This window comes from Ictalurus punctatus, chromosome 15, assembly GCF_001660625.3.
Source record: "Ictalurus punctatus breed USDA103 chromosome 15, Coco_2.0, whole genome shotgun sequence".
NCBI lineage: Eukaryota > Metazoa > Chordata > Actinopteri > Siluriformes > Ictaluridae > Ictalurus > Ictalurus punctatus.
Window position 1 is genome coordinate 15,982,281 of NC_030430.2, and position 67,489 is coordinate 16,049,769.

General features: G+C 39.4%; 5 protein-coding genes across 15 annotated transcripts in view; 3 read left to right on the forward strand and 2 right to left on the reverse strand.

The window, feature by feature from the left end:
* atp2b3b (ATPase plasma membrane Ca2+ transporting 3b) overlaps positions 1-3,634 on the forward strand; it is a 49,612-nt gene extending 45,978 nt beyond the window's left edge. For 2 of the 4 annotated variants that reach the window (XM_017486352.3, XM_017486353.3), the window contains one exon: positions 1-3,632. This exon is cut by the window's left edge and continues 608 nt beyond it. The gene's annotated coding sequence lies outside the window, so the exon portion shown is untranslated. The other 2 variants (XM_053686395.1, XM_017486351.3) reach the window with 2 other exon arrangements.
* Positions 3,635-7,777: 4,143 nt separating this feature from the next.
* haus7 (HAUS augmin-like complex, subunit 7) lies at positions 7,778-13,014 on the forward strand. The gene is made up of 10 exons (XM_053686286.1): positions 7,778-8,210; positions 8,564-8,679; positions 8,779-8,846; positions 8,935-8,996; positions 9,283-9,362; positions 9,816-10,013; positions 11,670-11,778; positions 11,920-12,135; positions 12,351-12,462; positions 12,727-13,014. Exons 1-10 carry the CDS (start codon positions 8,154-8,156, stop codon positions 12,786-12,788), a joined length of 1,080 nt encoding a protein of 359 aa, XP_053542261.1. The 5' UTR covers positions 7,778-8,153; the 3' UTR covers positions 12,789-13,014.
* A 713-nt stretch (positions 13,015-13,727) lies between these two features.
* Positions 13,728-17,172, forward strand: si:dkey-93l1.9 (Ninjurin domain-containing protein). Its single transcript, XM_017486528.3, has 2 exons — positions 13,728-15,962; positions 16,108-17,172. Exons 1-2 carry the CDS (start codon positions 15,776-15,778, stop codon positions 16,239-16,241), a joined length of 321 nt encoding a protein of 106 aa, XP_017342017.2. The 5' UTR covers positions 13,728-15,775; the 3' UTR covers positions 16,242-17,172.
* emd (emerin) lies at positions 16,671-24,062 on the reverse strand. 5 transcript variants are annotated; one of them, XM_017486763.3, is made up of 8 exons: positions 23,810-24,062; positions 22,344-22,433; positions 20,062-20,154; positions 19,927-19,961; positions 19,809-19,834; positions 19,625-19,678; positions 19,496-19,534; positions 16,671-18,609 (listed from the first exon to the last, which is right to left on the reverse strand). In XM_017486763.3, the coding sequence occupies exons 2-8, from the start codon at positions 22,423-22,425 to the stop codon at positions 18,363-18,365; spliced, it is 576 nt and encodes a 191-aa protein (XP_017342252.1). In that variant the 5' UTR covers positions 22,426-22,433; positions 23,810-24,062; the 3' UTR covers positions 16,671-18,362. The 5 variants fall into 5 exon arrangements, with proteins under 5 accessions (XP_017342252.1, XP_017342250.1, XP_017342251.1 ...); XM_017486761.3 differs by having other exon boundaries at positions 19,809-19,840; positions 23,810-24,050; XM_017486762.3 differs by lacking the exon at positions 23,810-24,062 and adding an exon at positions 23,589-23,730 and having other exon boundaries at positions 19,809-19,840.
* Positions 24,063-29,426: 5,364 nt separating this feature from the next.
* flna (filamin A, alpha (actin binding protein 280)) lies at positions 29,427-60,458 on the reverse strand. Of its 4 annotated transcripts, XM_017486766.3 has the most exons (47): positions 60,126-60,458; positions 56,357-56,844; positions 47,841-48,095; positions 47,408-47,505; positions 46,381-46,528; positions 46,071-46,267; positions 45,786-45,948; positions 45,455-45,655; positions 44,663-44,800; positions 44,448-44,574; positions 44,160-44,296; positions 43,851-44,047; positions 43,648-43,761; positions 43,420-43,563; positions 43,156-43,279; positions 42,895-43,055; positions 42,722-42,812; positions 42,448-42,617; positions 42,202-42,319; positions 41,828-42,090; positions 41,405-41,723; positions 41,048-41,221; positions 40,764-40,926; positions 40,494-40,654; positions 40,231-40,398; positions 40,001-40,124; positions 39,528-39,684; positions 39,263-39,452; positions 38,603-38,626; positions 37,447-37,694; positions 37,048-37,134; positions 36,195-36,294; positions 35,944-36,084; positions 35,730-35,858; positions 35,456-35,629; positions 35,166-35,327; positions 34,811-35,014; positions 34,578-34,730; positions 34,372-34,494; positions 33,855-34,121; positions 33,210-33,347; positions 32,945-33,060; positions 32,020-32,152; positions 31,309-31,485; positions 30,979-31,197; positions 30,578-30,781; positions 29,427-30,454 (listed from the first exon to the last, which is right to left on the reverse strand). In XM_017486766.3, exons 2-47 carry the CDS (start codon positions 56,730-56,732, stop codon positions 30,270-30,272), a joined length of 7,662 nt encoding a protein of 2,553 aa, XP_017342255.2. In that variant the 5' UTR covers positions 56,733-56,844; positions 60,126-60,458; the 3' UTR covers positions 29,427-30,269. The 4 variants fall into 4 exon arrangements, with proteins under 4 accessions (XP_017342255.2, XP_017342256.2, XP_017342257.2 ...); XM_017486767.3 differs by lacking the exon at positions 38,603-38,626; XM_017486768.3 differs by lacking the exon at positions 37,048-37,134.
* Between the last annotated feature and the right edge of the window lie 7,031 nt (positions 60,459-67,489).

Below are 67,489 nucleotides of genomic sequence, written 5' to 3' on the forward strand. Positions count from 1 at the left end.
AAAAAGTCCCATGAGTCTGTCTGGTTTTACAGCTTCACACATGCACTGCCTCCTCTCACTGTACTGAGAGGAGGTCAGTGTATTGTGCATCTGTGGTAACTGAGACCAGGGCTAGGAAGATGAGCAACACAGAAATGGTTTATTTTCACATAAATAGCTGCAGATATGTTAAGATGTAAGGATAGATATGATGCTGAGAGGAAAGGGGTGTCATGCCAGATAGGACTTTTAATGGTAAAATCGTATCTGTGACTTGACTTTCCAGCGTGCAAAGGCATTACATGCAGGCAGAGTAAGAGGTCAAATCACACCACTTTTTATTGATGTTATTAACATCATTATTATTATTATTGTTATTATTATTATTATCATAACTAGTTCTACAGTCTATTATCATTATTAGTGTTCAGATTGTCATCACTATATTTGAAAATACAACTTTTATTACAATATAACTAATGCTTTATGAAGTAGCTTTAACACATCATTTATTTATTTATTTATTTATTTATTTATTTATTTATTTATTGTCTGCTCAACATTTTTTTAGTCTTGCTTTGTCTATTTCTGTGTGTGTGTAAATATGTGTTGTGTCTGTCCAAAAAAAAAAAAAAAAACTAGAAAAATAAAACAAAAATAAGTACTAACAAAACAAAGATACAATAAATTAAAAGTTATGAGTAATTACATTTTAATGAGTCTACAAATAGCAAAACTAAACTAAACATTACTGCCATTCATTCTTCCATTAAATTAAATTATATTCATGGAAAATGTAAGCAAATTTTACTGGCTGCCTATTGTTAAGGTCAACTGATAAACTTTCATTGGAGGTAAGATTTGTTGAAATGCAAAGCCATTCTTTTGGCTTAAAAAAAACCCAAACATTTACATGTATTGCTTGAAATTTGCTACAGGGTAGAAGATTTGGGCAAATACCCACTGATAGCAGGCTTTGACAAATTTCGGTCATATCAGTACAGGCTTGAGGATCACTTCTGTGATCACACTGGCCGATTTACAGCTTACACTGGATGTGGACTTGCCCAGTATCAGCATTCCATTGCATTTTTAGGACTGTTCATTTCGTTTCCTTTTACTTGTTTTGCAAATTTCACCAACAAAATGCATTTACCCTTTAAAGCATTGTGAACTACTATGATTCACTCATAACCAACGCTTTCTGGCCCTTTAAATTCATTCATAGTCACTTTTGCTTCTTGGTTCATGTTTTGCTTTATTTAAGGTTGTCAAGTAGTGCTATATATCTGTGATCAAGTCAAACATCTAACTGCAGACTGTGGTTTCAGGGTCTGAACCAGAATAGTAAATGCTCATCTTATACTGCCACGATTTTCATCATGTGCTTAATATCATAGAAATGAATGATGGACAATCTGTGAGACTGACATCACCTTTGCACATGATCAGAGCTCACTGGTTTGGTTTAAAGGTTGATTATCCCTGTGGTCACCAGTGGACTCTGACAAAATGCAAATGCACTTTTCTTTGCTTTATATGTTTTGGTATCAGACGAAAATGAGATACCAAAAATTCAAATGTCATACCACATCAAGCATGACCATGATACATAATAAAACACTATATTTGAGTACATTCCATTAACGTTCCATTGATCTGAGTGCCAGGTGGTACAAAATCCTCTTGTACCCCATAAAATTCCGGGTTGGCACAACCAAGATCGTATTGCTCCTAGTCAATGCAGTGCAATGCAATATAATCATCTGGGAAATAGGACTGGCACTTATGCAACAGACTGCCCTGTCCACAGCTCTGTGAAATAAGCTTGATAACATGTACATAGGGCTCTCAGAAATCCTTTATCTGTATAGAAATCTTTTCTAGAGTGCCCAGTTGTGAGCGACTGGCGAATGTTGAAAGTGTACAATGCAAGCATGAATGTTGATGGATCATGTTGTTGCATTGCTCAGTGGTGTCTGTGCAGAGCATGTGTTGATTATCATAGCACACCTTGCCATCGTTGTTAAACCTCAAATTTGTCTGTTGTTGGTCCATTTTCACTGGTCAATTTTTCACTGTCTCTTCAGCAATAGATGGACATCCATTTCTCCTTATGGTCATTGATGTGCTGTTGACTGTAAATGTTCTTCTCCAGTTCCTCTGCCCTTTTTCTCCTATAGCTACAGAACAGAGCCTTAGACTGGAGTGGTGGCTCTTACTACTTCTTACATGTCACTGATTAAAATGGGTGGCCGGTCCACTTTTGTTCGGGACTGTGGAGCTGATGAGTGTTCAAATTTCAGCACCTGAGCATACAAAGGAGTGAATTTTCCACCCATTTTAATTACTTCAGGGTTAAATATTTGATCTCTATCCATATGTGTCCAAACCATTGGAAGGGTCCATGTTACTAACAGTCCCAGTGGAGTCTCATGAATTGAGAGCGCTGGTAGGTTTTGAGAAAGCACAGACCCATTTCAATGTACTGACACAGTCATTCCACTAAAACAATGGCCAGTGAAGGCAGAAATGATCACTAAACTTGCTTAACTCATGATTATGAAGTATTCTTTGCCATATCTTATATAATCATACACAGAGCTAAACTGCATCAAAATAGTCTTAAAAGCTATAATTGTCTTTGAAGGATGTCAGTTCTAAATTTCATTCAACTCCACTAAGGGATGAATTATATTAGGTCATATGTAGGATATCCCTCCTCTCCAAGTCAACTATCTGCTGATGAAAATTCCAAAAGTGTGAAGGAATATTTAAATGAAATCAAAAACTCCATTGTCTGCCTTTTTCCATTTTGTTGTAGGAAGTTCACTCAAGGTAAGGTGAAAAAATGTGAAAAGAGTATATAATATATTAAATATAAAAAATTATAAAATATTGTACAACTGCACCAATGCTGTACATTTTTTGCCAAAATGTGCACGTGCATCTTTTGTTTACAACTTAAGCACATTTCTTTTCCTTTTATTCTTTGTCTCTTCCCTTCTTTATTTTCTCTTTTTTGCTTTTTTGTAAAATATGGAAATTAAACATCTTGTACATTATTATTATTATGATTATATAACTATTATTGTTTTTTCCAGCAGTGCTCTTTTAACTGATGGAAAAAAAAAACAGACAGTTGCACATTCTCCTGAGCATACAATTACTGCGCTACAATGAACAAAAAAGACAAAAAAAAAGAAGAGAAAAAAATCCAGACTATTAAATATATTAATAATTACCTGCCTGTTACTTAAGAGAAAAAGTATCTATATATGATGAAAGAACACACCTGTATACTGTAGACTAAACTGTATGGAAATCTAAGAATTTACTGGGAAAATAAGTCAACACTTTTTGTCTGTATAAAAAAAAACAAAGTATTGTACAATAATAACTTTGACCAGTGTCTGTGGTTGTGTTTCATTGTGTGGCTGTGCTTAATTTCTTTAATAATAGGGGACACACATGCATGAAAATAATAATAATCACGCAATTGTGAAAAACTCAGAAGCAATAACATTACTGGAAAATAAATTCTAATGTCAGAGTGGTTGATTATTTTACAGTATCCTGTCACTAAACTGTAGTTTTCATTGAATACACTGATGATAACTGGCCACTCAGTATCAATTTTCAGGATACAAGAGGAGGGTTTTGATGGCATGGGTTACTATCTGTGTGCAGTTTTGCATGTTCTGCCTGTGTTCATGTAGGTTTCCTCCAGGTTCTGCAGTTTCCTCTCATTTTCAAAATCAGCATTCACGTAGGTGGTTTGGGTATGTTAAATTATCTGCATATTCCTGCGATAGACTGGTATTCGAATTCCCGTCTTGTGCCCAGTGTTCCCGGGACATGCTCCAGATGCACCCGCACCCTTGAGTAGGATAAAGCATTTACTGAAGATAAAGTGTATACTCATTTTTAATGATGAAGGAAATGCATTTATAGCATTTAGCAAAGCTCCTTATTCTGAGCAACCTAAGTCCCTTATAGTCTCTCTCAGAAACATCCTCATGTTAATAGAAATATGTTAAGGTCTAAGAATACTATCAAGTTCAAACTGTCAGGAGTTAGTATGAGTTAATACAGCAACAGTACAAGCTGAGTTTTGTTTTGTTTTTACAAGAAGTGTTCTTTTAAGTGCTCTTTTTTAAAATCCCTTTAAATGCTTTTAATAAAGCAGCTCTTAAAAGAGTACTGCAATGCCTGTGTTTACTAAAAGTGACTTATTTAACTGTGTTAATATGTATTTGTATAACGATCGGAAGGGGTTTATGGGTAAGCGTGGCACACAGAAACACTTATACTGGTGGCATACAGAAACACCTATACTAGGCTGCTTCCCTCCAGGGATGTAAAGGCTCAACTTGCTTTTTCCGCATTTTAAAATTTGGTAATGTTAATGGAAATGTTTCAAGATGGTCTAAAAACTCTCCATCACCCTCTGAGTTATGAGCTTTGTAACTGCCACAATAACATAAGAACACATGTTGAGTATTTACAACCCCAATTCCAAAAAGTTGGGACAGCATGGAAAATGCAAAAAAACAAACAAACAAAGGAACAAAAAGTCACTTGAAAATTCAATTCACTCTGTTGTATATTGAAAACGCATTATTGACACATTTGATGTTTTAACTTTGTGAATTTAATTTATTTTTGAAAATATACACTCATTTACAATCTGCAACACACTCCAGATGACTGCAACACACTCCAAAAAAATTGGGACAGTTGACTGTCTACCACTGTGTAACATCACCTTGTCTTTTAATAACGCTTATTAAGTGTTTGGGCACTGAAGACACCAGTTGGTTAAGTTTAGCAAGTGGAATTTTCCCCCATTCATCCATTATGCATTTTCTTCAATTTCTTCTTCTGTACGGGGCCTTCGTTGCCTTATTTTGCGCCACACATTCTCAATCAGAGACGGGTCAGGACTGCAGGCAGGCTATGCTAGCACCCACACTCTCTGCTTATGCAACTATGCGCTTGTAATCAGGACAGAATTTGATTTCGCGTCGTCCTGCTCTGGATGGCAGCATATGTTGCCCCAAAATGTGTACAGATATTTCTGCATTAATGGTGTCCTCACAGATATGCAAGTTACCCATGCACACCCCCTTCTGGACAGTGTTGATGTATGGCTTCTGCTTTGCATAGTAAAATCTTAACTTGCATCTGTGGATGCAACGGCGAATGGTGTTGGATGACAAAGGTTTACCAAGCTATTCCCGAGCCCATGTCAGGATATCCATTACAGACTCATGACTGTTTTTAAGACAGTGACGTCTGAGGGATCGGAGATCACGTGCATTCAGAAGTGGTTTTCGGCCTTGCCCTTTATGCACCGAGATTTAACTGGATTCCTTGAATTTTTTTAAATTATATTATGCAGTGTAGAAGGTGAAATGCCCAAAATTGGACTAGGCCTTTTTTGGAGGCTCCTTATATACTATGATTAGACGATTGCCTCACCTGTTTCACATCACCTTCTTATTTCAACTTGTCACATTGCTATTAGTCCTAAATTGCCCCTATCCCAACTTTTTTGGAACTTGTTGCATGCATCAATTTCAAAATAAACATTTACCTTAAAAAAAAAAAAAAAAACCTATACAGTTGATTAGAGGAGACCTATTATGCAAAATTAACTTTTACATGGTGTTTGAACATAAATGTGTGTCGGCAGTGTGTGTACACAACCACCCTACAATAGTAAAAATCCACCCACTCCTTTTTTTATATTCCCCATAAATCATAAACAGTGTCTCAAAATGAGTCGTTTTCATTTTCTCTCCAATGTGACCTCAAATTTGAACAGGCCCCTTGTAAAAAGATTCATAATAGATGTCCATTCGGTAAAACATCAAATACCTTGTCTTTATATGTTTTTTTGTTTGTTTGTTTAAATACAAGTCAAAGTATATTTACAAATCACTCCTCTTTGTTTAGTAGCATTTTCTATATTGTGCCAACTTTTTCGGAATTGGAGTGGTACAACAGGAGAGTGTGTTAGCGTAGTTTTTGACAGGCATTGTCATTTGCGATGCATTCACATGGTGCAATACCAGTGTAAATAATAGGAGGGACACCCAACATTTGAAACTTACATACTAACCAGTCCCTAATTTCTGCGATTGCAGAAATTAATGCAAAATCAAGCAAACTCTGCAAAATTCTGAGGTGCTTGCAATTTTTCAAAATTACCGCAGATTTGGTCCAAGAAGCGTCATGTGACATCATCACAATACCAAAGCCCTCTTTGATTCAGGTGTGTCAAACATGAGTGCAGATAAAAGATTGCATTTACCAACAAACATCACTGCAAAAGACCATGCAAAACAATTTTGTGATATTGAAATTTCACCAATTCAAGGAGTTTTCTGCAAAAAATAGCACAAAAATCGTAAATTTTGAAGAAAGCTGCAGCAAAATCAAATATTTTTGGCCGCAGCAAACACAAAAAAAACTCAGCGAAATCCTGTACAGACTGACTTACTTATTGCATACTATTCTAGACCATTACACTGATCAGCCATAACATTAAAACCACCTGCCTAATATTGTGTAGGTCCCCTTTGTGTGCCTAAAACAGCTCTGACCCCCCAGGCATGGACTCCACAAGACCCCTGCTGGTGTGCAGTGGTAACTGGCACCAAGAAGTTAGCAGCAGATCCTTTAAATCCTGTAATTTGCGAGGTTGGGCCTCCATGGATCAGACTTGTTTGTCCAGCACATCCCACAGATGCTCAATCGGATTGAGGTCTGGGGAATTTGGAGGCCAAGTCAACACCTTGAACACTGTTATGTTCCTTAACCCATTCCTGAACATTTTTTGGAATGTGGCAGGCCACATTATCCTGTTGAAAGAGGCCACAGTCATTAGGGAATACCATTGCCATGAAGGGGTGTACTTAGTCTGCAACAATATTTAGGTAGGTGGTACGTGTCAAAGTAACATCCACATGAATGCCAGGACCCAATCTTTCCCCAGGTAAGCGTCGTACACTCTATCCAAATGAAGTAAATGAAAACATGATTCACCAGACCAGACCGCCTTCTTCCATTGCTCCATGGTCCAGTTTTGATGCTCATGTGCCCAATGTAGGTGCTTTCGGTGGTGGACAGGAGTCAGCATGGGCACTCTGACTGATCTGCCCCATACACAGGAAGCTACAATACACTGTGTTTGAAACCTTTCTATTATACCCAGCTTGCGACAGAAACCGATAAAAATGCTTTGTAAAGAAAATCAGTTTTGTGTGTATGTATATTATATATATATATATATATATATATATATATATATATATATACACACACACACACACAAATACTCGCCCCTCACTGTAATAGGAACATCTGTACACGTGCTCATTTATGCAGTTAACCAGTCAATCATGTGACAGCAGCACAATGCATAATCATGCAGATACAAGTCAAGAGCTTCAGTTAATGTTCAGATCGAACATCAGAAGGGGCAAAAGTGTTTCTTTTCCCCTGCACTTTACGAAAGAAAGTTACGCCAGCGCTGCATTCCGATTATTATTCCTACAGAGAAACACGAAACTCGCTAATTCCGCCCATTTGTGAAATCCCGCCTAAAGCACCGCCCACCTCCAAAATTCCGCCTACTTGCTGCGCAATTACTGCCCACTTGGAGGTCGCCAGGCTGCAGCGGTACATATCCTTGCTGTTATCCGCTATTTCTTTCGTTTTCTGGTAAGGATCATGCGACACTGCCCCCTACTGGACACGTTGGCGTTAGTTCCCGAATGCGTCCATTACCCGACGTGCTCGCAGAAGTATAAATCATCCCTCAGTGCCTGTGTTTACTAATCAGAATGACTGAAACTGTTGTAATACTCGTGTAATTGTGTATTGAACTGCGCGTTAAACGTCCCACATGCCCATTTTTTAAATTCATGCACTCTCGAGAACTTCCTCCAAATATTTCAAATGTCAAGAAATGTTAGAATAATAAGGAACACAAATATAAATGTCGTGTCCTCCGACGTGCTCAAAAATTCCGTCTTCGTTTCTTTTCCTCACACACGGAGGAGCTAGAAGAAAGGAAGTGAGCAGTGCTCTGAGAGAGAGAGAGAGAGAGAGAGAGAGAGAGAGAGAGAGACACACACACACACACACACACACACACACACAAAATGGCGGGCGATTCAAAAGAGCAACACCTCTCTCTAAGTGTTTACAGCAGCCTCCGGGTAATGTTAATGTTTTAAAAATTGTATATAACTTGAACATGATGCTATATGTAGTATTGTTTTAACGTTGTAACGGTAGCTATAGTGGTTGTTGTTAATGTTAAATTATGATACTTATAGCCCAGTTAGCTAGCTAGCTGAATAGTTAACAAGGGCCCTGAAACAAAACATAACCCGTTTATGACCATAACTGTGATTTAGTTGACATTTACTTCGGTCTTACTGTTTACTTGCTGCTTTTATAATATGTTTAAGAATTAGCATTACTCATATGTAGCCGAGTGATGCTAGTTAGCTAGCTACCAAGACGAGCAGGCTGAATGCGGAGGTTATGTTGTTTATGTTGTGTTCAGAAGCTCTCCTGTCCCTCTGTGGACGGTCTTTACCTGAGAGAAGCGGGCAGCATGCAGGAGCTCCTCTGCACTCCTTCATTGCACCGCATGGACATACTGAAATGGATTTGTACCAGGTGTGTTAACACAAGTGAACACCGTGAACATGCTTACGAGTTATGTAAGAATGTGCATGCATCTGAAGTAAAACTTTGTTTTGTTTATGTGTTGTAAAGAATCTGCCCATCCCTGAGAGACAAGTTCTCAACAATCAAATCGTCAGAGACCGAAGAAGTGGCAAAAGGTAAAGATGTTCTGTTTATGCCTATAAAAGTGTTAAATAAGTGGTTCTTTCTGTTGAGTTATATATGTTTTTTTCACACCAAACATAGAAATCACACAGTTTGGCCATGAAATGCTGTTATGTAAATCGGATGACCTGGAGTTAATCAAGGTATGTCATTTTAAGATAAAATTTTAATCAATTTCCCTTAAAAAAGAAAAAAAAAAAAAAGTTTATGCCAAGGCATGCACTGGATAAAGGATCGTATTGGTAATGAAAAGCAATTTAAGCAAATGTCATGTTGGTGGCATTAGCTTGAAAATAGAAACGACTCCCAAGTGTTGTAGATTACTTGTTTGGTGAGAGTTTTTACACCACGTAGATTTTTAAACTGATAGTTTAGTTCAATCAAATTACAATTTGATTGTTGTGTTGATGGTCTGTCTCCTGGGTACAGGGCTTTGCCACACCATTACGGCAGCTTTTGTTTTTGGAACAGCTTTTAATGATTGCTGGACAGCAGGACACATCATCTGAGTAAGTGCACTTTTTCAGTGGCATCATGTACATTGTAGTCATATACGGTGTATCCAGGACCATAGTGGTATACGAGTATATGACCAAATAGCGGTCCATTTCTGTAGATTTTCACACAACCCATCATCCAATACATTTGCAGTCAAATTAAATTTATGTTGAATATGTTTTGTTAAAAAAATAAGAGTTTTGAATACTGTCCTAGCAACAAGACCTACAGAAACATATAGATACATATAGCTAATATTCTCTTCCACTGCAGAGGGGGGTGTGTGGTGCGCATCAGGACCATGGCACCTAGTGAAAGCACATATTAACAGTCAAAATACTGTTATTACATATGGAAATGGGGGGAAAAAGATGAGTAGTATTAGTCTATGTTTAAAGATGGAATCCTAAGTGACACTGTAACCCCTGCTCTATACAATATTTCTGAATAAACATGTTTTCCAGTGACATGTGCAGTGAGTCTTCTGGAGGTGGCAGTGTGACAAATGAGGATCTCCTGAAGGAGCTGATGTCACCTGACCACCTAACTGATCTGATCCAGCTGATGAATCCTGTGTGCAATCCCTGGTCTGCCCACATCCAGGAATACTTAAAAGCAACACAATCAACTCGGGCTAAGCCAAACAGCAGTAAAACCGATGAGTAGGTTTACATCCACCCTGTCTGGATTCAACAGTTACCGGATTATTGAACGAATATCCTGGATTTTAACGTGGTTATTTGCTAGGAACACTGAAAATATTGATTGTTTTTGGAAGTTAGAGTACCAGTCATTTGGACAATCAAAAATCTTTTTGCAGATAACACTAGTATTTGGAAATGAAAAATTGGGTCTTTTTCACATGAAGTAACACAGTACTACAACAAAAAAGTTCAGCGTTATTTTAGGTGGAAATTTGACTCTGAGCTGAAGACTTCACAAACGTCACTTTCAAACATAATCACGAGACAGAAAGACTTTTTTATAAATCGATAACAACATTAGCCCTATTCTAGCAGCCACCGTTTAAAACAGTGTTGAAGGTTTTTTACACTCTTGCAGCGTTTGACTCAAGGACGCAACTTGTAATTTCACATTTCCGATCAGGAACAGCCACATGAAAGCATTAATGCATTATTTGCAATTTGCGACCAATAAAAAAAAAAACTCCCTAATTATGAAATAAAATGAAATTTGAAATTTTGTATCAGATTGTCAGAATACATGAGGGGATGCATTGAATTGAAAGTTGACATAATTTACAGGCAATTTGAATCATGTCTTGATTAGTTGAATGTTGATGGTCATTTACAGAGGCTGGAATTTCTTCCAACTACACCTCACTGCAGCAAAAAAAAAAAAAAAGGCCATGGGGTGGAGTTGGATCTGATCCAGCTCTGGCTCCATGAGGGGAGCTGGAAGGAATCAAGCCAAAAGTCCAGGGCATAGAGTGTGTTTCAACTTGGATAAGTGTGTTTGCGTTGTGCAGCGTTGTACAGTGTTGAAGTACTTCTAAGCATTCCTTATAGTTATCGCATTATTTTGTGCAGGTACTAAAAACGTACTATAAACTACAAGCAATTTTGTCCACTTTTCCACTGCATGGTACGGCTCAGCTCAGCTCGCTTTACTTTTCTGAGCTTGCTTTTCCACTGCAGTGTAGTGCTGCCTCAAAGTGGGTGCCATCTTCCATTCGCCTTCACGCAGGAATAATGTTGTATTATTGAAGCTGTGTACAAATACATGATCAGGCTGTACTATATAACTACGTTCTAGACCCTACGTAGTGCTCGATATGACTAAGTTAGATTCAGCTGTGACAGGAGTGACTTCGATAAATGCCTGCTTGGAAATCAGTAACAAGCGAGATGTAAAAAATTTAAGACAGAAACCTGTCTTGTAATTTTATCTGTAATGATATAAGTGATACATAATTTCAATTAATAGAATATTACTTATGCAAAGTATGTATTAAAATATCGTATTTATTCAGGCACAATACAGAATCACTCGTTAAGGAGAATTCCCCACTCCCTCAGTGCGTGGCTCACATTTATTATCGGCTCAGCTCGCTTGGAACCTCGACCGAGGTGGTACTAAAAAAAGTACCAGGTACTATCCAAAAAAGCAAGTCAAGTTGAGCCATAACGTGCGGTGGAAAAGTGCCATTTGTTTGACATTTCTTGGTGGCATTGGCACAAGTAGTTTTTATTTGAGTCTGTCCTCTACCACTTTGTACATCGGCCCCCATTTTACACTTCTTTCTACATACATGTGCACTAGACAAGATATCCTGACTTTCTCTTTTTGGGTTGAAGGAGTCATCATCATGATTCAGGATGTGGTAAGCTTAGTAATGACAACATAGCTGAAGCAACTGCTTTGTTGCAGTCCACTCGGTGTACATTGGAGGAGCTACGTAAAGAGGTGAGCCTTCAGGAAAACACTTTTTTAAAAAAAAATATAATAATAAATAAAGTAATTAATAATGCACTTTCTGTGCCTTGTCTCTTTCTTCCTACTGTTGCCATCCCTCTCTTAAACACCCTCACTAATCTTTTGCTTTAGTGTGAGTTCCTGCAGTTGGAAGCGTCAGGCCCTGCAGCCTCACTGTCACCCTGTGCTTTAAAAGTGGCTATATCAGACATGGCTCAGCTTATGACTGCCTTCAGTCAGGTCTACAACACAGACTTCAGGGGTTACTGCCAGAGAGCACCTCCTGTCCTTAATCCGAACGCCTGTGTCTTCCAGTCTGTGCATCAGCTCCTGCACCACTGCAATATGGTACTGCTCCATATATCAGAGCACTGAATTAAGTCGTATTTAACATTCAGTCTAACTTTCTATAAAATTTTCCACTTTGATGAAGTTTCACACACGAGGATTACAATTTTCAGTTTTATATGAATAACTCTGTGCATAGAGTATGACTTTAAAAAAAAAAAAAAACTTGGACAATGTAGATTTATATGGTCAGATTATATGTTTTTGTCATGTAGGAATTAGAAGCGCTGCAGCAGCTGTCCAAAACCTCATCCACTCTAACTGGGATTGTGAAGCAGATACAGACAGACAGGCGATTTTGGGCCAATGGAGAGAAACACACACTGCGTGAGTGCTATTCATTTCTGTGCCCGGAATGTGAGTTAATGAAGCTAACCATATTACATATGACAAAAGAGAGAGAACCTGGCTTTTTGTTTTTTTATACTGCTGATTGTTGAGTACTCTCTGTTTCTATTTGAGGAAGCATGTGCTTTTACCATTTAGTTTCCCCAACAAATACGTTATTCTGCTTCATTGTATATGCACATTAATTCCATTTGAGTTTCCTGAAATGTGTGTTAATTTGTTCTTGTATTTGTTTCTTTTCAGCCAGCCAACTGGAGGCCCTGAAGAATAGATTCAGTGCTTTTTTGTCTCCTCACCAGTCATGAGATTTTTATTGTTTCAGCCTGAACATGTGTTGTACACTTACTCATCTGTCTCAGCTTCAGAATAGTCTTTCAGAACCTGTTTCTACAGTTTCCCCAATGTATTTCCCTCATGTAAATATTTAATATTATCTAGGCCATCTGATTTGACTAAAAACCCTAAATTTATAGTAAAATACCAAACCTCTGCTGTAAATGTAAATAAAAATAAATAATTTCTAACAAATAACCATTTATGCTGTACTTTGATATTTAAGTGTCCTCACTATTTCATCCCTCTGTTCCATAAGTAGGTGTGGTGGTGGAGGGACAGACTGATTTTTGATCAACTGCAAGTTGGTTCATCTGAATACACTAGGCTAGACAGCAGAGGTTTATTCTTGGTAAATTAATCCTGGCTCTCGTTTCTGTTATATATGATATGGAGAAAGAAAGGACAATATCTAATGCAGCAGACTTTCCTTTGAACACACTGGGAACTGTGGAGGTAAGTAGACTGAAGTGTGTTGTGTGTTAGGTTTTGTCTGTTATGCTGTCAGTGCAGGGAATTTTTTTTTCACCTACCAGTTTAAAGTGTGTACTGGCAATTTTAAATTTTGGGGGGATGGGTTTTCTGTTGAATCTTTAACATTCAGTAATCCTTCTGGGCAGTATTCTTCCTTTTTACATACAGGACAATAGTTTGTGTGTGTGTGTATATAGTAATCCACTTATGTCATTATCTTTTAACATGTACAGTACAGTGAGAACTCAACAGCAAAGTGAAACTCCATGTATACACAAGTGTACTTGTCCAACAAAGCACATTTCTTATCCTGATTTATTCAAATGCTGCACTAAACTGAGTTGGTCTTTAGTTGTTTGTGACCCATTGGCCTATATATATATATATATATATATATATATATATATATATATATATATATATATATATATATATATATATATATATATATATATATATATTTTTTGGTGGTGGTAATTTTTTCTGCTGGGATACTGACCGCCAACTCAAATATAGCACTGGGGTGACAGAATTGTTCCTGCTGAAAAGGTTCTTTCGTGTGAGCATACCAGCATGTCCTTGTTTTATTTATGTTTTTGGTTTTGTCTGAATTCATTCCATTTGAAATGGCAGTAGAATAATGCTCATAACTAATCTTTTCCTAATGTCTCAGTTCACTCTGAAAGTATTGGAATGGCAAGGCCAGTTCTTTTGTTTTTACTATACATTTAAGATATTTGGGTTTGAGAGCAAAAGATGAATGGGACGATAGATGAGAATTTCAGCTTTCATTTCCTAATATTTTTCCTGATATCTAGATGTGTTAAACAACTTGGAACATGACACATTTTGTTTGAACCTACCCAATTTTCAAGTGATCAGAAATATTGGAACTTTTTTGGTGACTGACTGGCCTTTCTTGTTGCCCAGGTATGCCCTGTTTGATTGATTGTTTAAAGAATTACTAGCTCTGCATTTCTGCTCTTGGTTTGAACCGTGGGTTTTGCCTGTGAAGACTGCATTGTTGTAAAAAAGAATAAATAAACTTGAAGATAGAAGCAGAATGAATTCAGAAGTCTACGGAGACATTTTCTTTGCCAGTTTACAGAGAAATGCATCCAAATTAATTTGGAGGAACTTCATCATGCAGCAAGACAATGATCCAAAACACACTGCCAGTACAACAAAGGACTTCATCACGGGGAAATAGTGGAAGGTTTTAGACTAGCCAAATCAATCACCAGACCTTAACCCAATTGAGCATGCATTTCACCTCTTGAAGAGCAGACTGATGGGAGAAACCTTCCAAAACAAACAACAATTGTAGGAAGCTTCTATAAGCCTGCAACACAGTTTGTGATGTCAGTGGGTCACCAGCTTGATGCAGTTATTACAAGCAAGGGATATGCAACCAAATATTAAGTGTTACTTTCTTCAACTATCTGTTCTAATACATTTGCCCAAATTGGTCTGCTACCAAATATGCCATGTTCTAAGTTGTTTAACACATCTAGATATAAAGATCAGGAAATAGAAGCTGAAATTCTGATCTATTGTCTAATATGAATCTTTTGATCTAAAGCCCAAATGTCTCCAGTGTATAACAAAAACAAAAAATTGCTTTCGGAGAGAAATGCATGTTCAGGTTAATCCAATTTTTAGACTAAATCTTCAAATAGGTTTTATCTGCCCAGGTTATGCTGATGTATTTGGATACAGTCTCACATTACACCTCCACAAAGGCACACTTATACTTTCTACACTATATGGCCAAATGTTTCTGGACATCTAACTAATCACATCCATATGTGATTTTTGACCATATCATTCCAGAATTAATCCCAACCTTTTGCTGCTATAATATTCTCCATTCTTCTGGGAAGGCCTTCACTAGATTTTGGAGTGGGGCTTTGTGCTCATGCAACCACAAAAGAATTAGTGATATCAGGCGAAAAGGCCTGGCATGCAGTCAGCACTCCAGTTCATCCCAATGGTGTTCATTGGGGTTGGAAGTTAGGACGCTCAAGTTCTTCCATACCAATCTTGACAAACCATGTTTTTATGGACCTCTCTTTGTGCACAGGTGCATTGTCATGCAGGAACAGGTTTGGGCCTCTTTTGTTCCAGTGAAAGAAATATTCTTAATTGCTACAGCATACATTGCCATTCTAGATGATTGTGTGCTTCAAACTTTTTGGAAACAGTTGGGGGAAAGTTCACATATGGATGTGAAGGTCAGGTGTCCACATATTATTGGCCATATAGTGTATTTATACTGTAATGGCATTACTTACTAAATACTTTTTTTTATTATTTTTTTTATTGGAACTACTTATGCTGGGATTTGTGTCTCTAGAATTGACTCTCATTGAAATTTCCATGGAAACTTAGTCAATGAAAATCTTTATGCCATCCTCAATAATTCCTTTAATCCCACAATCCTTGGATTAAGGACCAAAACGAAAAGGCCTACTGGCACCTGGACATGAAGCATTATGCCACTAAGAAGAGTATGGCCCAGAGCATGCTTGACATAGCTCTACTGATGGCCAATTCCTCTCAGCTAAAGACTGCACTGCAGGAGGGGCCTGAGTACCAATACCATCTCATTGTACTCATCATTCTGTCCATCACACTCCAGGTCATTGTTGGCCGCCTTCTGATCTTCATTGGTTGGTTTAGAATTTTAAAAAGAATTCAATAGTTTTATTATTATTGTTGTTTGTTATTGTTATTACACATTTCTTGCAAATCTTTGTAACCATCTAATTTTCATTTAAGCAATCAAGTTTGGTATCCCCCCCCCCTACTTCTTAGTGAAACATGACCTGAATGATGAAAGGAAGCAACCTAAACTGAACATGTTAAACAATGTGGCTACAGTTTTCGTCTTCACTATTCTCCTCGTCAATGTCCTCATCACTGCCTTGGGGTCTGAATCTGGTCGGTGATGGTGCACAATTATTGTTTTTAAACTAAAGTATTAGTTTGAAGACTATTTATTGGACAATGTTGGTTATCTGTTCAGGTAAATTATATGCATTTGTTTAGTTATTATTAGTGGAATGTAGACAGGATTTTAGCAGCTCATAAACTGGGTTAACTACTGTATCCCCATATTACACTGCTTACCTGTTGTAGTGTATTTACATTTAGCTAAAATGTTACCTTTGTTCACTTTCAGGAATAATCCAATGATCGATGCTGCAAGTCCTCAGATGGACTCTCCAAGGGATGACTATTTTACATTCATACATTATATGCAGCTGATTGGAAGGATGGTGGCCATTTAGACATGCAAGGAAATTCAGAACAAATTTGAAAGTGTTAGTTATTTAGGTTGCTATAGATACAATGGTAGGCAAAGAGAACAAATGGTACATGTTTTGGACACAACTTTATTTTATAATAGCCTGTTACTTATTTTCTTAAATTCAACAATGCTCTTTTTATATAAAATTTTGGCTATTAATAGGCTGGTGAACAACAACCATATAATTTGGATACATATGAATTAAAAAGCAAAAAAATAAAACAAATGCACAACACGCATCAGCCATGTTAATGTAAAACTACACTGCCCTCCAGTAATATTGGCACCCTTGGTAAATATGAGCAAAGAAGGGTGTGAAAATTTGTCTATTGTTTAATCTTTTGATAAAAAAACATTCACAAAAATACTGTGCTCTCATGGATATCAAACATTTGCAAATGCAAAACAGGTTTATCCTAAAATATCTTTGTTAAATATAGGTGTGCAACAATTATTGGCACCCCTATGAATTCTTATGAGAAAAACATATTTGAAGTATGTATGTTTTTTAGTCCACCTGGGTGATTAGGAACAAGAAATTGTTCAACCATGACTTCTTGTTTCACAGGGGTATAAATATGAGGTAAAACATAGGCCAAATTCCCTTAGTCATTCATAACAATGGGTAAGACCAAGGTGTGATGTGCGGAAAAAGGTTGTTGAAAGTCACAAAAAAAAAATTATTAGAAAATTTATTTATTAGAAAATAGCACAAGCATTGAAAATGCCTATTTCCTTCATCAGGGCAATAATTAAGCATTTCCAGTGAACTGGAAATGTCATGAATCAACCTGGAAGAGGACATGTCTATATTGTCTCAAGACAGTGAAGAGAATTGTTCGAGTGGCCACGAGTTCTCCAAGGATCACAGCTAGTTGCGTCTTGGGGTCAGAAAGTCTCCAAAACTACAATCCAAAGTCACCTACATCACCACAAGTTGTTTGGAAGGGTTTCAAGAAAAAGCCTCTACTCTCATACAGAAACAATCTCAAGAGTCTTCAGTTTGCAGACACTACTGGAACTTCAAATGGGATCTGGTTCGATGGTCAGATGAAACCAAAATAGAGCTTTTTGGCAGTAAACACCAGAGGTGGTTTTGGTACACACAGAGCGGTAGCCATATGGATACGTACTTCATGTCCACGATTAAATATGGTGATAGCTCTTTAATGTTTTTTGCCTGTTTTTCTGCCAGAGGACCTGGACATTTTGTTAGGATACATGGCATCGTGGACTCTATCAAATATCCACATATATTAAATGAAAACCTGACTGCCTCTGCCAGAAAGCTTAAAATGGGCAATGGTTGGCTCTTCCAGAAGAACAATGATCCAAAACATACATCAAAATCAACACAGAAATGGTTTACTGTCCACAAAATCAAGGTTCTGCCTTGGCCATCCCAGTCCCCTGACTTGAAACCCATAGAAAACCTGTGAATTGAACTGAAGAGGAGAGTTCACCAGCATGGACCTAGGGTTGCAATTGTTTGATATCCATGAGAGCGAGTATTTCTGTGATTTTTTTTTTTTAAACAAAAGATCAAAAGGTTAAACAATAAAGACAAATTTTCACAGCCTTCTTTGCTCATATTTACCAATATTAGTGGAGGACACTGTATGTTCATGAGCCTAGTACACCTAATATAAAATCTGCAAATATATAAAATTCATAATAGAAAAAAGTATTTGTGCTTATAATGTAATGAACACTGGAATAGATCACCTCAAGGGGAAAAAACAGAATTTTGATTAACTAGTTATACATCAATTTTTTTAAAAGGGTTTTCATCTGCAGATTCCATGTTTGAGTACACATAGTAAAGAAACACTGCAATGATGATGAAAACCAACACACGAAGCCACCCTGGCACACCACCGGATTTGCTCCCCTCAGATTTGACTGTTCCTGGACTAGCATCCTGCAGGCTTGACTTGCTCATGTAGGCTGTTGATCTAGCTCTGGGTGTACTCTGGTAGGCTGTGTCAGTGTAGCTGATTGTAGGCCTTGTGTTTCATAGAAAAATACATAAGCAATTAAATTACCATAAAGCAATTTGGAACCTAAAAAATTTCACATGAAACAGTTCCTCTGTCCAACTGTCCCCCACACACAAGAATATGGCAAAGGAGGGTAAATGTTTTAAGGTTGCAGTTTTGTGAGACGGGAACTACAGCTGGCATTGTATGTTGTGGTCAGATGAGACCAAAATCAACTTTTTGGTCTGCACACCATCATCATCATGTTTGGCAACAAAAGCAGACTGCATACAAGAAAAAGCACCTGGTGCCCACTGTACTATATGGTTTCGTGCCATTTTATAGCTTAGGGGCTCTTGTGAATATTGATTCCATCATGAGTTCTGCTAAATATGGCTGCAACTTACAATTATTTTGCTATTCAATTCTATTGATTCTTTTTTGATTAATCAATCAGTTTGGGTTACTTTAAAAATACACTAAATACAAAGAAAAGGTTATTTAAAATGAGTTCTTTCCAGCATTTCAATCAACTAACACTACTACTGAACTAGGCATAATTAAATAGGCATAATTAAATAACAGGGTAATTAAATAATATTACTGCCAATTATAACACATTCTGTCACTGCATAAGAAACTAATGTATTAACGTAACCTTTTTTAAAAATTTATTATTATACATGAACCTCTGCCAGGAGGTTCACACTTGGTCACAGATATAGCTTTCAACTAGATGATAAGCCAGACATACTTCCAAATCAACACAGAAGCTGCTCAAGAAACACAAAATCACTGCTTTCAGTGATCACCTCATGCTCTAGTGAAAAAATGTGGTTTGGATTGAAACCTATATGAATGTAAAGGAGTTTGAAATGTTCTGCTTGGGAAAGGGGATAAAAAAAAATATTACTTATTGCAGGTGTGGTTTTTTCCTTGAAGAGTGACATTTCTGGTGGGCATATAAACCAGTGTTAAAATGTGCAAATTAGAAGAGACAGTATTTGAGTTTTGACAAGACAACTTGTCAAAGAAATCTTACTCATTTGTAAGATCCATGTCATCAGCATTCTCAGTGGTCCTCATTCTTCTTGTTCTACAAACATGTATTACTGTGTCATTATCTGTGCACTAGAATTAACGTTTACCTATAAAATGTTGCTTAGTTGCCTCTATTATTAGTTTAGCGTAATTATATATGTATGAAGTATACACACTGAACTTACACATCTCCAAAGTTTTCATGTTGCACCTGCAACTGACAATATGTTAGAGATTAGACGCATGTACAAATCACTAGAAGAGCTATGCAACTATACCCAAGATATTGCTACTCAAACTTACTGGTGGATGATATGTAACATACGTGATTTCTTCCTCTGTGAAAAACAAAAAAAGGATCAACCAGGTCAGAGCAAGTTCCCAAAATTGGAATATGATGTTTTAATACTGTATGTTTAATAACTGTTAAGCTGTTACGTTCTTCTCTGTAGAATGTCTTGTCAGAAGACGGCTTTGGGTTTTTGGCCATGGCCTCTGCCAGCTTCTTCTCATAAAGCTTCCTGGTAGAGTCTAAACAGAGAACAATGTCAGCATACATACTGTACACGTTAGAAAACGTGTACAGTATGGGGTAGGAACAAGAAACGCTCACAGGTTCAATCTCATGGAATGCTTCAAGATCAGTTGATAGGCTACCAAAACCTGTCATACGACAGAAACTGTGGGTTGAACCACAAGGGTACGCTGGAGTTAAATGGCCACCTGCGCATGCAAGGTGAGCTTATTAGCAAGGCATACAGCTTTCCCCTCCAATTCTATTCGGCATTCTACATGGGCTCACAAGGAGATGTCACAAGTGGGAGATGTCATTATGACCTCTCTGAAGGGAGCAAGAAGCCCCATGAATCCAGCATAAGTTTATGCGCCCCCAGTAAGACGCCATCCACAGTGCTGTAATGCACTGAAATGGGTGCCACATAAACGTTTCTTTAGCATAAATGGGGACTTCCCTGCAGGCCAGTAGTCTAGGATCTGGGCAGTGCACTGGATCCCGAAAATGTGGTCCATATCATTCACAGAACATTTCCAGATGAGAACATACAAGGCCAGTATACTAGTTCGTCTTGCTTTCAGGAATGTTTCCTGGACTGCTTGGTTGTAGTTCTCAACCTGCACTTCACTCAGAGGCACCACACAGACAACCTAGCTGAGGGTGGCAAATCTTTCCACAAATATAGGACAACAAATCTATTCCCAGTGATAGGTTTTCTGACTATTAGTGAGAATGTCAACGGAAACTAAATTCTATGGCTCCTTTGGAGCAATAAAATAGGATTCTGTGGCCTGATTGCTGGGCAAGTGTGTCTTGACCAAGCAGAATGTCCAGCTACGTCGGTAAGACCCACAGCCAATGAAAGGTCGATTTGGTATTGGTGAGGGCTTCATTCTGTGTCTTGGCAAACTTTTCCCAAATCTGGGACACCAAATCTGGTTGCAGGTGTCATTCCCCTGGGGATATGTGCCCATGGATAGGCTCACCTAAAGAGCTCTCATTCAAGGCATAGCAGACCATCCATCCTTGTACTTACCTGATGATTAATATAGCTGTATCGTGTCCTTTAACCCCCTCAATGAAATCTTTACACTATGGGACAGAGAAATCCTTGATCAGCACTGTTTTGGGGGGTTATGGGTTGCATGTCAACTGCATTTGGGGACTATGGTCTGCACATCAGCATCCATTCCAATGCAGCCCACAGTCATTTTAAGGGTGCTTGTCTGCTGGTCAGCTAGACTGAGAGGCTTGTGAAAAGATTAATGGATATGCTGAGGGAGACCATTCCCAGTAGGGAAAATGATGGCAGAGGGGCACCCCACTCCATCCTATGTTCAAGTGGTTCTAGTGCTCTAGTGTTTTGGCTAATGTCTCAAGCTCAAGCTTGATATCCTCTTGACTTCATCAGCTGTGCTTAGCCACAGGCCCAGTAGTCAGAAGTCTGTGGGGATCAGTAGTCAGGACTCTTTGGGGTCTGCGACTAAGCCAAAGTACAGAGGGAGACCCAAGTTAGAGGAGATACTCAACTCTGGCCCCTGTATGAGTGTAAGCAGAGTGCAGCTAACTTTGCAAGCTCAGTATTGGAGAGCACGCCATGAGGTGTGAAGACCATTCAACAATTAAGCAAACTCATACCAAGGGACCAGAGGAAAACTGCACCCAGTGAGGGACTGACAAACTTGGTTATCGCCACCTTTGGAGAACAGAATATCTGCATCTCCGACCATAGCCATAAGCTGCAGATAACTCCAAGGTGTATGAGGCATGAAGAAGAAAAGAAAGGTGTCCAAGTGATGTTCACTACCCCTAGTGGTTAGAAACCATAACTCATAAGAGAATAAGTAGTAGCTTTAGTTATTTTAGAAGAAAAGTCCAGCTGCCATAATTACAACTACTAAATGTCTCAGTTTAGCCTCAGAGAGTTTTAGTTAGGCTTTTTTTAACCTCCTTTACTTTAAAAAAAAATGTGGTGGGACTGAAGCAGGAAATGTAAATGTAAATGCATGTAAATAAGAACAAACAAATTGAAATTTTAAGGATATATAAAAAGTAGACAACTGGTATTCTTCAAACAGTGTAAAAGAGAAGATATAGTATTAAAGAAAATCTGATGAGCACCTACATTATCTGAACACTAGGTTTTTATCATAAACTAGTATTAAAGTATGGTTACATTTTGTATTAGAATACACATTTGTCTTACCCACAATGGGTCCATGGTTAATCCCATATTCATCCAAAAGTTTGCATAGCTCATCAGAGGACTTGGAGCTTAATGAGGACATGGCTGTAACTGTAATTCACAAAAAAGATTGTGGGGAAAAAGTGAGCCACTTACATGTAACATAATAATTATTATTAAATGAGTTTTTTTTTTTTTTTAATGGAGCAAAAATTATCTAGCAGTTTGGCTAAAACTATGTGAGTTGCAGAGTATACCCCTGAAATTTTAATTCTGTGGTTGAATTCTAACAAATAGCTAAAATATGATGAAAATATGATCAGGTTTTAATCAAAACTGGGGTTTTTTTCTGGATATAACATGCCTTGATACCTCTACTTTAATAAAAAAAACATAGTAGGCTATAGTTAACCAAAACAATGTACAAATGTTTCTATTTGCATTCTAACCTTGTCTATGCTCTGGCCTGCAGAGGTAAATATATTTCAGTTCAGTAAAACCTGAATTATAGTAGTGGTTTCTGTGTTTGTTTGTTTTTTTTGTTTGTTTGTTTTTACAAAGCACAGGTGCAGTTTGACTGTAACACAAACTGTAGTTTGACACCATCCTCACCATCTGATCTGCACATCAGCAGAAAAACATGCACACATCTTATTCTCTTAATAATGCCTCTCTTTGCATTTCATTTCCATTTGCCTTTTACACTGGCCAACCAAGAGAAAGACAAAAATTTAATCTGTAGGCTACTGTAAAATAAACAAATTGAAATCTATATGATGACCAATTTTGTCCTTGAAATCCAAAGTCCTTAATTATGTTAATGCTGACTGAACATGGACATTTTACTTCTTTCTTTCTTTCTTTCTTTCTTTCTTGCTTTCTTTCTTTTAGGTAGCTACAGCGCAGGAGACAATAACCTAAATACTAAGAAATGTTAATGCCTTGTTTGGTAAAAGTGTGTACGATGTGTCTTAGGCATATAGAGTAGCAAGCTAACTTTTAATCTTGTGTAAAATCAGGGTACGAAATAAAAACTAATCACAGTTTGGAACATCTGGATCTCCTTCCTACACATGCGCGATACGCACTGTATTAACAGACGAGGGACAGTGTCCACAGCGCTTAATCACACTGGAAGTAGAAAAGGAAACGCTGTTTATTAATCCGACACGACTTCCTAACATGTCCTGTCCACCTAGATAATAATAATAATAATAATAATAATAATAATAATAATAATAATAATAATAGTAATAATCAGCTGACCTGTACGCGTGGTGGGAAAATCCCTGTCCGCAGCTGGTTTGCTAGCTAGTAGCTGTTAGCTTGCTGGCTATCTGAACTGCTCTGTGACATTCATCACAAACCAAACTACTACACAAAGAAAGGTTTACCAATCATATAGTTCATAATAATTACGCCTGTTTCGTGCGTCTTAAATCGCAGTAAAGTAAATGTATGAATGTTTACACGGTGCACTCACTCACCTGTGGGCGCGTTTCTGCTGGAAATGCTAACTTTCCTAGCAAAATGCTCCCGAGCTGGGCGGCTCCCTCACGCGTTACAGGACGAAATGGGAGTGTAAATTTGAGTGAGAGCTGGAAATGTGAGCCTACACGATATCGAGCTTGGGAAATCGTTCACTGACTGCCATTTTATTTTAATCAGTGTACAAGCATTACGGTAAAGATCCGCGTACAAGCGCTGCTCTGTTAAAGCTTTTTGTATTAAATAATCCACACTTATCCAGATCCCTGGGTTAATAAATCAACGCTGGGTTTGTGTATTAATCTCTCTCTCTCTCTCTCTCTCTCTCTCTCTCTCTCTCTCTCTCTCTCTCTCTCTCTCTCTCTCTCCAGGTTCGATATTCGGTTTTGTGTGATTGAAATTCGGCATATTAATATGGGCAATGTACAAAAGGCTGACAAAGGGGCCTGAAAAGGGATGACGACAAAAGAGCCACCAGAACTGTTTCCATGCGCTTTGAACACTGATTGTGCTGCACTGAAGGGCACATCTCGTATTCTCTCAAGTTTAATGACAATGGTGAAGAGCGCTGTGTAACACATCTGTACAAAATATTCCATAGTGTGTGTGTGTGTGTGTGTGTGTGTTCATTTGGGTTGAGACATGATGACTAGTGCGAAGGCCATACTATCTTGATTTTAAGGTCATTGAGATCACACTTTTACCCATTCTAATGCACGATGTTAACTGAAAGCTCGAAGGATTTCATAGTCTGTGGTACAGCGCCGTTGAAAAGGAGAGTTGCGACACTACCATAGACTTCTATAGGAATCGGGAAATGCGGAAGTGACGCGTGTCACTGGGCAGCCACTGATCTATATATACAGTAGGAGAAATAAGTATTGAACGCGTCAACATTGTTTTCAGTAAATATATGTCCAGTGAGGCTATTCACATAAAGTTTTCACCAGATATCAGTATTAACTCAAGAAATCCGGAAATATAAAGAATTCACAACATTAAAGTCCATAAATAAAGTTATGTGTAATAAAGTGGAATGACCCCTGACCCCTGACTGATTGGCCACCCCAGGTGCCACTCCAAAATTTAATTCGCTACTCGCAGTTTGATGCTGATTGACATCTCATTTCACCTCTTGTTGAAAGAAGCATTTATTTTGACGTTCAGCTGTGCATTTTTTAAATCGTGGACGAGGAAGAGAGAATATTAAAACTAGGGGTAAAACTAGGTTACAGCTGTCAGTCTTCAGCAAGTTAACATTTAGCAATTTGAAATGTTAGCAATCATGGAGTGTGGATGATTGGATGAAAGTGATATTCAGTGATGAATCATGAATCAGGAGATGATCCAGGAACTATTGGCTGGTGTCGTTCTAATGAAACATATAAAGATGACTGCCTGAAGAAGAAGAAAAAAAAAACAAATACCCCCACTCAATTATGATATGCAGTTTCATGCCAAGTAAAAGACCAGGGGAGACCTCAACAGTTAATGCACAGGTGTACAGGTGACACCTTTCTCATACCATCAATAGAAAATAGGTTTGGTGATGATGAGGTAATTTTTCAGGATGATAATGCATCTTGCCACAGAGCTGAGAGTGTTAAAGCTTTTCTTCAGAAAACAGTCTGGATCTGGAACATGTATGGTGGAAATTTTAAAAATCCTGCAAAGCTGATCTGTCAACAGCTATTTGAGAAAGTTGCGGCCAGCTTGATGGAGAATATTGTTTTTAATTAGTGAAGTCCATGACTCGTAGAATTCAGATGAAAGGCTGAGGAGGAGCAATGGCGGTTGTAGACCACAGTAATTGGGGGGGATGGGCTAGGCAAGGGCCATTTGTGCTTTTAGGGGGCTTTTAACATTTATCTTAACTTGCTTAAATGATTATTTCAAGTCATTTTTCACCATCTCTAGAAGGAAGCTAATAAAACAATTTCAACTCAAATGTTTCATTTATTTGACGTAATTTTGTATTGTAGTGTGATAAATGATAAACATTTTTAGCATCTAAGCACATCTAGGCACTTTTCTACATCTGTAAACTATATGACACTTGTAGGTATATAACACAAACCAAACATATCCACAAATCAAAAATCATTTTAGGCAGTCATCTGAAAATGTGTTTATGATAATCAGTAACATTTTTCATGCATTCATAAAAGATTATTATAGTATTCTGTACCATCTTCTCTTCTCTCTCTTGACTGACCATGATCTTTCTTTTTCATTATGTGCTTTGGGTTTTTTCTCTCTTCATTTTAGCTACAAAGGGGGAAAGGATGAAAATGTAAATGAAAATGAAAGTCTACATGAAAAGAGAAGCTCACTCGAAAATCCAATCATTATTTACAAGCCGTTTCAAACCCATTTGACTTTCTGTAGATATAATGAAAATAAACATAAAATAAAAAGGAAATAGTGATTCTGACTGTGATGAACATGACTGAAATTAAATATTTTCATTATCGTGAACTTTTTTTTGTTGTTTAGCTCTGATGAACATATGAAGCTCCTTCTCTCTGAAGCGCGCGGTCTCGCTTTGAATAATTTCCACTGGACATAAAAGTTATGGCACAATAAAATACTTTTTTCCCATTACTGCCACCCACAGGACAAACTGCGCATTGCACCCAAAAGTGTTTGGTGTGCTATGATTCCAAATTTAGGGGGGCCAGAGGAGGAACAAAGAACTATATATAATTTTAACGATTCCATAATTCTCTCCTCTACTTGATCTATTAATTAAACAATTTAATTGTTTAATTTGTTTGAGGTACGTTTTCATGATTTCATGATGAAGTTGGCCCCATGCTCAACACAAAACTTCATCAAAATAGTCTCAATCTTTTGTGCAGGTTTGTGCTGTAAAAAAATTAGTTTGTGCTTCTTCGGTTCTTTAAATATTAAAAGAAAATTTATAAGTCATTCTGAGGTCACTCAGCCCCCCACATGCTCCAAATTAATCACAAATAGTCTTGTTTGTTTGTGCTGGTAAAAGTTTTGTTTTTTGCGACTGTCTTTTTTTTTTTTTTAACAATACAGTTGAAGTGACAATGTAAGATCCAAATGGCAAACCAAATCATATTAAATAGTTGTATTAACTTAATTGTTACCCATCAACTGTGCGTTTTCAACTTTTAACAGACACAGTGGATCACAGGATGTGAAATGTAACATTATATATATATATATATATATATATATATATATATATATATATATATATATATATATATATATGTATGTATGTATGTATGTATGTATGTATGTATGTATGTATGTATGTATGTATGTATGTATGTATGTATGTCTTCAAACCAAAAATACCACACAGACTAATAGACTTTAGTGCAAACACCATCAAGCCTGACTTCCTGAAAAGCAGAGATGACATCTCCAAGCAGGAGTAGGAAAACAAGTTTGTGTGGCATACAACAAAAATAACTGTACTTAAAACAATGCAATTACTCTTTTGTGTATAACACAACATGTGGGCATATTTAGTTTTTTTCTGACGCTCCTGTCACTCCACTTTTCAGGTCGTCATACATCTCCCAAACACATGGAGACCTCCTGCAATAGGCCACACAATGTCCAAGAGCATCTTCGGTTAAGCCTCTCCTGAAAGCAATGACTGCACTTAAAGTAAATCTCTCTCCTTGGAGCATCAGATTGGAGGGAAATTCACACAAAGGAAATTCTGTGAAGTTGCTTCCCAGGTCAGTGTCAATCTACAGAAGTTCTCCCAGACTGTAACTGTGAGAAACTTTCCCTGCACAGAGTACTTTTCCTGAGGTAGAGTCTGTCTTGAATGCAGAGGGACACTGTGATTGGATTGGCCTGAGGCAGGGGGACTCCGGAAGGTTAAGGCCTTCTTCCACCACACTCTGAAGATAAACGATGACAGAAGCCTGCAGTACAGCAACAGAAGTACAAACAAATGAAATTTCTCTTGTGACTTATGTGCTGAGACTGCAATACTGTGAGGAGCACTGTGTTGTGAAGTAAACACATGCACGTTTTGTCATTGACTTTTCAATGATAGTGGAGATGTGACACTGTGCATTGATTTAGAGAGCACTAGATTTCAAATGGACCGCTTTGAATATTGCACTCAGCAGCTCTGCACTCTGTATGTAGGCCTGTGCATTCAGACGATTTGTGGTGATGGTTTTCACTAAGGGACTCTGGCTCAAAATCAGTGTCATCACTACTGCCACTTATTTCATGTTCACTTTAAACCCTGAAGCAGTCCAGATGTTGTGTCTGTTTAATTGAACAAAAGTGAGCCTTTGCAGTGATCTTGTTTTCTAGCTGCTCACTAAGCTCTGTCCAGATGCTCTAATTAGGAGTTGCTATGTTGCCATTTTGGACTATGCCCTCTTTTGATGAACACAGGACTGTGAAAATGGAATCCCTGTCAACTGCAGGTTTCTTGGGCATCTGGCATAAGCAAGACATAATTACCCACTGAAATGATCCTGACTCAAAAAAATGTCATACAGTATAAACTTGTTTTCATGCATTATTGTATTGGTCTGAATATAAGGATAATATAATATAGTAATAATATATAAGGAAAATATTATATTAGGACCAGTACAGTAATGTTGACCCCTTGATGCACACCATATTTAAAAAAAACAAAACCCTAACATGGCTCACTAACACGTGTAATTAGCATTTCATAGCTACATTAGCAATATTAGTATTAGCAATGAGTTTTATGTTCAATAAACATTGACCATCTTTAATCTCTTGAATATTGTACCATTATTCTTGAAGTTAACTAATACTATTGTAACTGATCATGTTAAAACATACTTTCATTGGTCAGAAATTTGATTTAGTAAGCATGTCGACTTTTCCTCCACTCACTCTACACTAATTTCCACAAGAGCATCTTGAACAGAAGTGCCACTTGCACCTAGTGGTGGCAGTGAAGTGTAGCAGATACTCCTTGTAAATAAATAAAAAGTTAAACCAGGAGAGACCAGTGAATGGGACTATTTGGGTGAATTTGGAGCATGTGGGGGCTGAGTGACCTCAGAATGACTTACAAATATTCTTTTAATATCTCTAAAAAAATTTTTTTAAAAACCCAGAGCAGCACAAACAATTGAAACAATTTGGAGACTTTTGTGTCGGGTGGGCGGCCAACTTCACATAGGTAGGTTGATTATTTAAGCCAGAATGTTCAGTTATTAAATAAAAAATAGTCATATCTGTGATTTGTTTATTTGCTACGAAGTAAAAAATCCAGGAGTATTCCTCAAAGAGTGGCGATTCCATAATTTTCTGCCAGGGGTTGTAGTTTAGTAATATTGTATCCCCTCACTCCCTCTCACCACTTGGATCTCTTTTCACAAGAACACTGGGCATGAATAAACCATGGATAGGATGTCAGATGTTTGAAGTAATATTGTGTTCCTTGAGATTAACTGATACTGGTTAATTGATCTGTATTTATGTGCTAATTACATTAAGAAGAAAACCATCTTAAATACAAGTGATTGGTGAATCTTCATTAAGAGTTGAACATTTTATGTTTGTGGGCCTGTCCAAGAAATGTCTAAAGCAAGATAAGCTGCAAGTTTGGATTGACAAAAATACTTAGGACAAAACTTTATTGGTTATCAAAATACTGTAACAGCCTTAAAATGTAGATTTTTTTTTTTCCATTTCTGCAATACTGGTTATACAAGGACAAAGAAATGAGTCAGATGAGTGAGAGCAAGTGCAACAGGGAGAAATCTTTCCAAAGGAAAAATGAAACCTTGAGTGAGTATTTGTATTTATAAATCAAGAAAAATTGTTGACAACATCCTTCTCTTAATTTCTTTGGCCCAATTAATCTATAATTTCCCTTTTATTTACTTTATGATTGGCACAGATGTCCTAAAACTCAGTCTGATGTCATAAGGTTATCACTGAAAGGTGACAGTGCTCAGCTCTACAAAGTGCAATGGAAAATAGAAGTCACACCAAAGAAAATGGGCAAAACCACAAAACTGGCACCAGTTCTGAACCTGTTGTGTAAAAGCCACAAGCGGTATTATTAAGTACTACTGTCCTGTCACATATTGGCAAGCCAATGTGTGCTCTTTCAAAGGATGCAACACTTCCTCCTGTCTGCTGCTAATGACATTTTAGCTCTTATTCTAAAAAAGGCAAGCACACTGCTGCAGTGATATTAAGTCCAATCAGTAACTCACTGGTGTAGACCTTGAAGAATATGAGCCATCATAACCTGCACCTGCTTAAACAGTATGGTTGAATGCAATGGTTGGAGAGACGGGACAGTCAGCCTGTGCTAAGAGTATGGAATCAGACAAAGAAAGTAGTACAAACTAAAGAACAAAAGAACAAGACAGCAAGAGAATATTCAGTGTTTATGTATCTGGGATGCAGGAGTCTTGCAGTGGATGGCTGCTTCTACTTGAGGCATTGGCATTAGACAGTGATGTGGTATGGGCTCCCAGGAATATGCTCATCACCCCATTTCACCACCAGGATGTACTCGCCCTTCTCTTTCAGCTGGTAGGACACGTTATAGAGCCGGTTGCCAAGGTGCTTAACCAGAATCTCTTCACAGGGTACTTTAGGACCATCCACTCCAACCAGAAGCATGTTTCGTCCTGTCAAATAAGGAAAAATACAGTAACTAAGTAAATGTTGAAGTTTTATTTAGTCTTGTCAGACAAAAATCCATCTTTGTCAGGTTGACATACAGTAGGAATTTGTCCGTCACAAAGACATACCTGCTTTGCTACAGTCCACACTGAAGCTATTTTTCTGGTTGATGAAGCCCTTTGTGAGCCCCAGGCCCTTAGCCACCACACGGCTGGCATCGGAGCTGCCCCAGCCTGGTGCTGCTTGTTGGGTGGAGGACAAGCTGCGGGTCACAGGATCAACCAATACTGAAGAGGTCTCATGCATGCTGTGGCTAGTGACCAGACGGGAACCTGAGCAAGAAAACAAAATCATTGAAACTACAAGTAAACATAAATGCAAAAAGATAAATAAATAAAGCAATATAACACCACTAGGAGACCAATGCAACACATCCAGCAAGACAATAATTTCCAAAAAGATGTTTTATCTGCTTTAAGGGAAAACACTTTACTGGGAAAAGGTAACAGATTAAATCTACATTTCTCACCAGTAATTTTTGCTTTGAAAGGGCTGCCAACAATGTGGTAGGGTCCACCATATTTAATAGAAATTAGGTAGTTTCCAGGAGCCATTGGTGTGTAGGTGACCTTGTATCCTTCTGGGCATTCCTGACAGTCCATCTTCACCTTTGAAGGTCCATCAATAGTCACAGCCAGTGCTCCAGGACCAGCTGAGCTTGTGTTCACAATGAATTCACATGGTGATCCTACATAGGAGGTAAAAGAAGCACTTAAGTCCAATTTTTTACACTTCGTTACTAACAGCAAACTCAACCCGCAGGTTTCGCAGAACACAGACACAAGGTGAATATACATACCAGTGGTGCCTCCCTCTAGACCAGCCCCATAAGCAGACACCATGCCTGGGTCTCCAGCCTGGCCTGTCTCTCCCACACGGATCTTGAAGGGGCTTCCAGGGATGTGAGAGCCATTGAATTTCACATCGATCAGGTACAAACCATTCTCCCTGGGAATGAACCTCACTGCATACTTATCTGTGAGTTAAAAGGAAAAAAATGAGACAATTGAAGCAGGGTGCAAAATCAGTTGACTGATCATCAGTAAAACATACTTTGAACAGCATGTCATGTTCAAATATTCAAAAGTGAATGCTAATAGTCAATGACTAAAAACAGTTAACCATTTAGACATAAAACAAACAAACCTCTAAACTTTTGCATGTATGACATCATATGGAAAATTTCATAAAACTTGGGCATGTACAAGTCCTACAGACGTGCAATAAACAGCAAGACACATTTGCATTATAGCAGAGGTGGGTAATCTTATCTGGAAAGGGCCTGTGTGGGCGCAGGTTTTCATTCCAACCAAACAGGAGGCACACCTGATTCCACCTGTTTAATCAGTTGATCTTGGCATTCAATAGGTGTGGCTTCTGCTTGGTTGGAATGAAAACCCTGCACCCACACTGACCATTTCTGGAGAGGATTGCCCACCCTTGCATTATAGAATACTTTGAGTGAAATTGTTACTCTTCACTTAAGACAGCTGAGCTACATGATTATTACCTTCGTCGATCTCAGTGACGCAGCACTCTTCCAATGCCCCTGATGGGCTGTGAACTTTAGCGTCTATAACACCCTTTGCTCCGTTCAGACTCACAGCAAAAGAAGCAGGTTGGTTCACCTTTAAACCGGACTCCTGTATTCACATAACACTTCACAAAATCAACTAGACATAGAATACACAGCACGGCAGGGTTGGTTGAGTAAAGCCCTTGGATATAAAGTACTAGGCTAAAAATTCTACAGCAGTATGACTAACATGGCTTACCTTCAGGCTAACAGAGTTAAAGAGAGGCTAAATGAGAACATTACAAGTCCCAATAAAGACTATTATTGCAGAAACGAGCAGACATGTAAATACACTAGGAGAAGAGAGCTCTCTTTAACTCTTTAGCCCCTGGCCTCCATCCCTGCAGGGCATGTAGGGAGGGAGTAAAACTGTTGGGAGCCTTTAGGACAAGGCACGAGAAATACAAACAGTCCTGCAGTATCCCTCAAACCCCCATCAACCCTCAACACAGCAGCAGCAAAACATTCTCACCAAGACCCTTAGATCTACATCTTCACTGAATTACCATCAACATTATAATGAATATCTGAGTGAAACAAAACATCTAAAAAGATTTATCAACATTCCATCTAGCTGGTTAAATGTTAAGCTAGCCATTTTTTTTCTTACAAGTATGGATATGCAAGAAAGAACTCAATTCTTCTCCTGATTACTCACATGGAATGAGTAAAAAATAAAAATGAAAACAAAAACACAAAAAGTGTCTGTTTATGGTAAACAACAAAAATTCAGAACATTTCACCCTTCTCCCCATGATTTTACTACAAGTGCTGTGGCTGAGTTTCTGTGCTGCTGTGCCGAGTGTCGCCTGGGACTTGTTTGGGGGTGGACAAATGTCTGTCTTCCTCGAAGCCTCACCTGAAGACTGGCAACAGTAAGGCGACGAGCATCATCGGAAGGTGAGGCAACAGGCACCACAAAGGGACTGTCAGGGATGTGCTCATCGTTAAACTTGATAGACACTTCATAATCACCTGCAAAGCAAGTCCAAAAAAACAAAAACAAACAAAAACAAACAAACAAACAAAAAGTAAGCAATATACAAATCACTAACAGCCATTATATTGCACGTCATGAGAAAACCCAGGAGTGCAAGGTTTAAACAAGACTGCCACTGTCTCACCAGGCTCCTGGACAATGTAGGAGACGCCACTGGAGCCATCCTTGCGGTCTTCGAAAGCAATCTCTGCTTTGCTGGGTCCCTCCACAGCGATGGATAAGCCTCCAGCTCCAGCCTCACGAGTCCATATGCTGAACTCAGCTGAAGGAAGCAGGATGAGAAAAGGTCCATTTCTTTTCAATCACAAATATATAGAATCATCTTTACATTTTTAAAACGTACCAGCGTAAACTATTTTATATTAAAAACATGCAATACAGCATGTTCCAAAAAGTCACAAGTTTTGCAGATAAATAAATTAAACCGCACTAACTGCTTGAGATGAAGTGTCAAAAAAAAGAAGAAAAAAAAAAAAAAGAGAAAAGAACTGAAACTGCAATGTCAAAGGGCATTTACAGAGTTAATAAAACATGGATGCAATGCAAATGCCTCTGATGAAAACCATTACCAGCATGCTAAACAGTACATTTCCCCCCCCCCCCCCCCCACCATGTGCAAATATACTATAATATTCAGAATTTGCCTGATATGATTAACCAGGCCCTACAAGGTGAGTTAATTCATCACAATAATTCAGTATCTGGATTCAGATGTGGCTAGTAATGTGCAGTTGTATCTACCTTCTGCCAATTGCATTGGTCCACCCACCTGGAACTCCAGCCTCTGCTCTCTCCAGTCCAGGGCCTCCTGCACGGACCTTGTGAGCCCCTCCTTCTCCCAGAGGACCTACAGTGAACTGGAATGGTGATCCTGGTACATGCTGCCCCTGGTACTTCACGCTAACCGTGTGAACACCCATTTCAGTTGGAACAAAACGAATGCAGTAAGTATTGTTCTCTCCTTCCATGATCTCCGCCTTGTGCACTTTCCCAGATGGACTAGTCACCTGGGCTGTCATGTCGGCAATGCTGATCTCTACAAGACAGACGCAAAAAAAAAAAAAAAAAAAAAAAAAGTCAGATACATTCAGTAACTGAAGTAGGTGCAGTTCCAGTGGTGGCTCAGTGGTTAATGCTCTGGGCTACTAGGTTGTGAGATCAAATCCCTGTGCCAGTGTCATCTGAATTCGCAATTGTGGCTCAAGTATATTTTGCTTTGGATAAAAAGTGTCTGACAACAGGAGCAAACAAACTGGCAGCTTAAGAAAAGGTTTGATGGTGTTTACCAGGAATCTTCAGGCTTAGGTCGCACTGGCTGCCGACATTGGCGACAGAGGCAGCGGTTCTCTTGCGAGTGATGCTCTCCTTCATCCTGCCTTCTCCAGTCACCTTCACTGTGAAAGCACTGCCTGTGAAACAAGGGAGAAAAAAAGGGGTTAGAAATGCATATTTACTTGTACCAGTTTAACCAGTTTATAAAAATATGACACACCTGGAACATGCTGGTCAGCAAACTTGATATTAATGATATAATTTCCTGGCTCAGTGGGGCAGTATGTGACCTTGCAGGTTCCATCCTCTTGATCCTCAGTGTTGATGTCCACCTTACTTGGCCCTTCAATGGATAGGCTAAGGCCTCCATACCCTAGGCAAACAATCACACATGTCAAGGACTTCAATGAATCTAACCACAAGTTACCTTAAGTACTTTCAAAGAAAACGTACCTGCATCTCTGGTATCAATGATGAATTCAGCTGGCTCAAATGTGCGAGCGTCACTAAGACCCTGGCCAGATACACATACACGACTGGCATCAGCAATCTCCGACTGCTTGATCATGACGGAAATGGGACTGCTGGGAATGTGGCGGCCATTTTTCTTAATGTTCACAAGGTGCTCTCCTATCTCTTTAGGCACAAAGGAGACACCTGGGAAAGGTTGATAGAAAAACAGAAAATTAGGGCATTTATAGTTTACCACATACTGTCCATATTAAAATAGACAGCAGGTGAAACCTTGAGCGGAAGAACTTTGAATTCCTGCAATTACTCCTACAGTAAATATCATAACCACACTTACCAACATGTCCATTACGAAGCATCTTGAGCAGACATGGCTCCTCACGACCAGAGGGAGTGGTGAGGGAGGCAGTTAGCTGGCTCAGGTCCAGTTCTCCAATGTCCAATGGGATATCAGCAGCAGAGCCCACCTTTAGATGGGACATGCGCATAGAGTCATCCCCTGTGGACAAACACTCTGGCATGAGAACACTGTACTGATATCTCCATGGTCCTGTCATTACATCACTAAATGGGTAACACACTTTAAGGTAGATTCTCCTTCCCTGTCTGCATAGCCAATTTACTGACCTGTGATCTTTGCCACATAGGGACTACCAGGGATGTGCTTGTCATTATACTTGACGAGGATATTGTAGTCTCCAGGTAGAACAGGGAGATAAGACACAGTGCAAGTACCATCCTGGTTGTCAGTGCAGCTGATATCTGCCTTTGAGGGTCCCTCGATGGCCAGAGAGAGGCCACCTGATTAAAGAGCACAATAACTCAACACAAGCTCAGTTCCTACTATCCACAAATGTTCCACAAACAAGTTCCATGAATGAGAAAAACAATACTACTGTACCTTCTCCAGCATCCTTGGTGTTAACAGTGAAAACTGCAGGCTTATTGACCATGCCATGAATAAGGCCTGGACCATAAGCAGTCACATGACCACTGTTGACATAATCCACATAGAACTGCAGCGGACTTCCTGTCAGGGAAATAAAATCAGTTGGCATTAGGCAGAGTTAATTTTCTGAATGTACTTTCTAAAGGTCCTAGTATGTATGCTGTACCTGGAATGTGTATTCCATCATATTTGATGTCCATCTCATGCAGTCCAGCCTCAGTGGGAGCGTACTTCACTGTGACCGTGCCGTCTTTGTTATCTGCGATGTCTGGCTTGGCCACTTTCCCAGATGGCATCCTTACTTCACCTGAAGATGATCAGGTATCAACATTTAAAGACTATCCCCAGATGTGTCTCTTACATGCTGAGGCCAAAGAGTAGAATATAAAATCTTTAAAAAAAAAAAAAAAAAATTACCAGTGATCTCTCCCTTCTGGATGGTAAATGGAATGACCAAGTCAAAAGGTCTCAGTCCAGCCACGTCCAGTCCGTTCATTCCCATAGCTCTGTCTGTTGCCTGGGAGGCAGAGAGACAGTATAAACATCTGAGTACAAGTTCTCAATTGATTTATTCAACCATAAAAGGGTCTCATTACATTTGAAATAAAATCATATTTGGTTTGAAATGTTGCTCAATTGTATAGCTAGTATCTAAATTTACAGTAAGAAATAAAAGATCAAAATATGAAAACCACTGATACCTTTAATCATTCACTTCAAACAATTTTAAATATGACAAATGATTTGATGTTTCCAAAAAAAATAAAAAAAATAAAAAATAAAAAAAAGAAAGCAGAGTCAGAATTACATCCCCAACAAAGGAAAAGATGATGGCAATGACAAGGATGATATAGCCACCAACATGGACATCATGAGAGGAGAATAAAGGCTCAAATCATGTCTGTGATTCGCAAGTCTGGACAATAGCAGTGAAAGCCAAGCAGACAGGACAAGTGACTCATGGGGACACACCACAGGAAAGAACCAATAATCTGAACAAAACCACATTACACTCAGCAAATAGCAGCACCCGACAAACAGAATTAACGTCTGACACACATCCAGCCATTTTGTTAAATGCAGACTTCCACATTTATTGCTTTCAAAATGGCAGACACTATTTGAATGGCAACAAATTAGGAGTTAGATGAAACAGGGTAGGGCCTACACCCACAGGACGAGAATGGAGATGAGAGAGAATGTTGAGGGACAAATGAGGGTGGACATAATGGATAGGGAGGAAAGGGGGTGGTGGGGGAAGTGTCAGTACCCATGGCTGGCCCCTGTTGGGCGCGTAGGCGTACTGCGGGACCTGCGTCTGCTGCATAAGTTGGTCAGGGGAGGCACCTTCCAAAGCCTGAGACAGGATGACACAATCAAGAGTGAAATAATCCTAAAACTTAGGCATTATACTGGTAAAGATCAGGTCTGGGAAGTTGCTTATTAAGTATGAAGTCTCTGACTTGGTTTGCAACCTTAGTCTCAGACACCAGAATACCACAAACCTTAAACTACCTGAACCCACTAAAGGTATTTAAAGCGCATATATATATATATATATATATATATATATATATATATATATATATATATATATATATATATATATATATATATAAATAAAAAGGTGGCGGTGGAAGTAAAATAAATAAAAATAAAGTCTACATACCATGACCTGGAAGGGACTGTTGGGAATGTGTTCGCCTCCAAAGCGCACACAGATCACGTACTTCCCAGGTTGAGGCGCTGTATAAAAGATATCAAATGTTCCATCCTCATTCTCAACCACGTCTACATCCACCTCTGCACCATCTGGAGTGCACACTGTGCAGGTCACCTTCCCCTTCCCAGCAGCTTTAGCATCCACAGTGATGACAGTCTGTTCCCCAATCTGTATAGTGGGACCGACTCCAGCACCTGGTGGACACCAAAAAATTACCTTCAAAAGCCTGGTTGCAGCTGTGGGTTTTTCCTCTCGGCTTAAATTGAACTATTTAACTCCTCTATAGTAATATTCATTCCACCATGCATTCTGCCTCAGCATAAACCTATGACACTGTGGCAACAGACAGAGGAAGAAATGGAGGTCCAAAGGTTGAAATTCAGACTGGCTGAATGTTTTGGTGCGGCTTTCACAATTACACATCCAGAACACCTCAGATCACACAATCTTGAGCTTTAATACACTAAATTTGGCAGATTTGTAAGTGAAAAAAGGAGCCATCATTTGTGATTAACTGGAATAAATCTGCATTTACACAATTGTGCAGTCTGCTGATTTGACCAATTATTGAAAGCAGCCTTTCATGTGTCTGTTACCACAGATGTCTAACTGGTAAGAGCCTATTATAAAGCTCATTAATACAGAATTTCTGTCAGAGGGAAGAAAAAAAAAAAAATCTTAAAGTTTATACAAATGTTTATTTCAGTAACCTTAATGGCACATTCCACCATTCAGCCATAGGAAAAATCAGGCTTAAGTTAGTTATTAGTCTGTCTTCAGTAACACAACATGCTCAGTTATGCCATTTAAGAAAAAAAAAAACAAAACAAAACAAAAAAAAACAAAAAAAAAAAAAGGCCGGGGGGAGAGACGAAGAGGATCGACCAAGTCCCTGACCCAAGAACAGCGGTCCTCAATGCGTGTTAAAATGCATAAATTTCTTCTCCTGTGTTAAACATTAGTTTTAAGGACTACTTCAGCAGACTCAAAAACACATACTATGTATTTATAAAAACACAGTGTATGCTGTCAAAGCATTACGCTGCCATTCTGCATGCAAAAAGAGTCGAGTCCGGAGCAAGACATTTATCGAAGCGCTTACCCAAACCGTGACCTCCGATTGAGACTGTGAGCCCGTGAGAAGCAGAGAGTGAAAAAGTGAAAAAGTAAAAGTCAGAACAAAATACAATAAAATGTGCTCAAAAAAAACCAAACAAACAAACAAACAAACAAACAAAACAAAAAAAAACATTTAAACCAAGTGGTGAATAGAGTGTGCTGGGAATGTGAGCAGCTCTGCACAAAAAGTGACGTGTCCAAGTAGATGACAGAACTGGGAACCACACACAGACACCAAACAGAATTATAGAAACCCATTTGTAATGGGTTTCTTATTGGTCCAGCTTGAGCACCAAGTTAAGACAATCCAAACCTCAAATGGGTGTTTAAAAAAAGTGCCAAATAAGTCATTTACAATAGTTCCCCTATGGCAGAATTAATCAATCTATTATACTCAAAATATTTTAAGCTTTTCCCATCATGATCCACAAAAGACCTTTAGTTCTGTTTTGGAAACAAACCTTGATTCATTATGAATATACTGCTTTGGTGTACAGACCTTAATATTTACACTGAACCCTTTCTGTACAACTACACAATCACAATGAACTAGGAAAATGTGCATAATGTCTATTAAAAAGTCTATTAAAAAACAACAATTGAAACCTTAAGTAGATCAGAGGACTGGTGTTGAAGGGCCTACCTGTGACTGTGCACTTGCTGGCATCTCCTGTAGGGACAGCTCGAATGCGGTATGGGGAATATGGGATTTCATCACCACCATATTTAATAAGGATGGTGTAGCGACCAGTCATATCAGGCACATAGGAGACTAGGTAAGTCCCATCCTGGTTATCACGAATGTTGGCCTTCTTTGGCTTCCCTTCTGGATCCTGAAACAAAACAGGGATGAAAAACTATCCAACCATCTTACATCTAGTACAATTCAAAAAATTTCTTGCACTTACAGTAATCTGGACAGCTAAAAGTCCCTCTCCTGCATCCTTCGCATCAATGGTAAACTCCACTGGCAGGCTGGCAGGCACCCCAGTAGTGTTAAGACCAGGTCCACTGGCACGCACCTTACTGGCATCATGTGTGGGCAGAACCTTCAACTTATAAGGGCTATAATGGAGAAGGGATATGTATGAGAAAGACAGAAAAATGGTGAAGTAGGGATAATGAAAACATTTACTCCTTGCTAACGGTCTTCCATTGAACACTAGCAAACTTGAGTTTTCCCCAGTTGTAACTATAATGTGTCCTAGGTTACCTTAACTAACAAGTATCACTCGAGTCTTTTTGGAACTAAGATGAACCAACAATCCTTCCCAGCCAATTAGAATGCATGACTGTGAGGCTGTGTCATGAAATGGGACATAGGGTCTGATTAAAGTGTTGAGTCTAGTCTGAATACTGAATCACTTAAATAGATGTGTACCTGCGTGGTATCTCCTCATCAGCATACAGCACATTGATGGAATATGGCCCTTCTTTGGTGGGCACATAGCTTACAGTGTGAGTCTGATCTCCATTATCGACCACCTCAACTGGTTCCACAACACCTGCACAAGATGCATGCAAAAATAAGTATATTCCGGGTAATGGTAAATAATATTCTAGGTCATGTTGAACCATTTATAATGTTGGCAACATGAAGCCCTCCCTCACCTTTGGGACCCTGCACTCGGACTTGCAGCGGAGCTACTCCTGCCTTGCTGGCATCTACAGTGAAGACCTGAGGGATATTAGCTCGTACATTGGTCCCAAGACCCTGGCCTTGGCATTTGACTTTAGTGGGATCAACAGTATCATGAACAGGCACAGAGAATGGGCTTCCTATAAGAGCAAACAGTGGAAGAAACATGTGACTTATCAAATGGGGGGGGGGGAATAAATACAGAACTTTTGAGAAAACAAAGAAAAATACTAACCAGTGACAGGTTTTCCACCATAGGTAATATTAAGGTTGTAAGTCCCTGGCTCATATGGGATGTACTCTACAGAGCAGCTGCCATCTTTATTATCAGTGCAGGACATCTTTGCTTCCGATGGTCCCTCCATAGCCAGGCCCAGGCCTCCTGTACCAGCCCCACTAAACAGACATTGAGAGAGGAATCAAATACTAGACCAAAAAAAAAAAAAAAAAAAAACCAACAAAAAAGACCAAAATCTCTAACAGTAGAAACTACTTCAACACCAACCGGGTCTCCACAGTGAATTTGTTGGGTTTGTTGGTGATTCCAGACTGCAGTCCTGGGCCATGCACACGCACACGTGCAGGATCACAACCCTCTGTTACAGGCACACGGAATGGACTATTGGGCACTGGAGCAGAATCATAAGAAACCTCTACACTATGTGGACCTGCCCAGAGAAAATATTTATTAGGCCAAGATTAAACTTGAATTAACCAAATCAAGACCCAGATATGGATTCAACTTCAATTACTTTATCATTACAAGTACACACAAGACCTAAGGCTTACCTTCTTCATAGGGAGTGTATTCTACTTTGTAGGTACCATCTCCCAGGTCTCTAATAAGAGCCTCAGTGCAGTTACCAGATGGGTTGTTGATGCAGGTCTTGATGTGATTGCCACCAGTTTTTGTTAGGGCACGAGCATCAACGGTGAAATCTGTAGTAGCCTCTCTGAAAACCCCTTCAAGACAACAATGCCAAGGAAATTAGAACCATCTTTAAAAAGGTTAGGATTTTGTCTACAATTGTATACAATTCACAATTTATGCAAATTCATAAACATACTTAAAACCTAATACACCAAGTAAGCCTACAAGATGGTGATCATGGGGAACCTCAAATGTATTTGGGTCCAGAAAACTACCTTTGCCTTCAACTCCAGGTCCAAAGACTTTCACACCACCGGTTTCAACAGCTGGCTCCACATTTAATCTTGATGGGAAGTTTGGCACATCCTGGCCACCATAGCGGATGGTAAGAGTGTACGCGCCAGGGTACAGGGGAATGTAGGTAATGGTATAAGTTCCATCTCCATTATCCTGAATGTGCACCTCTGCTTCAGTTCCATTATCAGAGATGATCTCAATGGTTAATTCGGCAGGGCCAGCATTGGTGCAGTCTACCACAAACTGGCCAGTCTCACCAACCTTAGCTCGCTCCAAACCTGGACCAGAGCACCGGACCTGCAGCCACAAGCAATAAAAAAGTCAGGGGAAAAAAAAAAGATCCATTAGTTGAAGAGTGGGTAAGCATCTGAGCATTTGTCTGAAATGCAACACTGCTCCACCTTAGATGGGTCAGTGGGAGCTACAGCCTCCACAGGGAAGGGGCTTCCTGGGATGGGAGCACCATCGTAAGTGAGCTCCACCTCATAAGGTCCCTTGTCTCTGGGGATGAAGCGAACTTGGCTGGTTTCTGGGCTCAACCCTGGTTCCACCTTACAGGGCACCGATTTACCACCAGGTCCAGTCACCTTTGCAGCAACTTTACCTTGACCACCTGCACCCTTTGATTTGACTGTAATCTCCTGGTCTTTTCCAACAGTCATCTCTGAGGTGAAAAAAAGAAGATGCAAGAGTTAACTCAGAAAAGAACTAGAGAATATCCATTTCTAGAAACGCATTTGAAAAGGTCAAAGGAAATAGGGATGTCATGACATACTGTCGCCAAGGCCTGCAACATTAATCTTGCTCAGATCAAGGGAAGGAGCCACAGGCACAGCAAAGGGAGTTTTGGGAATGGCATCACCACCATAGGTCACATTCACACCCAAATTACCCTGAATTTATATTTAAAAAAAAAAAAAAAAAAAAAAAAAAAATTGTATAAATGAGGGCCAAGGTTATTTATTTATTTTATATAAACTCAACTTGCTTTTGTTATTTTTCTACCACAAAATGTAATTACCTGTTGCACTGGAGTGTATTTGACAGTATAAGTGTTGTCGTGGTTGTTGATAATATCAAAGTCCCGCACTGCCTCACCCTTGTTGGGCCCAGTAAACTGAGCATCCAGCTTGGCTTTGCCTGCACCCTTTGTATTCACAGTGAAATGAGTGGGTTTGTTCAGTTCTACACCTGAGGAGGATAAAAAGGGAGTGTAGAGCTTAAATAACCTCTTTGCACACGTGAAGGTTAAGATACTACTCAATGTGATTATATGTTTTGTTTCATTTCGTCACCTGTGCGGTTAAGACCAGGTCCCTCTGCTTTGACTTTGCTGGCATCATGAGAGGGATCCACTTTAATTCTGACTGGCGACATTGGAATAGGCTAAAAAGACAAAACGTACATCAGAGACAAGCAGCACCAACCTATATGCATGCCAACACATGAACACACATGTATGTGTTACCTGATCAGCAAACAGCACCATGATAGTGTAGCTGCCAGCTCCTGGAGGAGTGTATTTAACTGTGAAGGTGTCATTATCATTTCTGATTATGTCAAAGTCAATGTCAGACTCAGCTGGTCCCACAACACCAGGAGCACACTTAATCCCAATGCTGATGTCACCTACAGAGACATGAAATCATGTATCTTATATTACGGAGACAAAGAAGAACGAATTGATTAACCAAAAAAGTCACGAGTGCTAAAATGAATATGGTCATACCCTGGCCAGCCTCTGCACAGTCCACAGTGAAGTATGTTGGTTCAAAAGCCTTCAGACCAGTCTTGGCAACACCAGGTCCAGATACTTTCACCTTATTAGGATGGCATCCAGCTCCAATAGTCATCTACAGGTTTAAAAAGAAGAATCCAGCACATTCAACAAACAAAACCACAACAGTAATAAATTTTATTTATTTATTTTTAAACTTTGTACAATTCTATCCTCTGTGTAAAAATGTCTTAGTTGATTTCCACATGGACTGACCCTGAATGGGCTTTCCGGGATATTGACTCCACCCCAGGACACCATGACTGTGTGTTTAACGGGCTTGCGAGGGGTGTAACTGCAGCTGTAAGTCCCATTACCATTATCCTTTACTTGCACATCAACAGGATTTCCATCTCGGTCCTGACAGGGGGGGGGAGAAAAAAACCCCATTATCCTTCTATATACAATTATGTTCAAACACAAAAAAAGGATACGGATACATACCTGGGCCTGAATCTTTAGAGGTGCTTTGCCCCCCAGTTTGGCATCCACTGTGAATTCTGCTGGCTTGCCAACCGCTAGACCAGTGCTCTGAAGTCCTGGGCCATAGGCCTTCACCTGAAATACAAATGAGCAAGAAGATAAGTGAAATGCCTCCCTTCCCCAGCAATTAGTTTGGCTAGCAGACATAGAACACATCTCTGTACCTTGTCAGGGTAGAAGTCTCTGTCTGGTGCTGGTTTGATCTCAGCCATGAAGGGGCTGTGTTGGATGTCCTCATTTTTACAAAGCACATGCACTGCGTACTCGCCTGGCTCAGTGGGCCAATAGCGCACATCACAGGAGCCATCACCCTTATCATCACACTCAATCTTGGCTGGAGATGGGCCCTCCACAGAGAAACCTAAACAGGAAGTCAAGCATTATATTTGAAATGGGTGAACATGCATCAGCTGACACTTAGAACTACAAAAGTGTCCTAAGAATCAGAAATACAAAGTGCTAGCGCAACTTGCCTAAAGTGCCAACATCATCTCCAACTGCCTCCACCACAAAGTCAGCAGATTTGCCAACAATGCCACCTTCCAAGCCTGGGCCCCATGCCCGCACCTGCTGTGGCCCAGCCTCACTGCTTACTTTCACCTCGAATGGACTGAAACAAGGAAAGAAAAAAAAAAAAAAAACCCAAAAAAATGCAGGGATAGGAAGGGAGAACAAGGAAAGACATGATTTAGAACATCTTGTTTTTTGCCGTCTTGGAATTGGGACTAGATACAATCAATACAATTATCAAATATTCTAACCTGCGAGGAATATGCTGACCACCCCAGGTAATGGTAATGATGTAGTTTCCAAGTGTGGTGGGGTAATACTCAAAGCTATAGACTCCATCTCCCAAGTCCTTCTTCTTACAGGGCTCCTCCAGACCCTCTGTAATATACACAGGCACAAAGACCATAATCAGTATAATCGAAAACACAATCAGGCATAGTTGCTACTCAGCTAGCACTTCACTCACTTGGCCCTTTGATGGTGACCTTCAACTCTCCAGTGCCAGCTCCTTTGGTATAGACCTTAAACTCTGCAGTCTCCTTGATCCTCAGGCCTTTGGGCTGTAAACCACGGCCTTTGGCTCTGCACAAACTGGGGTTACATGCTGCAAAGGGACATGAGACAAAGTGATTAACATATCACACTTCAAACATGCAAGTTAATGTTCTGAATGGTTGGGCTTTTAGAAGTAGTCAGGAAATTCCAGGCATGGTGCAGTGGAGATAAGGAACTGCAAGTGGCAGAGCTACATATCTGTACCAAGCATGGTTAAATTTGGCTAAAACAGCAGCATGACATTAGTAAAGGAAATGGGAGTTTTATTGTAATGAGCGATAAAATGTTTTATTAATATTCTGTAAAAGATAACTGCTGAAAGGGTCACCGAGTCATGGGGATGCCCCATAGTTTCAAAGCAATGGCAATAATATATGAACGTCGGTTTTCAAAAGGGGAGAGTATGAGTGAGTCGCATGAAAAGTCACATGCAGCAGGTCAACAGCAAGCAAAGTACCCAAAAGATCCAAGGTGACAGGAAAGCACATCAGAGGTCAACAGGCTGATCCAAAAAAATAGGAAGAAAGACCAGCAACAGTTGTCCTTCAGGAGGGAGAAGAAAATAATAGCCCAGGAAATATAAGAAAGAGAAAAACACAAAGATGGACCATGTGCAGTAAAAGACAAATGTATTTTCTAGGACTCTTTGCTCTTTGTCTCTGCAACCCACACTCCTGCTACCTTTTCCCTACTGGCTCCTCACCTTCTCCAACGCTGACCGTGTAGGGGCTCTTCGAGATCTGGCCCCCAGCAAATGTTATGTAAATCGTGTGCTGGCCCTCCTGGGTGGGTTTGTAGGTGCAACGGTAGCTGCTATTGCCTTTATCCTCAATGTGGCACTCCACTGTGTCCTTCTTGCCACTGGGGTCAATAATGACCACCTCAACTTCTCCCATTCCAGCACCTGAAAATGAATCTTCTGTAAATATAATTTCTCTTCAGACACTACAACCCCAAACTGATTGTTGAGAGCCATTTAACACAAGACTGACATAAATGACCTAAAGTGCTTAAATCTGCATTTCTGTTATTACCAGCAGTGTATACATCAAAGTAGGTGGTTTTGTTGGCAATGTTGCCCACAGCCTCAAGACCTGGCCCCTGGGCAGTAACCTTGCTGGAGTCACCCTGAGCCATCCCCACCTCCACCTCAAATGGGCTCTTTGAAATATGCAGGCCTGCAAACAGCACTGTTACCTATAATACAAGATAAAGGTCACAGATTAAGAATGTAACGGGTAAAAATCATCCTACAATGCACATCTACTAGACAATGACTATTATCAAGCCTCCATAATATTCAGATAGGACCCAATTACCTTATGTGGCCCAGTTACTTTAGGAACATAGACTACTGAGAAAGTGCGATTCTTGTCATTGTTGGGAGTGACTTTAGCCTCCTCACGATGGCCTGCTGGGTCTTCTACATAAACCAGCACCTCTCCTTGGCCTGCGCTGATTGTCTCCACAGTGAACACAGCCTTTTTCATCACTACGTTACCAGTAGGCTCAATGCCTAAACAGAGGAAGAGAGTTCTATGCAACGCCTATGGATATCTATTGAATAACCCAACAGTTCTTTTCTATGAGCTTTATACTCGGAAAATAAAATGACAAATGTCAGTGTACCTGGTCCATAGGCACGAGCCTTTTTGGGGTTGAGTTTGGGGCGTAGTGGGGCGCCAGGCTTCAGCTTTGCCTTAGGGAACTGTGACAGGTATGTCATAACCGAGTGTTCATCCACATTGGGATCAACAATTTCTTCTGGAGTGATGACCTGGTAGAGAGAAACAAGTGTAAGCAGATGAATCACCCCCCCCCAAAAAAAAAAACCCCACACCCCAAAAAAACAAAAAAACGGCCTGTACAAAATGAGTCATAACATAGACTGTCACCTTGGAGACAGGCACCTTATAGACCACATGCCAGTCTGTGGCATTAGTTGGTAGGCACATGACACGCGACAGCAGGAAACTTTACCAACCACACTTGTAACTGACAGCACGCAATGCACCACAGATGGTTAAAAAAAAGAAGCCTATTTCAAAACTTCATTGGTTTCATTTCTGTAGTAGCAAAAATCAGTTTAAAAATCAACCCCAAATTTTTTTAACCAGGTACTGCATTAAAACCTTTGTAGAAAGCAAAGAGTAATGAAAACACAGTGGCTGTTTATTTACTTTGCTAGGCATAAGGGTTTTCCAATGGGTATCAGCATTAAAAAAATCATACAAATTGAAAACATCCAATTTTACTCTGAATTTTATTTATTTATTTAGAAAGTGACAGAAAAGTAAGGTCCCTTGTACCCAGTAATGTTATCCTGAATTTCAGGAACATAGGGATGATTTTTCCTCTCAATGAAACTATAAGGTTTTTAAAATGACACTGTAGAAGGGGAACATAAAATGTAATCAAAACTTTTTTAAAAAAAGGTTTACTCTTTTCTGTATGAAAAGTATAAAAGCCAAAGTGAGCGTTTCATGCAACAGCAATTATAGTCTGAGCATGCCACTGCATAGACCACATACAGATCCTATAAAAAGAAGCTTGGAAGCAGAGAATTTTAATAAATTATTTGCATTCAAATTACTTGAATCATTTTAGCCCTAGTGATATGTAGGATTATCCTCAGACAATGGGAAAAATTAGTCACCTGAGGAACACCGAGCCACTCGTCAGCCTGCTGCATTGCCTCACGTGCATTGTCCACAGGCTTTGTCTGATCCCAGGAGTCCCAGTCCGGACACAGCCCTGAAGAGTTAACAACATTTTCATATATGGTTACTCTAAGTCATTAACTAGCAATTAGATTAGTGTTTACATTGTTGATTACAAAACATCTAATAAGTTAACAAACGCTTCATTGTAATGCTGTCTTCTTTCCAATATCACTGCTTTTGAATGATTTGTAATTGCTGCATTTTTAATTCTCTCTACACCATCAACTCAAATTGAGTTCAAATAACGGAACTACGCAAACTCTCAAAAATGTAAACATTAGTTGACTGAGGTGTCAGATAGCCAGATGTCTGAACCAAGATAGCTTTTAATTCTTCCAATCTCCCCCACCCACCTCAGTGACCTACCTGGGGCACAACTGTCCACCAATGCTCCCAGTGCTTTGCCTGACTGCCAGTCGCGGCTGAAATTGGTTATTGGAAGCTCAGGCAGCTTGTTCTGGATCCAGCCCAGGAGCCTCTGCTTTGGTGTTTTCTGCTGCTTGGCATCGTCTGTGTCCTCTTCCTCGTCCCACATGGGCATGGAGATAGAGTAGTGCAGAATGAGGGTCCATATCAACCCTAGGATAAGCTTCAAGTTCCCGTCCACAATGGCTTTACTGTCTGGCGGGGGGGGGGGGGGGGGGGGGGGGGGGGGTTAGTCAAAAAGAAAGAAGCGATTACATATACTAATCAAAGATTTAAAAAAAAAAAAAAAAAAAAAATATTTAAGCTAGACATTATAGACAAAGCTATGTCATTTTCTCTCATGGCCTTTTCCAAAGATAAAATCATTTTATATTTTATAAAATAGTGTAATTTATTTTAATGACAAATAACCCACTCAAAAATGCTTTTAAAGAAGGGAAGTCTTCACCATCTGCACATTTTTCTCAAAATCCACCATGATTTCAGTTAAACTGCATAGAATGTTTTAGATGATGCATAGATGCAGATTTTTGGCATGAAACTACCTGCAGATTGTTTTAATGCAAAATGCCTTTTCTCATCTTTGTGAGAAATCATGCAACAGTGGCCACCAGCAAGGTCAACATATGTACCAGCAGAGAAGCAAAACTTGTTACCCTTCTCCACCCAGTTTTAAAATAAACACACAAAGATCTAAACCCAGCAAAGACTGGCCATGAGAACCATTAGTCATACTTCTCCATTTCTCTGAACCAAATGAAGCACACACCCATCAGAGTGCAAACAGCCACAATGTTCCCCAGTTGCAAGAACTAATGCAGAATTACAATTTTTATATTATATGCATATAGCCCAAGCTTCTTAGATAGTGGAAGTGATAGTCAGATTTTAGTGCAGCAATACTTTTGGAGTGGGCTGAGGTCTTGATTCAACTGAACATGTTTGCTTGAGAACACTTAAATCTATATAGATGAGGCCCTTTCAGTACTCCACATTATTGCTTCCCCTAACCAAAAGGTAATAAATGGAGCTCAGATCAATTCATCATTGTTGTGTTGTCCACTCTGCTACAAGTCCACATTTGTCCAAAGCTACATGCCAGCCCATGCATATGTGCCCTAGTGTAGGGCTCTGAAGATTTGCATAGCTTCCTTTGATCAGTAAATGCCGTTTACTGCAAACTCATTACCCAACAGCAATGTTCACCAAGCTGAACCAAAAGCACCCTTAACTGATTAGCACATAAGAAAAATCGTAGACAAAACAGCCTTAAATAGAAACCTAAACGCACTGTATATTTTTAAGATCTCAGAACATTTCATCCTGCTCATGACCCTCACTACTTATTCAACACTCTTGGTGCCATGTTAAACAATACATTTGAATTTGCCTTCTCCAGAGTGTGGTCTAGAAACCACAATAACCTCTCCAAAGTTTGCAGGAATTCAGCTTGGTTTCTGGCAAATTAAACTGGACTATTGAAGAATCTTAGATCCATTTTCTTTCAGGGTGAAAAACAGATTGTAGAATACCAAAAAAAAAAGAAGCTCCATTATTCACAGAGCCCTGTGGGGACAGTGGTTAAGAGAGGGGCCATTTCTAGTTAACATTTCCAATAGGTATGACTGTGCTCCTAAGAAGGAGAAGTTGACAGTTTTGTCTCTCTTTATTGTACATAAGAAGGTGGTCAAGTGGGAAAAAGTGAAACAGCCTAGTCAGGCTCCTTTGACTCCTCTAACTGACAAATCTTCATGAGATTATTCATTAGGGACAAAGTTATATGGAGACAGAAAAAGTGTTTCGAGAGGGTGATCTGTGTTAAACAGGTCAGCACTTGTTGGAGGAATCAGAGGCATTTATATGATGAGCTGTTGAGTACAGAGGGTGTGGCCACCCACACACCCAGCAACCATTGCACATGTAAAAGCACAGCAAAAAATGGAAACATCAAGCTGCTCTTCAATCACCGAGCTTACAACACACTACATTGCTTAAATTGTAAAATTACTTCATTCTTTTTTTTGAGCCAATTCACACATCAGCAAATTTGTGAGAGGTGGGAGAAAACCAGAGGCCGTGTAGGAAACCCATGGGGAGAACATGCAAAACTCTACACTGACAGTAACCCGAAGTCAGGATCATACTAAAGACCAGGAGCCACAAGGAGGCAATGCTACTCTCTGTGCCACCATATCACTCCTGATCAAACCAGCTTTGGACATATATCTCTGCCTCATACATCTTGGCCAAAACCACCAACAGCCCCAATTGCAGGTGAAATGAAGTGATTAAAAAAATTAAATAACACTAGGTTTGATATTAGCATTACTGCGGTCTCAGCAGAAATTCATAAAAGGTGCAGATGGAAACCTTCTCTAAAATCACTTCTCTTACTAACCAACTAGACTGCTCTTTTTTGAAGAATCCTGGGAACCACTATGATGCAAAAAAGTGTGTGCGTGCATGCTACAGAAACACTTGGGTCACCAGGCTCTCCAACCCTCATGCCAAAACACATCACAGACTAGCAAACAAAACATGACAGGAATCTGTAACAACCTCTCCACTACACTCAGGCCTTTTTTGGACATGATCAAGGCTAGCAATGAAATTCCCAAACCAGGCATCTTATTGCTAAGAAAATGCCAAGTCCAGTACATATGAGAACAAGGAAAACAGGGAGACTGACAGAGGTGGAGTATTTGGGGCATAATAAACAAGTTATTTCAGAAGGCAGAGTTATCAGTTTTGGATATGAGCACAGATAATCCAGACCACACATTCCCATGACTCACCGTCTCTCTGGGTTCAATAAACAACAGCACCTGACGTCAGCACTCCCCTCTGACCCCCACACCCAGACCTCTGATGCACCATGACATGTACCACGACAGCAGACACACTCACACAGCCTACTAATCCTGTAGGAATGACCCATCAACCAAGATCAGTTAAGGGCTGGAATGTGGTAAAACCCATATAGGTCCCAGTCAATTTAAATGTTGTCTATACTCACTTTCAGAATCATTAGAATCCCAATTTAAACTTAGTGAGGGGGCAGTAAGGGCAACAGCATGGCAGCAGGGAATCCAAGTAGGAAATTGCACACATTCCAGTAAGTCTTATCACCAACTCTTGACCTGAAATCTGGACAAACACCCACATGGCTATTTAATGAGTCAGAGAGAATATGTTTATACCCCAAGGGGTGCTTATACCCCTCAGGCCCCAGCCCAGGTGATTGATGTAGCCTTCACTGTGCACCCAGATTTAATACCACGTTAACCTATATTTCAGCCCATCAGATAGATAAGACTCAAAAATCTCAAAGAACTGTTGCATCAACAGCTCTAATAAAAAAACAAAAAAAACAAACCATGTGGTGCAGCAACACTGACGGGTGCTATATTACCACATATAGGAAATCTATACAACATACATCCTTAAGTGCATGAACATTGTGAGTAAACTTCCTCTTTCTTTCATTTCTGCTACTTCCAATGGTCCCTCCCTCCTCCTCAGCCTGCATCCATCCCTCCCTCTCTTTTGGAAATGTTCCCCCTGGTTTTTTAGCCTTAAAAGGGCAGAAGCAAACTTGATCCTGGCAGGCCACCCATTTCCTTGCACAGCGGTTTCTGATTACAAGGAGGGAGGGAACAGAGGGAGGAGGGAGGGAATGGCAGGGAGCAAAAAGCCTTGAACAGAGAAAACTGCTGTGTTCAGACTTTTGTAAAACCCTATATTGACAGAGCTGGATTGTCATTTGGCTCCTCTTGTTCTGTGGCTAACGGGTCCATGCCAAGCTCCATCACTAGATCCTCACATATCCATCTCCCACTCTCTCTTTCACACACACACACACACACACACACACACACACACACACACAATCCAGCCACATGAAAAACATACGATCCACATGCTTATATAGAAGTGAAGAGTTGATGTTCATGTACTTTAGTCTACACTTTAAAACGAGGCAACTATAATGAACTTAAACATATTGCAAATACAACACGTTTTGAGATTAACCCATCTGCATTTGTGCATCAATTAACAGAAGCTAGAGACAACCTGACTATCTCAGCGGAATCATTTACTCAGCAGGGTCAAAGTATGATTTTATATATGTTTTAGCTGTTTGAGATGACGCACTAACATTTTTTGGCGCCTAGTAGCACTGGACACGACTACATACCATAAAACCCAAGGGTACCCTAATCATTCCGTTGCATCTCAAGTACATATGGATGCAATTGACCACGTCTCTCATAAAAGTAATATGTATGCTTGTACTAATTCTTCACGATAGCTTAGAGACATTCTATTCAGTCGTTTCATCCATTAGGCAACACCTCCATTCCAGAAAATACTTTCATTCCTCCGTTCTAAACTCGCACCTCTCCACACCACCCTCCCCTCAAACTGTACAAAGAGGAGGAAAATTGCAGCCTCAATCTGGAGGCTTTGCAAAAGCATACTATCCCTAACCACTATGTTAAGCAGTGCCAGAGCAAATTATCTTATCTGCTGAGATGGATCACCAAAAATTGAAACATTGAGGTCCCAGCAGAACAGAGGAAAACCACAATCAAGTGTCCTTTTGCTAGTCTTAACGCCACCTCACATCCTGCCCCTGTGCAGACACATCTCCACTAAAATGAGTGAGGTTTAAAGATTCACATTCTTTATAAAGCTTTTCAGAAAAATGATAGGCATGCCATGGTCTTCATGTGGTTTATGCAGCTGCTGTCATGGTGAATCACAGCGTCCTTAAAGAAACCTTTTATTTAAAAAAAAATAAAAAAAAATAAAAAAAAAAATAAAAAAAAAAAAAGGTTTCCCCTAAAAATTGCCACTGTTGCATTTGAGTCACCGTGGAAGACATTCGTGCCAAATCCCTATTTTACTAAGTATTCAAATGACTACTTTGAAAACAGTCTAGAGTTGCAGAATCAATCTTTAGGGGGCAGAGGAAAGTTCTTGGGTATCGCACTACAAGGTTCTTCCCCTGTGTGGTTGGTACAGGATGCCATGCACTCGCACAGAAACAACTTTTTTTTTTGACTCTTATCTGCATGATAACCTAAAAACACTAAAACGTACTGACCACTACATGCCACACTCATTTTGCTGCATTACTCCAATTTACTTATGCCAGCCCTTCTTTCACAACTGCAATAGTTCCCTGCTGTGAATAAGCAGGAAATCCTGGCATTAGCAAGGGGAGACACTAGGAGACTCCGAAGACTGCACCCAAAAGGCATTAGGCATCAGGGGAGGGGCATCATCCAACATGGTAAATGTGCACATCACTTTATAAACTACCCAATTTAATGGGGGGTGGGGGAGAAAGGAGAAAATAGTCTCCCCAAATCTAATAGAAGGCCAATAGGAGAAGAGAAGCACCTAAACAGATAAACACATGAATAATAATAATAATAATAATAATAATAATCCTACACACTCAGAGAAAAAGCTGTCCTACAAAGGCAAACCACAGTAACCAACACTGGGGCTAAAAATGTCTAACATTTTCAAAGTTTTATTTGGCCTAATAAGTGTATTTTAGGTCTATTTGACAGCATATTTTCTTCAAAACAGAGTTTGAATCTGGTCACTGTCACATCAACAAAAACAGACCTAGTTTGACCCAACTGTATTTGTTTTACCTTTTCCTCTGTAAGGCAAAAATATGGCTTTTTTTTGTTGTTGAAAACTTTACTTAAAAATAATAATAAACAAACAAAACTTAATTAAAAAGGAACCACCTCTGGGCTTGGAGGGAACATCTACATTCTTAGGAACCAAAAACACACATTTATATTGCCTTTTTCAATAGTGTAAATTCCTTCTTCCTGTCCAGTTCCCTCTTCCTAATATCATTGTGTGCAAGTAAATTATTTTAAATGCTAACAGTTAGCAGTAAATCAACTTTGAGCTGTATTTACTTCTAAACCTGTTAATCATTTAACCATTAAAGCTGCCTGTAATGACTTTAGGTCTACTCAAATATTAAAGACATATGCTCCACAAGTGATTATATTTCTTTTTAGACAAATGTTTCCTTCTGTTTAGAGATGAACATGCCTGACTCAAGTCCTGTCCTGACTTATGCACTAGCACTAGAATGAAGATTGAGCAATACAATACCCAAACATAGCACATCATGGAGAACCACACCCAAGATGCATGTCTTCAACCCTTCCACTACCTGACCTCCATCAATGCTGCATCTGTAACAGCAACTGCAAATGAAACCTGTCAAGCCAGGAGGAACACACCCCACCTCCACTTTATGTACATCTCCAAACTCTCCATTAGCCAGGTGCTCCCTAAGAAAAGAAAAACCTTCACATAAACTAGCCAAATGCCATCACTCCATTAGAGTGATAACCCAAAGAACATTGTTCCAGTTATTATAGCTGAGGATCTGGATATACCTGTACATGTTTAAAAGGCCATCACATCAAACAATATATATATATATAACCAAACCTCTAACTCAAATCTTAGGTCAATATTGGTGAAATCAAGCCAGTATTGAGCCGAATACTACCACCAATTGCAATCCTTACTGTTATAAGTGCAAGCACATGGAAAAGAAAAAAAAAAGAAAAAGTTCTGAATCACCTGAGGGTTTATTACCCAATTTCATTGTACTCCCTGGCTCCCTTGGCTTGCAACACCTCAAATAAATATGCTACATTCATTCCTTTAGGGCATCTTGAGAAACACTGCCATGCAGAGACAGATCCTTTCAGAATCCTCTCTCAACTAGATGGAGTATATCTAATTACCAGCAATGCAGACCACAAACATACCATGTACTGAACATACAAGTATCCTCCCTTGAAGGACGCGTCTCTACAGACGCATCGCTGTTAATCAGGAGGTGGTGTAAAACAGTTCATTTTAGCCCTGGTTTAAATTTAATATAATGTTTGCCCAAACACACCTAATTTAACCTTGTTAATCAGTTGATGAGATGAATAAAAGTGTTTCGGAAACATGGAAAGCACTAAAATGTGGAGGACAAATGGTATTAGAGAACCAAGATTGAGAACAGTAGTCAAAGATATCTTAGTAACATTTAGAAGTGTGGATGGTTTATGTGAAAATGGGATATGGCTTTAAGATAGGAGGCAATCAACTGGCCAACCGCTCCCAAGGGACACACTGCACCATACAGACATGACCTTCAAATTCTCGGCATACTCAAGTCTGATTAAAGCCTTAAGGAAATTTTATTTTATAGTACTGTAAGCTAAACACCTACTTTACAAAGGAAAACATGCACTGCTGCTGAATCATTCTTAAAGCCCAGTATTATATTTAAAATATAAAAATAAAAAGTTCCTTATAATCAAGAAAACTACAGCTGGTTCACTCACTGGATTTACAAGTTCATCAGCATATTCTGAGTACTCACTAGCCAATCTGATCTGGGAGGTTTGCAATAGAGGTATTGCTATGAATTAAACAAAATTATCCATCCCTTCTCCAAGATATCAGGGACTTGGTCAACAATATTTAGTAAAAAAATGACCATAGAAGCAGGGTTTGCATGAGGCCATATAGGATTGATTGTTTTTCATTGTAGATCTTCCAAGCTTGATCAATAACACACCCACACATGCACAAAAACAATTTATGTGGACACAGCTTTACATGGATTAAAACTGGGCTGTATATGTGGATTGCCCTGAAGCTGCATGGATAACTTTGAGATGATGCCAATAATCTTGCCAACAGAACTTTTGTTCCACACCCTCCACACAAGCGTCCACAAAACCTACTTGTTGCGCCTGAAGGCTTGCCAAGATCCGGTTGTTAAATCCAACGTGGACATTCGGCGTTTGGTTGTGAAAGGAAGAAAAATAAAATAAATGAAATAAATAATTAAATAAATAAATAAATAAATAAATAAAAACACCAGTCAACCGGTCAATAATAAATAAGTCGGCCAAGGCGAGTTACTCACATCTTTACTCGGAATTCTCGCTTTCAAAACCCGGGAATGAAGAGAGAATGTGTTTAGCCGCTTCAACTTTAAATGCGGTTTGAGTATCAAATGCTTACACACATAGTGGGAGATTCCAGCTAGGCCCAACTTTAGCGACAATACCCACTTTTCCGTTATCCTGTGGCCTACAGTGTGTGTGGTGCCTTCAGCATATGTAATTAAACGAATCATGTTTTAAAGCTGAATATACGACCGAGAACATTTTTCATTCATTATTGCGGAATTTCATCGATACAAACCGTTTCAGAGGTAAACATACTCAAAGACTGGAATATCAAACAAATGAAAACAACCGGTGAAGCAGGTTGTGCTGTGGAAACTAGCCGACTTCAGGATTCATTTGGAAAAAAACTTTTGGAAAATTAGCGGTCAAGGCAGAAAGGAAACATACTGTAATAGAGGGAAGTGTAAGGGGGAGGGAAGCGCATACCTATGGACACGAGTTTAATATTCTCCCTGTCGAGAAACTCCAGCGCCACGGACACGTTCTCCAGCTGCATCTGCCTGAAGGTGGGCCGCTGGTTATACTTGCGGAACATCTTCTTCTGGCTGAGCACCTCAAGCAGCCCGATTAGGCGCAGACCATCGCTCAGGTCCGTCTGCAGGTTTGCGATGCGCTTGTTCACGCACTTCAGATGCTCGTTGCACCAGCGAGTGAACGTGTTCTGCTGGATCTTCTTCCATGGCGCGTCCTCGGCCAGATCTTTCTCCGTAGCGGGCATGTCGGCGTCCTTGTCCGGGGCGAGAGAGGCGTTGGATGTGGCTGAGGCAGCGCTCGACTGGTGCAGGCGTGGGTGTTGACTCATTCTTATGCTCTCCGCTCGGCCTCGCTAGGGTTCTCAACTTTTTTTTCTTTTTTTTTCTTTTTTGGGTGGAGTCTTGGGGAGAGATCTATGCTCTTGTATTGAGTTCTTTTAACTGCAAAAGAAGATAAATTGAGAAATAAGTTCAAGAAAAAAGGGTGTCTAGTAGCCTACTATATATAAGGTTATATATATGTATTTATTTATTTACATGCCACTGGGAGAATTGTAGAACTGATATTTAAATAAGAACACTGTAGCATGAAATGAATTTATAAGAAAGTCACCCTAGTGTTTGAAGAGATTATAAGATTAAAGAGAATGCTGTGTGGGTGTTGGGCGTGTCTGGGGCACAGCCTAGAACTTAATGTGGCTTAAGGCGAGCCGATTCCCAAGAGTATTTAAACAGTAAATTGACTCCACTCATTTACACGATTGCAAAAAATAGACATAAATAATCGCTCTAAACTTCTTCTCAAAACTTGCTGGTTTAACCAATGTGGTAAACCAGGAAATTCACCCAAGACGGAATAAACAAGACAAGTAGTTTTTATTATTATTATTATTATTATTATTATTATTATTATTATTATTATTATTCAACACAAATCTCATGCCCTCGATGTTTCATAGTTTGTTTCTCATCAGACGCATCAAATGATGTCACTGAAAACTACGCCAATGAATTCAACACACACACACACACACACACACACACACACACACACACACACACACACACACACACACACACACACACACACACACACACACACACACACACACACACACACACACACACAAAGAGGTTATGAATTACGGATGATTTGGCGAAAATATTGAAACTCAAAGAATGGGTGTTTCTTTCATATCCAAGTAGGTTGGAGTTAGCACTTGGTTTGCTTGAAGACATTCATCATACACTTCGCTATGAATCTGATGTGAATCACTTTGTAGAGACATTGTATAGTCTACTTACTTCATTTCATTATATGTTGGGGAAAGCATTTGTAGGAGGGAATGTGAGCAGATTTAGACCCATTTTCTTAGAGAAACAACACACAGTGAATCAGTAGGGGACTTGCACATTATATTAAGCTGAATACGCAAAGTATAGGCAATATCATAAAATCCTTGGTAGAGTTTTAAAAATCATGATTGTATCATTCAAATGAGCAAACAGTAGACCACTGAATTAACCCAGACTATTTTGTAAGTATGGCCAAAACTGTGGTAAAGGATGTTAAGCACAAAGAATGTTTCCATTCGTCCTTTTTTCAGACCTTTCCTCTCTAGGAAAATCTGAGGAATGCCCTCCATCTAACTACTGATGCCCCTTGACCCCACGAATCCCCATCCCCCTCCATAAAACAACAACATTAAACATTTCATTCTTTTTGTCTCCCCATTTCAATCTCTCTCTCTCTCTCTCTCTCTCTCTCTCTCTCTCTCTCACGCATAAAACAAATATAAAAATAAAGGAATTTAAAAAATGCATATAAGCATTGTCCAAAAATATCAATTTAATCACATAGTTAATTTAGTAATTCAACACTAGGTATATAATAACTATACCACTACAACAATGTTTTCACTTGTGTCTGATGCCACGAGCGAAATGCTTTTCACTTCATGCATAAAGTGTAACTCGAAGATCTGCTCGAAACAACAAACAAGTCCTGTAACGTTATCATGCCAATCTCATTTCGTACTTTGGCGCCATCTACAGGACTTCGACCTAATAGTATCAACATGAAGTAGAATTTCTTATCATAATGTTAGAAGTTATGAGTCACAGTTGTAGTAATGCTAAATTATGATGTACTTCAGATATTAGTCCGATTGATGCATACTTCAGTTCACTTTAGTTTTGTACACGCTAGCATGTGCAATCTGTTTCCGATATGAAACTGCAAATGGGATAAATAACTTCGAAAAGCTTCCTAATTGTCTGTTTAACAGGTGATAAAGGTATTGGAAAAGTAAGTGCCTGCGCGGATACTTTCACATAATGTGCAAAACCAACAGGATGTATGCAGCAGAAGTGCCATGCACGAACAGTGGGCACACAGCGTGCACTGTCCGCGCATGCGCACCACCACTGGTCTAAGGAGCCTTGTGGTTAACCCATATAATATAGCTGTCAACCGCAGAGCGCGCTATCTTCAGCAGGCGAATGAAAAACACAGATTGCAGTACCAGAAAAGTATAGATGTTTTTTCCGGTTACTTTGAGAAGGTGCAAGATATCAAAACAAATTAATATGCACCAAGTAGGCTATCTTGAGCACTAAATGGGTCTATAGGCCCTACAAGGTTATCTTAGAAGACGTCTTAAAAGTAATGTTCAAACAGTTGTTTTTATAAAATAAGTTCTTTTTTCTACAGTTCTACGTATTACACGAGATACGAGGCGTTAGGGACATCGAAAACACTCAACTGTGTTAAACTCATGTCCTCCAGGACTCTGCTTCCAACGACTACTGAGCAGTGATCTTGATCATTAGGAGCTGTTGGTCCGTTCAGGTGAGATTTCCCAGTGTACACTGCGATGTGAGCGGAGGGGGGCGCACGCCACCATCAAAGTTACACAGTGATATACAGGCGAGAAAGCAGGAGTTTTTCATAGTTTGCCTTATTTGGTGAGGAGGGCTTAATTAGGTTACGACATGTTTAAACCCCCATAGAGAGCCGCTGGGCTTGTGTATGTCGACGCACCAGCTAAAGTACAGGAAATATGCACGAGGAGAGAGTGAGCGTGTGTGAAAGGAATGGGAGCTGGTACAGTGTACAGAACAGTGTAAAGAAGAGCAGAAGTTCATCTACAGCGGTTATCATCTGGCTCTGTTCAGACACGCCTTATCTTCATGTGGGCCCCGAGTTTGACCAGCTGTAAATAACAACCAGCTGTAAATAACAACTTTTTAACCAGCTGTAAATAACAACTATGCACATCTGAATGTACATCAGATGTGCAGCTCATAACATAACATTTCAATTCATCCTATCATAAACCCAAATCACAAATCCTGGGACTGAAATCACAGTACTGTGTACCACCAAGTGTGGTTTTATAATCCGTAAAGCAGACAGTAATTGTGATGCACACAAATCTTAGTAACTACATACAGTAGCCTACTCTGAGCATCAGAGCTCGTCCGTTAATACATTCGCGCACTCCTCTGAATGCTACAGCTTGTTTGCCACAGCTGCCTGAAGCAAAAGGTTAACCAAGTATGGCTTAATATGAGTGCAAACATTTACATCTGCACTGGAGCTGTTTCAGGCTACAGCTATCAGCGTATTGTAACTGTACACCTCACTTTACATAGCCTACAGTTTGAGTTGCACAACTTCTTATGAAGGCGGAATGAAAAACGAAAACTTTCCAACTTACTTTTTTTTGCGTTGTTTTCCGAACGGCCTTAAGATGGTACCTTCTGTGTGCTTCAAGCCGTTACACGGAGAAAAGTGCGCTATCTTCTCAATGACCCTCCCTGCCGGACTGAAGTCTCCCTACAGGGGAAAACGCGAGCTCGGTGAACTCCAGAAAGAACGCGAGTGACACCCTCTTGTTCTTTTCTATCTCCTTTTCTCCTCTCCTAACACGAGAACCTTAATTGGTAAAGTATCAAAGAGGTGGAGGAGAAGGAGGAGGGCAACCCTTTTCTATCTAAACGCTCTCAGTGAAAAAGAGCTGACGTTATACGGCGATGCGACCGCGCCTTCGGATTTTAAAGGTATGATGTCACCCTGGCTGCGCGCGCCCGTATCCGCTCCGTGCGTGCGTGTGTGTGTGTGTGTGTGTGTGTGTGTGCGCGCGCGCGCGTGCTTCACTGCTCACTCTCAGGTCGAAGAACTTTTTGAATAGAAGCATTCCTAAAGTCTAATCGGCTAGGTCCCAATTAAATCACATGCTCCCGTATAGTGCACCGCCACAGGTTAGTCAGCACAGGTGGAGTACTCCATTTCGACATGCTGTTTAGCAGGCTACAGTAGAATGCCTAATTTTCAACCGGTTTTTATTATGGACTGCACTACTCCTTGCTGTACTATAAACCTGTCCCTTAAACTTTAAAATGCTTAGAAGGTCTGTGCACAGCTTTCAGGTAACTCACTCTAATCTATGGCCTAGTTGTGTTAGGCCGGTAGGATTAGTAGGCTAATCACAGATTCATTTGACCAAAAACATGACCCAAATATATCCTGAAATCCTCCGCACTGATTAGATCAATTGGGCGCGTGTGTGTGTATGTGTGTGTGTGTGTGTGCGCGCGCGCTTGTATATCTGAGAGTGAAAGTGTGAAAGAATCATTCATACTTACACTGTGTATAACTCAACTGTTAGAAGAATGGTTTATATTATCATATACCTTTCATTCTGAAATCACTGTTCTGCTGCACTAATACAATTATTAATATATTAACGTAACCAGTATTTTATGAGACATTGCCATCCTCTCTCCGAACTGGAGAGCAGTGCTGTAAAACCTGAATAACCAAGAGAGCAGCAGTCTTTAGCATACATATTAAACTGAAAACAGAGCAGTCAGAGGGCTGAAACTGCCCTGTATTAACGGTTCTACCTTTTGTTTCACTTTGTTTTTACTGCCTGACTAACAAGATCACACCAAAAAGCCTTGCCATCAAGCCAGCAACTATTTGTGAGTTAAAGTAATGGCTTAGATAGACAAGACATCCAAGCTCTTTGTAAGTCAAGTGAAAAATTTTTGACTCCTTTGTGGCCTCAGACTATACCTTTCCCTGCTGTCATGAATTATTTCCAATATCATCCTCTATAGGCTACGATAAACTCTGGAACCAGTAAAGTAGGCCCCCCATGTATTTATACGTAAACACCATGGCAGAAGATTTGAGAGGGAAAAACATGCTTAATCCTACACTATTTAATATGGTAAACATGTTTAAGATTGAAGAATTGCTAGGCACAACTATTTTCTTGGAATAATACACAATTTCAATTGTATCAATTTACTGCAGGGGTTGTGGAGAGTAATGGAACATAACAATCATGCCTTTTGAAGAAAAACTCAAATATAACATTGCTAAGCATTTCTGTAAATATTTGCAACATTGTACTTTCATATCTGCTTCACCGACACAACCAATGGAACCATAATCGTTTTTCCCTTAGAAAATGCACAAAATATTACCATGGCAAAGGGTTGACTTCATTAATATATGATCCATTTGTGTCCTGGCCTCATATATCAACAGAATTTAAATAGAAGCGTGGAGATAAGATGTAGATGTAGATAAACTGATACATACTCAGCACAAATACAGAGGGATAATAAAGACTGATTTAAAATGACTGCACTCTAACTGGTTAATGCATGCTCATGTTAACCCAGTTACACTACATTTAATAAAGTTTATATCGACATGATATAATGAAACATTTAAAAAATAGGGTCTATGAATATAACTCAAGCAGTACAAATTGGTTTCTATGCAACAGTGTCTCTATACAATCAAAACCATTGCACATGAATATACGATTCATACTGTATATGTTACAAGCCAAATTTTTAATTGGCTTACAGTTATTTTTCACTATGTAATTAGAGCCATTATTATAAATATACAATGGATATAAAAGGTCTACACACCCCTATTAAAATGGCAGGTTTGTCATGTAAAAAAAAAGAAACCAAGATAAATCATGTCAGAACTTCCCACACTCAATGTGATATTACAGTCTAAAAAATTAAGTGAAAAACAATCAGAAACATTTCAGGGAAAAATAGGGGGGAAAACCTTACAATAACCTGGTTGCATAAGTGTGCACACCTTTTTATAATTGGGGATCTGGCTGTGTTAAGAATGAACCAATCACATTCAATCTCATGTTGAAAGTAATTATCATACAGCTGTCATCAAAGAAATTATTCTGATTAACCCCAAATAAAGACCAGCTGTTTCTGTAGGATTTTCTTCACATCTTCTTGGTTTCATCCAACTGCTGAAGCCATGGTCTGCAAAGAGCTTACAAAGCATGCATACTATCTCACTTGTTGAAAGATATCGATTAGGTGAGGAGTATAAAAGAATTTTCAAAACATTAGATGTACCATTGAACTCAATTAAGGCCATCATCAACAAAGAAAACATAGAAATCATCGACAAACAGAGAAAACGGAGCAACACAGTGACATCACCAAGAACAGGATGTCCCGCCAAAATTTATAAAAGGACAGGACAAAAACTTACCAGGAAGGCTGCCAAGAGACCAACAGCAACATTAAAGGACTTGCAGGAACATTTGACAATACTGATTACTGTCTGTATATGACAACAATCTCTCACATTCATATGTGTTATGCCACGGCGAACTCGTGGCCGCAATACTCAGTTGGCGGTGCCGCTTACAGACATGGCGGACAGGGACTACACTTCCCAGCCATGCCCGCACTCAAGTTCACCTGAGTATTGATCACCAACACCTGTGCGGCTGATAAGTTATAAAAGGCCTCGTTAACCTTCGCACCCTCGCGAAGTAAACGCTCAGTTCTCGTGACTTAGTGATATTACCAAGCCTTAGCTTTAGTCTAGATTTCCCTGGTACTTGGACTTTCCTGCCTGTTATTCACGTTTACAATTCCTTGCCTTATCCCAGTTGGACTGTTCACCTGTATTAGTCTGTTTTCTGCTATTCCTCTCATGTCACGTCTGCACACGCTGCCCTGCCCGTCCGCGCTGGTCTCCAGCAGATATCGTTACAGTATGTCTGGGCATTGGAGCAGGGTGGTTTGACAGAAGCCCTTTCTCACAAAAAGACCAGTTAAATCACCCCAAACCATGTGGCAAAATATTTTATGGTATGATGACACCAATTCCTAAAGGTATAATAAATCCATAATTCAAAATGTGTTTGAGATGCAAAAACAAAGCACTTTAACAAAAGAAGACCATACCCATGGTGAAGCATGGTGGAGGTAGCATCATGCTTTAGGGCTGCTTTTCCACAGCCAGAAATGTGGGTTTTATCAAGGTGGAGGGAATCATGAATAGCGATAAATACAAGCCGATTTTAGTGCAACTCCTTCCGGTGTCTGCTAGCAAGCTGAAGATGAAAAGGAATTTTACCTTTCAGCATGACAATGACCCAAAGCGTACATCCAAATCAACAAAGGAATGGCTTAACTAACAAAACATCAATGTTTTTGAATGCCGAGAGCTGAATCCAAGTAATAATCTGTGGGGTGACCTGAAGTGGACTGTGCACAATAGATGTCCTCATAATTTGATGGATTGAGAATGTTTTTGCAAGAAAGTGTGGGGAAATATTGCCAAGACAAGATATACCACACTGATAGACTCTTACCTAAAAAGGTATAATAAAATCAAAAGGTAATTTTAACAGGGACTGTTAAAACTTTTAGACTTCTGTGTAGACTTTTTATATACATTGTAGAATAAAGAGATGGCTCCAAGAAAAGTTCTCCTGTAAGTCTATCCATCCTCTATGCCACTTTATCCTTTTCAGGGTCATGTGGAAACCGATGCCCCCTATCCCAGGGAGCATCGGGCACAAGGCGGGGTACACCCTGGACAGGGTGCCAATCCATCGCAGGGCACACAATCACTTACACGTTCACACACCCATTCATACACTACGGACACGCCAATCAGCCAACCATGCATGTCTTTGTGGGAGGAAACTGGAGTACTCGGAGGAAACCCCTGCAGCACGGGGAGAACATGCAAACTCCGCACACATAGGGACACCGTGGGAATTGAACCCCCGACCCTGGAGGTGTGAGGTGAATGTGCTAACCACTAAGCCACCATGTGCCCCTGTAAGTCTCACATAGTATATTTGCAGAAGTAGACAAAATCTCTTTTTGCAGACTGTTAAACCTTCCTGACAGTGAAAATTTGTACATTCATACAGTATAACAAGAAAATGAAAAGATTTTATTGTCATACTGTAATAGCTAGGAAGATATATAAGTTTACAACTGTAAGAGAGATACCTGTTTACAGTGTTGCTTGAGGATTTTATTGTTCAGTTGCACAAATATGTACTAGTTGTTAATGGTGTGCTGGACAGAGCTGTCATACATAGAGGGACTCCTTATATAATCTCTGCAAACACATCACTCGCTAATGAGGAACAGTGCTGAACTCTTCAAGAGCTCTCAGTGTTAAAGCATTTCTTTGTTTTAGTTTTTTTCATGTGCATGTTTAAATGTCAGAAGCTAACATTCAATCACAGGGTCATTTGTGATCTTTCCATCTACTTGTCCTGCATTTCTCTGGTTTGTTTTGCACATCACCATAACATTTCTGTATGCCTCAGAGCCTGTGCCAGTTTGCACAGATCAAGATGAGACAGGCATGACCAAATTTCCCATTTGTTAGAAAAGACCCAAGGAGGAGGGAAACTTAAAGCAATAAAAAAAGAGAGAGCAAATGAGGACATATCCAACTACTGCCAACCTGATGCCTGACAAGGTGGCAACAAGCCGTCAGTCCAAATATACAGCTACACACAGATGCAGTTTCAGAGAACTCATAAATGTAGAGCAGAGCCAGCTGTTCTAACAGAGAAGATGGCACACAGCTTAAGATGAGCCTTACAATCAAAAAGAGACTTTAGAGTAAGTTTTCAGAATGTGCACAATATGCATAAAAGCTTGCCTTTGTTTTGGGAGGGAAGGAAAATCTATTGGCATGCTTTCTAAGATTAAATTAACTATATCAGTATAAATAAATGTTAATTTATGGTGGTCCCCCAAAAAATCTAAACTATATGAGATATTATTATGCACTCTGTTGTATACGCATAACGAAGCAGCTTTAGAGTTAGGGAATTTCAGTTCAATGAAGCAAATCAACTTTGAAAATGAGGAGGAAAAATAAACAAGATAGATCTTGCTTTTACGGTGGCAGACAAATAAGCCTTTCCTCAAGTATCAGATCTTTAGCTAAGCTTGTCAAAGTAAGAAAAATCACATCCTCTGTCTGGAGCACATTTATATACTGGAGTAGATATTTCTGCAAATGTTCACATTCTGCCTAAGTAAACACACAAGTATTTATTTACAGTAAGACTGGAAAATTTGAAATAAAAAATTAAAATGTAAAAATAAGAAGGAATAGCCTTTAGCGTCCTTGGTTGGGAGCTGATGTGGGAGGAAAAGTGATAGAGGAGTGCTTGTTGGTGAGAGTGAAATTGGTAAATGACCATATTGTGGAGAAAAAGAATTCCTAAATCATGTCTCAAAATGCATTTGGCACAATGTATGGAAATAATCTGTACACTATTTAATTAACATAATTAACATAAAACTACACAGTCCACACAATTCACATAAATTCCACCTTTAGGCACTCTCTACAACTCCTACCTGAGGACAAAAATTGATTCTGCTTCAAGAAGTCTTTCAGTGTCAGAAACCACACAAAACAAATCTGTTTTAGATTATTTAACAACACAATTTGGGGCAAGTGTGTGATGAATGCAGTTTGCAGTTTTTGCAGTTTTCTAAAATGGCAGCTTTAAGTTATAATTTTACTCATTAGCTACATGGGCCTTTTCGTTTTAGTGCAAAACTAAACAAATGAAGGTTGGACACTGAAAACAGGGAGCCAGAAATTGTCTACACATTTCTGTCTATAGCTTTAATGATGTGATATTACAGTATTATAACAAATGAATAAATAATAAACCAAATAAATTCTGTACAGACATGATACTCTTTTTTCTCATTGGGGATTTAACTAGATGTTTTTAAGGGCATACAGAAAAACACATGAGGCGATTTGTCAGTGGGAGAGGTGATGAATGTGACTCATCTGCTTTGGGATGTTCTTCGTTTCGACAGGAAGCCCTGGTGACAGATATAGCACATTTTTTCCAACACCAATGTTGTATGGCAGAACAGAGAGCATTAATGCCCATTGTCAACCCAAAATGTTGAAACTCAAATATGAGCTAAGGGTCCAACTTTTGTAAAACCTCAGTTTTGAAAGAAAACAAATTTACTCACACCACAAAGATTCAGCAATTCCAAAACCATGTTCAATTCAACAGGAGTAAGAATATGTTTGAATTCAAGCGTCCCCCATATACTACTAGCTGCCATTGATGATCATAGACACTTGGTGGTGTCTGCTTGGTTATTGATGATGACAATGAGTTTGGGGAAGAACTCTGAGCTCTCAACGTATCCTGAATTCCTGTTGTTCTGTTCATCCAGCTTTTGTTTGCTTTGGGTTCAGCCTTAATACCGGACAAAAGTAGAGCCAGATAATAAACTAAGGACAGTGTGGACGTTTAGAGGCATACCGTAAGTGTTCATATTATTAAGATTTTATTTCCAATATTAGTTTACATAAATAGACATACATACACAACACTGCAATATGTTTATTTAAGGTTTAATTAAAATACTTGCAACCCAGAAATACTCCCTAAGAGTCCCTAGTGCTAGGCAGAGAATCCTGGTAAGTGAATTGTCAAAAGTGAAAGTAAATAAGGAAATAAAAACTGTCTAAACATGTACTATGAAGTGCAGTAAGTAGTAAAAATAAACCAATTGCATTTATATTTGTTGAACCTTTACCATTTAAACGCAAGCAATATTTTAGGTAAACTGTTGTGCAGTTTTGTAATAAAATAGGCTGGCAGGCTGTTTCAAGACTTTGACTGCCTTGCTTGCTTCAGTCTCTAAAACTGTCTATTACTATTACTATGTTACCTTCACATCACAGTACGAGGATTGAGTCTTA

What these genes read in the sequence shown, in the direction of transcription:
- si:dkey-93l1.9 (XM_017486528.3), top strand. Translation starts at nt 15,776, where the DNA reads ATGAAGCATTATGCCACTAAGAAGAGTATGGCCCAGAGCATGCTTGAC. An exon ending in CCGCCTTCTGATCTTCATTG is followed by an intron (nt 15,963 to 16,107) that starts GTTGGTTTAGAA and finishes CCTACTTCTTAG; the next exon opens with TGAAACATGACCTGAATGAT.
- flna (XM_017486766.3), bottom strand. Translation starts at nt 56,732, where the DNA reads ATGAGTCAACACCCACGCCTGCACCAGTCGAGCGCTGCCTCAGCCACA. An exon ending in AAATTCACTGTGGAGACCCG is followed by an intron (nt 40,655 to 40,763) that starts GTTGGTGTTGAA and finishes ATGTCTGTTTAG; the next exon opens with TGGGGCTGGTACAGGAGGCC. An exon ending in CCTAAGCCTGAAGATTCCTG is followed by an intron (nt 34,122 to 34,371) that starts GTAAACACCATC and finishes TCTGTCTTGTAG; the next exon opens with AGATCAGCATTGCCGACATG.
- haus7 (XM_053686286.1), top strand. Translation starts at nt 8,154, where the DNA reads ATGGCGGGCGATTCAAAAGAGCAACACCTCTCTCTAAGTGTTTACAGC. An exon ending in GTGTTTACAGCAGCCTCCGG is followed by an intron (nt 8,211 to 8,563) that starts GTAATGTTAATG and finishes TGTTGTGTTCAG; the next exon opens with AAGCTCTCCTGTCCCTCTGT. An exon ending in CAGCAGGACACATCATCTGA is followed by an intron (nt 9,363 to 9,815) that starts GTAAGTGCACTT and finishes CATGTTTTCCAG; the next exon opens with TGACATGTGCAGTGAGTCTT.
- emd (XM_017486761.3), bottom strand. Translation starts at nt 22,425, where the DNA reads ATGTCCTCATTAAGCTCCAAGTCCTCTGATGAGCTATGCAAACTTTTG. An exon ending in ATGTTACATATCATCCACCA is followed by an intron (nt 19,841 to 19,926) that starts GTAAGTTTGAGT and finishes ACATATTGTCAG; the next exon opens with TTGCAGGTGCAACATGAAAA. An exon ending in AAAAACCACACCTGCAATAA is followed by an intron (nt 18,610 to 19,495) that starts GTAATATTTTTT and finishes ATGAAACACAAG; the next exon opens with GCCTACAATCAGCTACACTG.